This window comes from Peromyscus leucopus, chromosome 19 (assembly GCF_004664715.2).
Source record: "Peromyscus leucopus breed LL Stock chromosome 19, UCI_PerLeu_2.1, whole genome shotgun sequence".
In the NCBI taxonomy this organism is placed as follows: Eukaryota; Metazoa; Chordata; class Mammalia; order Rodentia; family Cricetidae; genus Peromyscus; species Peromyscus leucopus.
This window is the reverse complement of record NC_051079.1, coordinates 28,507,516-28,579,604: the sequence shown is the minus strand read 5'-3', so window position 1 is coordinate 28,579,604 and position 72,089 is coordinate 28,507,516. Positions and strand designations below refer to the sequence as shown.

Here is a 72,089-nt window from a genome sequence, read left to right as displayed (position 1 = left end):
TGAATACAGTTTTTATCCTGAGATGTCCTCATACTTAAAACAATAGTTGGTCTGCTTTACAGGGTCATACAAGGAACTCTTTGCACTCCGTCTATTGGGAAATAAACCCTAATTCCTGGAAAGTACTAGCACTTTCTGAAACTGCAGTGACATTGGCAGGAATCTTTCAATCAAGGATTACCAGTGGCTTCACTCACTTCTGATGCACATTTTGTTCAGAAGCTGTAAGGACGCTAAACTGGCAGGCCTTATTGTATGTTATATACTTGAGAGTTTCAACACTACACCCAAAACATGAGTGATGTAAAGAATCAATGAGTCTATTCCATTTTTCAGTGAAAGTTTCCTATGATAACAAGCATATCAAAATACTTACAGAGAAATTAAAAAAAAGAAAGCATGGGAGGTTCATTCAGAAGGCGATAGGGCCTTCTCTGCCGCTGCACTCGGGAAGAGGCTGTGTATTTCTCTCCCTTACTCTCGTACTTATTCATGGGGTGTTACTCACCAGAAGGTTCATGCAGTTTTAGCAGATGTTTGCTCGGAGCCTTGAAGTGTTAGAGGTTTCCAAACTGAACTTCAAGACATAAAGCACCAGTCTCTTGAATTAATTTTCTGTGAAGTATTTCAGTACCAGAAATCTTGTTTGTTTGTCTGTCTGTCTGTCTGGTTTTTTTTGTTGTTTGTTTGTTTGTTTTGAGACAGGGTTTCACTATGCAGCCTGGCTCTCCTGGTAATCCCAATGTTAAATGGGCTGGCCTTCAACTCACAAACATCTGCTCACAACATCACAAATTATCTTGCCTCCTGAGTGCTTGGAACATTTTTTTTTTATTGTTCAATAAGATATAAATCTCTCTCATGAATTCTTTATTTGTATTCCCTATGGAAATACATGATGCAATACACATAAAAATTTAGGCTGAGGTATGATATCCAAAAATGCATCCAAACTCAAGCAAAGTGAACATCTTAACCCATCTTTCTCAGTGCCCTCAGCTTCTGTTTCCCTATGGACAAACAACAGGAAACATGAAATAATAAAACAAATTGCAATTCTGGTGGTCATCTCTCCAAATGCCAAATGTTAAAGTAATAGTCTACAAAGATTAAAAATCTACATACTGACAATTGAAACTGTATACAAGACTTTACAAAGATCTGGTAGGCAGCCAGTTAGCACAGAGGAGTTTATCCTGCATCATATTGTTTTAGTAATGAATGAGCACTTGGTTAAGCATTGAGTTAGAAAATCTCAAGGAGCCTAATACACACTGAGAGTTAGTTATTAAAAATCTCCTTTGAAATCTTTTTGATTCCAATGTCTATGATATGCATATCCAAGGACTATGAAAATGTATAGTCCATGCATTGTTTGGTTTTACAACTACATTTTAATGTTTAGCTAGCTGAAAACATTAAGCTCAATTATTGATATCATCTTAAACAGTTTCTCCAGAAAAAAAAGAATTCCTTATATCAGTCAGTTGTTTCTTAAACACTTGCTTACTAATAAATAAACAAATAAATAAATAAATTAGCTCATGCTCTTCCTGATGTCACCTCAGAGTTATCCACAAACTTGTTCCTACTTTGTACTAACCATCAAGTGTAATGTACTTACTGATTTTGTTGTTGTTTGGTTTTTGGTTTTGATTTTTTCTTTTTGAGACAGGGTTTCTCTGTGTAGCCCTGGCTGTCCTGGATCTCACTCTGTAGACCAGGCTGGCCTCGCACTCAGAGATCTGCCTGCCTCTGCCTCTGCTGTGCACACCACTGCCTGGCCACTTATTGACTTTTTAAGGGATTTTGTCAACTTTAACTAATTAAATAAGAAAGTCATAATAAACAGGATTCTTCCCCTTTGTTCTCCCCTGCAACAATAACAATGGGGTATTTTAAGATATCAAAAGTTTAAAAAATATGTATTGGAAGTTAGGTCCCTAAAATTACCCATTATTAAAATGACTATTCTTTAAAGTCTCATAAAATACATCAGACTATAGAATGTGAGTATATGTAGGTACAGAGTAAATAAGGCCAATATTAGCAAGGATTGAGAAAAATGTTCATTAGCCTCCTCACCTTTATTGTCTGATTATGCAATATCGTGACATTGTTAACCAAATTATCCATTTGTTCTGGAGCTGTCAATTAGAAACTTTCAGATTATGTAAATAACTTATTTCCCAAGAAGATGCTGGCTCTCTAAATGATGTCATGAAAAAAAAATCTCAAATTGCCAATTTCACAACATAATGATTTTCCTGAGTTTCCATATTGGGACAAATTGCCACATGAATGTACTTCTCTCAGACTTCAAGTCCTTACTACCTACCATACACACTTGGTCACACAGACCCAGTGCCCCCTATCACGGGAGCATAGCCCTTAGGTATGCATAATGCTATCAAGAAAATTTCCAGTCTGTTCTGGCTTAAATGTAGTCGTTTGAGTTTGGTGCTTCCTCATGGCTTGTTAAGAATACAACAAACATTGAACAATCTAGACTAAAAAAGTTTATAGTGAAAAGCAAAGGCTGCTTGTATAGCCAGTTCTCTGAATTCAGGGCACAGAGCTTCCCTGTGAGACATGAACTTGTTCATCTCTGTCTTCAAGTTTTACACTCACAGCATCCCACTTAAAATGCAGGGAGAAGAGATGATTAGCATCCCCTGGGATCCACTGAGAATCAGGTATTAGAGATGATGCCTTCACATATGCATTCATTCAATGGACCCTGTCATTGTCCATCTCTATTTTATGAATGAGAAGACAGACTCAAAGAAACTATATGTTAAATCATTGATAACAAGTTCCCTAAGTCTGAATCCAAGTTAAATAAAACTAAGTATTGTTCTCTGGGTAGTGATCTGGGAAGATAAAAGATGGTACTCAAATATGTATCAAGGCTGGGAGCATTTTGTAGTATTCGGTACAACTGGTAAATGAGGAGTTTTTGACTTACCATATTTCTTTGATAGTTAGTTACCTTTCCCATTTTCTCAAAAGTTCCATGAGTAAGATATTTTTTGGGTGGTTCATCATTGAATTCCTACTGTGTAGCACATAGTAAGTGCTCAGGAAATACACTTTGACTGTGAGTAGTGCTCAATCCCTCACTAGCTTTTGCAGAGACATTGTCTAAGCAGGTAGGTGCACAGGCAGACTACATCCATATCTATTCCACAGAGTTCTCTATCATTTTAATCTTATGCCTAATTAATGGTGAGTATCTTTTGGAAGCCAACCAGAACCAACTGTTTTCAAATCAGCTAGAAGTGTTTCCAAGTAGAATCATAACAAGCATTGAACTCTAACTACATGTCTTGTGATCGAGATGCTGCAAATCACAACGACTCATTCTGAAACTAGATATCACATCCCCAGAGTTACAAAAACTGAAATTGGGATTTACAGAGGTTACATTCGTTGTCCTAGAAGGAAGAGTTTACCAAGATTGGAAAGGTTAAAATGCAAAATGAGAGAACTATAAGGCTCACTAGGAAGGAAGGGACACCCAGGAACATGGGAATTCTAGCTTCTCAGTCTTATAACCACAGTGTTTCCTCCCCCTTTCCCATAGCTGCCTGGGGGTGTCCCAGGATGTACCCCAAGTCCTCACTTGTAAGGTACCCACAGTCCTCCACTCCAGATTGTTTGATGCTCAGACTGCCTTGAGGATATGTCTCCAGTCCTCTTCTCTGACATTCTTCCCTTCCCACAAAGCAGCATTTGGTAGTGGCGAAAACCATAGAATTCTCAAAGAATTTCTAAATTGGCACCATATTTCTTTCCACTGTGTTTTCTTGCCCTGACTCTTGTATCATGAAGAAAATAGTCCTGAAAAAGACCAAGACCTATTCTACAAGTTCTACTTGTAGAGAAAACACAAAAATACTCTACTTTTCAAGATCTAGGACTCTACACATAAACCCTCTAAGCTCTTCTCGTAGAATAGGTGAAGACATCTTAGTTTTGGGCTAATTAGGGACCCTGAAACATCTCAACTTCTGTCAACAAAGTTTACAACCACATTTCCTTGCAAAATGGAAGCTAACTCCCACAGGCCAGTTGTTTTCTCACCATCCACCAAATTAAAGGCAGGGTCTTGAAATAACAACCATTTGATTATTCTTCATGACTCTGAGTGTTGACTGGACTTGGCTTCATGATTTAGTTTGGTTGTTGTTGGGTTTATTTTATTAGTGTTGGTTTTCTTCTTTTTTTTTTCTTACTTATTGCTGTGCCTTCTGTTGGTTCTCTTATTAATTCATAGTAACACAGGAACTAGGCTGGCATGGGGAAGATGATTTCACTCCATCTCTCCAGTTCTACTTCCATTCTTACCCTCCAGGTCTCTACAGAAGTGTTATTTACTGCTAGAAGACACATCTAATTTGTAGCCTAGGTCTGTTTCTTTATATCCTGAACATTGTTGTTATAACCTTTATCTGGTTTGCTGTTCATTTCAAACTCAGGTGATGAATGTCATAGGGCAGGTCCAGATCCCATTTATTCAAACTGTCTTGAGTAAAATAGATGCACTTTCCCTGCAGTGTGTCTAATATAGTGTAGTGAGTAATGACCACATCAAACTCATGTTCAATGTTCAGAGTTGTGACTTCTCCAAACACCAAACATCTTATATGTTTTCTAGGTGCTTTTAAAAAATTACTTATTTTAATTATTGAGGTTATAATATAATTAAGTCATTTTCCCTTTTTTTTTCCTCTCCACAAATCCTCTGTATACCTTCCTTGGTCTTTTTCAAATTCATGGCCTCTTTTTACATTGATTATGGCTACATTCATATACATATATATTCCTAAATACACAAACATTGTGGAATATTACTTTAACTATGTAAACATGTGTTAAATTTATTTATGCTATGTAACGTCACTTTAACTATGTAAAGGTGTGTTACATTTGTTCCACCTTGCCTGCCTAAGGCACCTGATTGTTCTAATATAAAGCTGAATGGCCAATATCTAGGCAGTAGAGGGATAGGCAGGGCTGGCAGGCAGAGAGAAAAGGAGAGTGGGTGTGGGTGACTAGCTTCTACCTTTTACAGAATTTCTATGAGGAGGAGAGAGGAATAAGGAATGATAGATTGAATGATAGGCTTAGCCGAGAAGAACAAAAACAGAAACACAGGATAACTTTGGGAGGAACTACAATAAATTAAACCCTTTATTAAACCTTCACCATGTCTATAGACCTACAGCCTATATTCTACCCTAATATACCTAAGCCTACATTTCTATGACTTAGTTATACTACCATTTTTAAACCTAATTTAGTAGATAGAGATTGAGAGAGAAAGAGAGAAACTTAGAGATACTCATTATAGCCTAACTTTAACTACTTTCTTATTTAGCTTAACTTGAACAACTCTACTTTATATTTAAATTTTTATTCCCAAAGAATAGAATATCCCTGCCTTAACCTTAATTCATTAATTCATTACCAGGCATGTCCAATTGTGTCCTGCAGGGTACTATCCTACTCTCACTTAACCTCCTCTGCACCCAAGTCCGTAGTTCTGGTGCCAACTGTGGGAGACCAGCCCCCACATTTTCCAGGGATCCTATGAGGAGGAGAGAGTAACAAGGAACTTGTAGATAGAATGATAGACCTAACCAATGAGAGGAAGAAACAAAGGATAGCTTAGGGAGGACCTGGGTCAATACCCAACGGCCCAGAACTTTATTCAAAAGGGCTTTTTATAACAATGCCAAAGGACAAGGCAAAAGAACTCCCCTTTGCTAGATACAGCCAAGTGTAAACTCTTCCAAACACCTGGTACCCAGGCCCATGGTCCAATAATCCTCTTACACAATCCTGCTAGGTAAAGCAAGCTCAGATTCCACTAGGAAACCTCTATGGGCTCCCACAAGTGGGCCAGCTGACCAGGGGTCAGCCTGCTGGGAGCCAGCCAACCAGACATGGAGGAAGCAGGAAAGCAGAATGAACAGAATATAGATGAGGTAAACAAGCCTCAGGGTAGCACATAGAATAATAGGAATGGATTAATTTAAGTTTTAAAAAAAGCTAGTCAGAAAGAAACCTAAGCTAATGCCAAGAATTTATAATTAATAACAAGTCTCCATGTCATGATTTGGGGGCTGGCAGTCCAAGAAGCCAGCTACAGTCTGTATAATATTATTTGTATGTATGTTTACAGGGCTGACCATCTGGTATTGGATAACCAGTTTGGTATACTCTTCCCTGGTGAAGACTATTTCTGGTTCTCCGCATTTCTAGTTACCTGTAGTTCTTTGTTTAGGGTTCAGGCCTCCAGGGTTTTCCTCATTTCATGTTAGCATGCCTATTGTTGTCCTTGTTCAGCTCATTATTTAGGCAGCCATGTTGGTAAACTCTTGAGGGGTAGATTCTGACATTCCTGGGAGACACAATCTCATGGCAAACTTCCTGATCCTCTGGCTCTTAGAATCTTGCCTCCCCTCTTCCAAGATGATGCCTGAGCCTTAGCTGCAGGGGTTGTATTGTAAATATATCTGTTGGGCTGTGGTTTTCTGTTTGCTAAGTTCTGGGAAACAGACCTCCATGAACCAAGAGAAGGATGGAATACTACCCAAATGCCCCAACCATAGCACAAATCTCTCTTGTCTAAATTACAAATGAATTCATTTATGAAGGTGAAGATAGCATGTATACAACTCCTTCAGTTAAAGACCAGCTAATTTGATTGCCTATCTAAACGGGAAAACAAATATTTGGCACTTGCTGAAGTTAGGTTTTTAAGCACCTCCTTTGCCCTACCAGAGGGAAGTTTCAAGAGAACAAGAAGAGCTGTAGCCCAAACTGTGTATCCTTGTGGAACTTTGGAATAGCTCAATCCACAATGTGCTTTCCAGACAAGCATGGAGCTTGATCCCATCACACAAAACAGGGCATGGTAGCAGAGAGAGGAGGATCCCCAGGGCTCACTGGCCAGCCAGTCTAGCCTCCTTGAAGAGACCTAGGTTCCAGTGAAAGACTATCTCAAAACAAGGTAGATAACTCCTAAGAAAAAACACTAAAAGCTGATCTCTGGTCTACACACACACACACACACACACACACACACACACACACACACACACACACACACTGTGTTTTCATAATCAGAGTGTTGACTTTTGAAATTTCCAGCTTTGCCTCCTGAAATGACCAGGAACCATTTAATTTATGTTCATTGAGACAAATGTCACACTCCGCCTTGGGAAGTGCTAGATCATATGGAGAGGTGACTTATTTTGTTTTGATGATTTCATCCAGTCTATTGGCTTTTTTTTTTTGTCAAGAATTTTATTCTTAAAAGACTCTATACAAGACAAAGTCAAGCAGAGAAACTGTGTCCTAGTCACCACAGGACTCAGGTGTAGCACCTTTCTTTTGCTGGGGACATTTAGATACGAGGGCACCATCTTTAATCTTTAGGCCTTATTACCTCCTAAATATGAAATGTTGCTACTGGCGTATTTTTACTGAATTATTTATTCCAGTTGAAATTCTCTTTAAAACTCATCCTGGGAAATACAGTTACTAATGTAACATCAGTGAACCATATGCATAATTCCATCAAGGCAGCCAGTTCTGTGTAGCTAGAGTTTTCCTGGTCCTGCCTGGCCCATGGTCAGGACAAATCTCTCTCACCTGCCAGTCCCACAGCTGCTCAGACCCAACCAAGTAAACACACAGAGACTTACATTGCTTACAAACTGTATGGCCACAGCAGACCTTTTGTTATCTAGTTCTTATGTCTTAAATTAACCCATTTATATTAGTCTATAAGTTGTCACATGGCTCGTGGCTTACAGGTACCTTACATCTCGCTTGTTATGGTGGCTTGCAGTGTCTCTCTGCCTCAGTCTTCCACTTCCCAGAATTCTCTTCTCTGCTTGTCCTGCCTATACTTCCTGCCTGGCTACTGGCCAATCAGTGTTTTATTTATTAACCAATCATAGCAACACATTTGACATACAGAACATCCCACAGCAGTTCTGCATATCAGTTGCTAACTCATGAAACACAAGACTAAAAGCTTGAGATACATGCATGAAGAGCAGCAGTCTCATAGTACCCAATCAAGAGTCATCTAGGCTTACCCACACCTGCAGGTTTTTGAACTAGCATCTTCACTAGTATCCTGGCTTTGTTGTCTTATCTTTTTTTCCCTGCTGCTGATTTTCCCTATCTGTCTTTCCAGGATGCCTATGATATTTTGCCCTATTCTTTGAAGATAGGACAGTTCAGAGTTTTATATTTGGCTCTGTGAAGTACATATATACTTCCATACTTGTACTTTGAATGTATATATGAGAAGCATTGAATGTATTATTAGAACTACACATAGGAATCTAGGGAAATTGTCTTTTCAAGTCCTCACTGCATTTCTAGCAGCTAAAACAACATCCAGTACAATATAATACTCTATAGAGTTCCAGTGATATCATTTCATGAAGAAATGAATAGATTAGTCACAAGGGTGGAAAGTGAAAATTGTCTTCATCAAGGTCTTCATAAATGTGTCAAACAAGAAATGAGTGAATACATTTCACCATTGCTTGTCATTTATTAGCTGAACAGACTATATCACAGGTTCTGATGGCCAAATAAAATACCATTAAACAATCAGCCTCTCCTATTAGTCTGAAAAATACAGATAAAATGAAGGGCAGAGGATGGATTTCAGTTCCAGATTCACTTTAGAAGGAAGGGCTTATAAAGCCTTCGTACTGGTCCTTGACCCACTTTAATTTGCTATTACACATTTTAATTTCCATTTATTAATAGCCAAGGCACAAACAAAGGCACAGTTCTGGCTTCCAGAAATGAACCCTTGAGCTTCAGCCAAAGCTATCACCTCAGATGAATCTACCAAGAAGAGCTCCTGTCTCTTCCCACTCTTCATTTCAACAGGGTTGAAGACAAAAGGCCAGTGATAAGCTTGTCCAGACTGCTAATGACCGTCTTCCAGAGTCTAAGGCATAAGATGTGGAATGATGGATTAAAAATAGATCTGAGCCCAAATCATGTTATTTTATTTGGTCGATTTTATAAATGAATTAGATACCAATAAAGAAAGGTAATAGGGTGCAAGACCCTAGTATCTCTTTCTCCCCCTCTCCTCTCCTCTCCCCTAACCTCTCCTTCTCCTCCTTCCCCTCATTTCCTTTCCCCTTCCCTTTCTTCTTCTCCCTCCCCTCCCATCTCCTTCTTTCACTTCTCCTCTCTCTCTTCAATCTGCCCTGGCTACTTTTGTCATTGTAAAAATAAAATAAGATATGATATAGTAACCCTGGTTCTAAACATTCCAAATTGCTGGAGCCGTGACTGATGTTGACATACATATTATGGTAGTCTACCCTTGTGTTGCCCCAATTCTTTCCCTGAAGGAAATGTAAACAATACTCACTCCTCCCCTAGGGTCCCAACAAGAAACCAAGGTGTGATTCCACCTAAGTTCACTCCAGGCAATCATTATTTTTTAATTAGGCTTACTTACAGAGCAATGCAAGAGGGGTGATAGGCAACTGCATGGCCCATCTGAAAGCAGTCAGACTCAAAGTTCGGTGCCCAGCATAACTTCCACATGGCTATGTGGATGGCATACCCTCCCTTAATCCTTCCCAATCTCTGTCCCAGGCCTTGGCCCCAAAGATTGCCTGTCACTAAGACAGAATTGCTCACAACTGGTTGGTAGGGAGGGAGGGATACTTAGATGAGCATCACATAACCTTCATCACTCCTTCATTCCTTCCAACAGGGAATGACACCAGTCAGCAAACGCAGCTGTGATGATCTTTGGAAAGCAGGCCGAGCCAAACTCTGGAAGATGGCAGCAGTTCATCTTGGAGCATAGTTTTGTTCAATGCCTTGTTTGAGGTTTCAGTTGCCTACAGTCAATTGGCATCATCAAGAACTAATGACATCATAGTCTCTCACTGTATGCCATCTCATCATGTAAACACTGTATTATTTTACATCATTCCAGCAAGACGGGAAAGTCAGATGATATGGTCCTGTTTGAATATGCATCAGCAACACAGAGCACTTACTACTTTTTACAGTGAGGGTCTTTGGGAAAAATCACACTGTATTAGCCTACCATCTCTGCTAGGAAGTCTCTGAAATGAACTCACAAAGACTTACTATGTATCAAAGGCCTTTCAAGGCCCACTTCAGCATTAATTGCTTTTCTTTTCTTTTTAAACTATTTATTTTATTTTTACTTTGTGTGTATTAGTGTTTTGTCTGCATATATGTCTATGTGAGGGTGTTGGATCCCTGAAACTGGAGTTATAGACAGTTGTGAGCTGCCATGTGAGTTCTGGGAATTGAACCTAGGTCCTCTGGAAGAACAGCCAGTGCTCTTAGTCACTGAGCCATCTCTCCAGCCCCCCTAGTCACTTTTCAATGCTGAAAAATGCTAAGTGAAAATGATTGGTATCTATAAAGATATCCATGTGGTTCTCTAACACACGTGGAAGTTTTTCATCTCCCTCCAATACCTCAGTTCTTGCTAGTGAGAATGTAAAAATAACCAAACCTAGATCTTTAAGGTTCTTGTAACTCCAACTTTTCACTGGCTGGCTTCCCTCCACTGGTATGAATTAATGAGAGCTTCTCTTGGTATATATAATGTCATTGCATAGAGTTGGCACATCACAAGTAGAGGCTCCATACCATGTTCCACATTCATGATGGGATTAGGTCACTTGAATGCTACAGATGTTGGTAATTTGCATACATTTAAATAACAATACTCTCAGCCATTTGTCCTGCATTTATTCACCAGAGAACAGGAAACTGGCTGAAGATGGAAGGGGAAAGAGGCTTTGGGATAACACTTAGCCTTTGTGTAAACTTTACATGTGATTTAAATCTGCCCACTAGTGAACTTGTCTCCTCCCCCAGACTGCTGCCAAAGTGAAACCCTGTGGAGAAAGGAGACTACGCTCTTTAGAAGGCCATTTGATTACTTGGTGTGATTGAATGTACTCTTGCAATCACCCCCTCCCCACCCCATCATCCCCGAATGTCTTATTAGGATATCCATTCACCAATGTACTGTGAACTATGACTCATGTTGCTGCATGTGTCATGACATTTGGTGACCTTTTTGGTTGGCACCACCCAGAAGTCCAGGCTGCACCAACATTAAGCTCTCCCAGAACCTCATGAAGGGATCTCTCAATGAAATAAGGAATTCCATATTTAAAGTGTGTTATTGGGATTTGTGTTTAATTTGGTTTTTTTGTTTGTTTTTTTAATTTTTGAGACAGAATCTCACTATGTGGTCATGTCTGGCCTAGAACTCACTATGTAGACCAAATTGACTTCAATTTGTGTTAATCATCCTCTCTTTGGCCCCCACATTTTGAGACTACAGCCAAGACCCCACTTTGCCCATATCTATTCTGTGATATTCTGAAATAAAATATCTACTCCCAAATCCCAATAGATTTTTACCCTAACAAAGGAATTCTGTGGCTTGACCTACTATTGGCTTGTCTCTTTCTTGGTGGCTCTTTGCTCAATGCTAGTGACATAAAGATAAATTGCTCAGGCTACAAATTCACCCTTCTGGGTGATGTTGGACATTGCACTTTGACAAAAAACCCCTGTTTAAATGACAGTATTATGATGAACCTTTCCACATTCCTTTTAAGAAAGCTGATGTCAAGTGTGATGCATCAAGTGTTACTTTTGTTCCAGGTTGATCAGTGGGGCTGCTTTCACACGACACTCATTTCACAACCAGGAAAAAGTTTAGTGAGCTTATGTGGAATGGGAGCTTTAATGCAATCCTGCATTTCAGCATCGTAAGGCTGAGTGTGGTTTAAAAGCCTGCAAGTTTCATCCAGACAACTTAGAGCTTGCCTAGACATCTTCCATCACAAAGTCAGCCATGGATTAAACCTGACTATTTCTAATTCTAGAAGGATACACTATAGAGAGAAATAGCATTATAAAAGAATGCCCAAGATAAAGAGAAAAAATGAAACTGTCCTTAAAGCACTTAGTCTTGCTTTCTTTTTCAAATATGGAATGTTCCGAATACAGAGCAGTGTAAACATGAAAGGCCAGGGCTCAGGTGAGTTGTGAAAAAGCTGAGTATTTGATTATTACTGTTGTAGAAAATGCAGCTCTGACTCCTTATTACATTGGAAATAATGGTGATGAAGAAGCAGAGCTGTCTTCCAAAGATCTCTGGAACATAGGTGGGTATGCTGGCCTGGAACGGGTGGAGAATGACAAATAGGAGGAGATGCTTTTAGTGATGTAGCTGAGGCCAAGAAATGGTGGCCCCATCTGCTCCCATCTGTAGGAGTTTGGCATTTCACCCAAAGAATATGACATTGTCCCATAAAGAGTCTTCTCATTAACGGAAAAATTTAGTGCTAATCCACTAAGGACATTTATTTTAATCTTCAACTGCTAGAAATTTGTATTATTTTCATCATATACTTTAAATGAACCATTTATTTCCTCTCTTGACCTTCTAGATTATAATATTCTTGGAGTCAAAGACTGGATTTTCATTTCACTTAATCATTATCTAATATGGAACTTGAACAGAAACTGAAGTAGATACTATGCACCAAAATCTCTCAAGGGCTCTCTTTTGAAGATCATCTTCAATTATATACATATTGCTGAGAAGCCTTTTCTATTGATTCCTTTAAAATAGTCTGCTAGTCGCCAGGCGGTGGTGGCACATGCCTTTAATCCCAGCACTCGGGAGGCAGAGCTAAGTGGATCTCTGTGAGTTCCAGGCCAGCCTGGTCTACAGAGTTGAGTTCCAGGACAGGCACCAAAACTACACAGAGAAACCCTGTCTCAAAAAACAAAACAAAACAAAAACAAACAAACAAACAAAAAGGCTGCCTGTGGTATTGTGTTCCCCCAAATATTGTGCATGCTAATAAACTTATCTGGGGTCAGAGACAGAGCAGCCACAATATTAAACATAAAGGATAGGCAGTCAGTGGTAGCACATGCCTTTAATCCTAGCATTCCAGAGGCAGAAATCCATGTGTTCAAGGATACAGATAGGCATGGTGATTTCATCATGCCTTTAATCCCAGAAAGCCAGCCTTTAATCCCAGGGAGCGGTGGTAGAAAGCAGAAAGGTATATAAGGCATGAGGACCAGAAACTAGAAGCATTTGGCTTGGTTAAGCATTCAGGCTTTTGAGCAGCAATTCAGCTGAGACCCATGCTGGATGAGGACTCAGAGGCCTCCAGGCTGAGGAGACAAGACCAGCTGAGGATCCGGCGAGGTGAGGTAGCTGTGGCTTGTTCTGTCTCTCTGATCTACCAGAATTGACCCCAATAACTGGCCCCGGGTTTGATTTTATTAATAAGAACTTTTAAGATTTATGCTACAGCTGCCAGTGTAACATCCTCACCTCTATGTACACTGAAGTCCTCCCCACCTCTCAGTTCCAATCAACTCAAAGAACAGCTTTGGCTTCTCACCCCATGACACGTACTGGGCCAATGAGATGGAGAACTGAAGGGGTCATCCCTCAAATCCATACCACAGCCCCACTGCATGCTCATGTATGTCATGCATCTGTGATTAGGTTACAAGCTTAGCAGCTGAGTCACTCATCCAAGTCTTGGCTGACTGAATATATTTATCTAACTTTGCAAGAGAAACACCCTCGCTTCTCTCTCTGGTGCCACTAAGGGGCTGAGTAACTGTGGGAACCTGAAATTGGGCTTTGTCATCCTGAAAAAGAGGAAGTTACCTATGACTTCTTCTGACCTCCCCTTCCTTTTTCTAAATTCCATTCACCAGATCTTGCTCTGTCTGAGTCATCCTAAGCCTTGGTCTCCCATAAATCCAGAAGTCACCTAAAACTTGGAGAACCTTGCATTTATACTTTTTCTATTGTGTACTGGGAAAGGTCCATTCCCAAAACCTACTAAATTCTTTCTAAAAAGCAAAAAGTCACAAGGAACTACAGTTGAAAGGAAATGAGGAAATTATTATTCTAAAGTAGAGGGACAGATGGCGTCCAAAAAACGGGAGGGACACAAATTAATTTTTGCCCTGGCTGAGGAAAGGTGATGTTAATAGAGGGAAGAGGGTTTCAGATAGGGAAATGAAACCAACATGCTCCTGGCTTAATGAGGATAACCCCCTGAGTTAATTAATTACCTGCAAAGGGATTATGAACTGAGTTGTGAACTTCTCGGTGAAAAAAACAAGGAAGAACCATAGTGTGAATCTATTTTTGAGAGTTGAAAATTGGCTTTGTAGAGAAATTGTTGAGATACTGGAAATGGAAGAAAAATAAAGGATAAGTTATCGACAGAACTAAACTGGAGGAAATCTACTTAAATTTTTGACAGCCTTTGAGATGGTTATGGCAGTCCCAGCTGGAGCCAGTACAAGTAATGGATTTCTCACTCCCTTGTTCCTTGCCTCTTTTCCCTAGCCTGCCTTCCCTTCTATCTGTCCTTCCTCTTACTTAGTGGTTAAAACTGTGTTGCATGATGGCTATTGTCCCATGCTCTAGAAAATGGAATGAGATACCATCAACACAAGGGAAGTTAACAAGAAATGACAGGAAGAATGCTCTTTAAATCAAATTTCTCCTAAGACAGAGATTGGAGGAATGGATGGGGTCAAAAGTGTGAGGCTGACAGCTTTGTATATAGCTCAGGACTAAAGATGAATGAGTTATAGGAGCAAAGAGAAAGCCTCCCCTCTACCCTCTCTAAATTATCAGAAATCAACCAATAGTGGGCATATTCCCTGAAGAAAAACGCATCCAAATATATTCCTGTGCACAGGGATATTACAGGAAGTGAGTACCCAACAACACAGTGGGTTCAAGGGCTTACCTTCACATCTTCACGCTGGAGAGGAAGATGGAAAAAGATGGGCAATTGTGAATGGTAGTACATGACTTATATAGGGATCAAATGTGTCCAATCCAGACACTACAGTTTGTAAATGATTCTCTTTAGAAATTAAACAGAGTGTAGGTGACATGTATGAGCTTATGACTAACTCTCTGCAGATGTGGTGACATTCTTCAGCCTTCAGTCCTGTGGTACAGATTCAGTTAACAAAACCTCAGGGAAGGAATTAACAGCTGATATTCCCTCTTCAGTGGGACCTGTCTTTAACAAATAAGGGAATATCAGAGTAATTTTTTTCCACCAACTTCTGATTCCCAAATACCTTTAAAATCAGGATACCAGGATCTCATATTTGAGGTCACATTCACCACATTCATTCAGAAGCTCTGAAAGCAAGAAGAGGGGTAGGATGGTGCAATAAATATGGGGAAACTGGACCTCATCATGTAACTCTATCAAAGTCACAAAATGTCCAATGTTGACTCATTGTGGAAACTAGTAAAGGAGCTGAGTTGTATGTATAGGGCATCTGAAAGCATAAGATAAACAGAGATGCCAACAGAGAACAGAAAGGAACAATGGAAAACATGACAATGAGTTGATGGGGAATCATGGGGAAGGGTTTGTACATCACAGGCCAAAATTGGAATTTAAGATGAATCTAACAAATATCAGTGTAATTCTAGGTTCTATGATGTTTTAAATTCAATTGGTCACAAGAGTACATTTGAAAGTCCATTAGCCCATCATATGAGGATAGAAAAAACTATACTGCAAAGTCCAACCCACTTGATGGTGGATCATAACATTGTCCATAGAAAATAAATAATGTCATATTTAATGAAAGCTCATGGCTTTTGTGAATGCATAGTCATCAAGAGACTCAACTAACTCCTTGAAGCTATACACAAAATATTATGGAAATTATATATATACATACATATTTAGGAAGAGTGCTCCTAACCTACCTGGGTATGGTAACGCACACCTATAATCCAGGCACTCATAAAGCTGAAGTCTGGGGATTGTTTGACACCAGCCCAACCCACTTGAGGTTAGCCCTGCCATGCATAGTGAAAGCCTGTATATGGCAAAAAAAAGATTGTTTACAAAATTTGCAAAAATCAAATAGTTACTGATGGAAGTAACTACCATTTCTTGAGTATTTTCTGGTTATTAGTATACTATGAGTTTGTGTGGAGGCCCACAAAGGTTTCCTAGTGATATCTGACCTTGCTTTACTTAGCAGAGCAGCATTAGAAGATTGCTTGACCATGTGCATGATTTCTAGGTGATTAGAAGGGTCTACACTTGGCTGAGCTAGGGGGAGGTCTTTTGCTCCATTTCTTGGCAGTCCTATAAATAGCCCTTTAGAAGAGACAGGAGGGGCCAGTGGATAAGGATTCAGGCCCTCTCAAAGCTATCCTGTGTTTTTGTTTCTCTCTCCTCTCTCCTTCTATCTAAATTTCTTATTCCTCACGCCTCAAGAGTACCTTGGGGTAAAATGTGAGAGCCAGTCTCCCAGCTGGGCTCCCACAAGTTTGATATACAAATGTTCTATGCTCATGACAACTTGATGAAAGTAAAAACCAAAAAGTAAACAAACACAAAAAAACAAAAACATCCTACATTGAAAATCAGGAACTTGGAGAAAGCTTGCCCCAGTCATACTGTGAGTTTGTAACAAAATAAAGATGTATACACATCTCTGAGTGGTTAGCCTGAACTTTTCTAGACCCACTCTGAACGTGGCTAGATCCTGGCTCAGATTGCATTACCATCTCACCTGGTTTCCCCCAGCAAGAATGTTTAGAGAAATGAAGATACATGCTTAGCAGTGTTCAACTGTACCAATATTTTCTGGAGTTCTGGTCAAATTTTTCATATATGATACTCCATACTTTCATACCTTCCATCTATAAAAGTAACATGAATATCTCTCATACTGCTTGATCTTTTTTTTTTTTTTTTTTTTGGTTTTTGGAGACAGGGTTTCTCTGTGTAGCTTTGCGCCTTTCCTGGAACTCACTTGGTAGCCCAGGCTGGCCTCGAACTCACAGAGATCCGCCTGGCTCTGCCTCCCGAGTGCTGGGATTAAAGGCGTGCGCCACCACCGCCCGGCTTGCTTGATCTTATAGTGGTTGACTGCATTTGATTAGAACAGTAGAATGGTGAGTTTTACACCCAGGACTTGTTCTTCATTACTCTGTGGCTCAATCTCAAAACCACAGTAGAAGGCTTTCAAGAGGCCAAGGTTTGCATTTGTTTCAGCCCCTAGTTGGTGGACTTTGAATTGAAGGATGTTCAGACAAAATTCAATTTATCAAATCAACTTGCAATTAGGATCCTACAAAGTGGCCCTCGGGTATGGCTTTCTTGCTAGTGATGGATATATATAGAATACACCAAGCCAGAACAAAGCTACTGGGCACTTTTAACCACAGGGTTAGGTTGCCTGCTTAGTGATCCCAAGAGAATAACCATTACACACTTTAAACACTTATAGGGTCTTGCTGCTTGCTTGACCATGTGGGTGCTCTTTCAGATTCCTACGGGAAGCTTAGTGGGCCCCATACAAAGTCCTTGGGGATGACAAAAGGAGTGTCATCAGAATTATACCCTCTTTACAAAGCAACCTGTTCTCTCCCCTGTGGTGGGTGTTGATGCTTCTAAAACCCTATAAGATACCCACAGGTCAATCAATGTACAGACCAATGAACACCTGTGTCCTGGATGGTTCAAGCAGAAAATTCCAAAGGTTTCCCACCCCAAATGAAGGTTCAATACTAAGGATAATATTCTGCCAGATGTTCTATTAATAACTTAAGACCTTGATTCTCCAAGTATGATTCCCAAGTCTAACAACAAGTATCATCTGTGAAGTTGTCAGAAACAAGTTCTTAGACTGATTCTGTGTCAAAAGTTCTAGGAGTAGAACCAAGCAATCTGTTTTAACCAGCATCAAGGTGATTCTAAAGTTTGGGAAGCATTAGACCATCTAGGCATTGGGTCTGAACAATTTCAGTCCTGATGTTCTTCTGTTATATTCCATATACTTGTGAGCATTAAACCATCTCATTTCCAAGTGAAGCCCATAAGCAACAGGTGAGAATTCAGTGAGTAGGTACCAAGATCATGGGAGAGATATAGTCACCTAGAACTGACAACTGTTCGTGACACCGAATCTATGAACATTCTGCTAGAAAGAGAAGGGCCATTCTGTTAGTTTTTCATTTACTTGTTCATTTTTAGTGCTTACTAATTATACAAGTTTTGTTGTGTAGTGTGGGCTTAAATGTTCCTGAAGCATTCAGTGGTGATTTTATGCATCATGACTTAGCTACATTACCCTTGATAAACTAAGACCAGTCCATTGTTAGAGGAAAAAGCAACACACTCCAGAATACAAAGGACTTGTCACTTAATCTTCCTTCAAGCATAGTCGGGGAAATGATTTCATCAATTTGTGTGGTGCAGGAGCAAGCCATCTCTGCAGTCCCTGGTCCACTAATGCCTGTTATTTTGGAGTAATTGCCTTTTGCTTGTTAATATGCAGTTGTTCTTATGTGATCTCAAGAATGTGCCCCATTATGGCTCTTTGTTCTCATATTGTACCTGAGAGAATTAGCCATGTCTCCAAAGCCTCTATATTGGTGTTCCTTTCTGAGACAAGTAGAAATGCTTAGAATTTGAGCACAATGTGGACTGCTGCCTCCCAGTGATTGATTTGTAAGAGCTCATAAATTGGCTGCTAGGCTTTCTGGGTGATGTGCAATATAGAAAGAAGCATCAAGGGAAATTCAAAGCACAGAGGATATTTTCTCCCATTTATTCTAGAGTTCATAGTACTAGATATTGAATTAGACTGTATTTGCTATAAATGTTTATATGTGTCCTTGGTTTCTGAAAACCGCATAAAGGCAAATACATGTGCATACATATTTGCATTTGTGTATGCAAATTTCTTGTGTAATCATAATGCATTTTATAAATGGATTATTTATGACTTTAACAAAACTACAATAAGTTTTTAGTGAACTGCTATAAATCACCTTGGATTTGGGAATTCTCAAGAAAATGAGGGAAGTTTCTCACCATGCCTGGCATTTGCTGAGTCTCCTCTTAGGTTTCCAGTAGATGGGTTGCTCTATTAGATGCAAGGCTTGCTTAAAGTCTTTAACAGTTACTCCATAATCAGGTATTTTTCTTTCTTTCTAGTGATACAGTAGTTAGTTGTCACATGCCAAATCAACAAATATTTATTAAGAATCTCCAATGTGTCAAGTATTGTGTTGAGCAGAGTGTTTTTAACAGGGACAAGACTGAGCATGTAAGTGAAGACTACTAGTGGGATACTCAGCTCTATCTTCCTAAGATTTGGGTTTACAGGTTATGTTGTGCCATGCGGCCCTGTCTTACTGACCAGGAAAAGAGGGTTTGAGTGACTGAACTTTGCACCATTCCAGGCCAGGCGCTGAACTCTCCCATGCACTGTTCTCCACACATATATTTGTGCTTTCTAGCCGTCTTTAATCAAGAAGACAATAGAAGAGCTATTGAAAGTTTTTTGAAAAATAAGAACATAAGGTATTGGGAATGACCTTGGGTATGGGATCCTTAAGCTTCAACAGAGTCCCTAAAAGTGAATTAAAAAGAAAAAATGAGAGAGAGAAAAAAATTACTTCATCCAATATTAATGGTTATTAGCTTTGCTTACCTGGGGAAGACATCCTGAGAAAATTGGCATAATGGTCAAGTCCTGGGAGAGCTAACTGTCAGCTAGTTGCTGACTCGGCCTCCTGACCACAGGTGAATTTTACTTAATCAAACATATCTTTGCATCATTAAACAAACATTCCAGAGCATAAACAAAAGTATCACACCTTGAAATAATATTCTATAACACAAATTATTTAGGATAATTAAGAAATACAGGTTAGTAGTTAGTCATCTAAAAATCAAATTTGTGGCCATGTTAGGTAGGTTTTCAAGGTCAAACAGCTATATTTTAGATAGACAGATGGTCTTCAAACACTTCAGAGATCTACAGAATATGGCATTTAATATGTTTTAATAACATAAGGCTTTTCATGACAGTGATATAGGTCTGCTCCTGAAAGCACCAATTTCCTTAAAAAAAGATGAAGGACATTGAAGAATCTCCATATGAAGTTTGCTTTCATTGTGGACAGGCTAGCCACTGGGCAAAGAAACTGTCCTTGCCTCAGCTGCTGACATTATACTGTCCAAACTGGACAAGCCAGACACATTAAAAAAAAAAAGTGACTGCCTAACTTTATCAAGACAAGATAGGACAGTCTTTCAAAATTCCTGCTTCACAAAAGAAGTCAGTCAGACATTCTGGACTTGTAGGCTGAAGATGGATGCCATAATGTTGCAGAAGAACCTTGAGGTGACTTTCCAGAGAGCCAGATGCCTCTGTCATTTCTATAGTTTTGTAAGTTGTTTGCTCTATATTTCCTGTTTATTCAGGTAATATTATATCCTTTTAAGAGTGCTCTTGAAGTGAAGAGGCTGAGGAAATGGGTGAAGGGCTACCACAGAGTTCAGACTCCTAGCACCCACAGAAAAGCTGAGCATTGTGGCATGTGTCTGTAATCCAGTGATGAGCAGAGGGTGGAAACAGGCTGATCTTTCCAGCCAGTTTGTTGGAAATGGTAATCTCCAGGTATGGTGAACGACAGGTCTCTGAGGTAGGAAGTGATAGAGGAAGACACAACTAATCCTCTGGAAACCACGAGAACAGACACATACATAAACATCTGGCCTAAACAATGGAATTCATAGACACACATATGCATACACTTTACATGCATGTGCACACACACAAATTAAAACAATAAATGATGATGATGATGATGATGATGATGATGAAGTTTGCTGGATTAGTGAGAAGAACCAGCAGGTAAAGCATTTGCTGCAAAGCTGCACAACATGAGTTCAGTTTCTAGGACCCACATGGTAAAAGGAGAAAATAGACTTGCAAGTTATCCTCTGATGTCTACGTGTGTGCCATGGCATGTGCATGCCCACCTTTCTCCACACATAGACAAAATACCTGAATGTAGATAATGAACATGAGTTAGGAAAAAGGATATAATTGCTTTTCTAGTTCTAATTCTGTCATGGATTGTTTTGTTTTGTTTTGGGTTGTGGATAAATGCTTAAAATATATTCAATAATAAAGTGTAAAACTTAATATGAAACTCCAAAGCTTCTGTACCAGAAGTATTCTATTCTAATTGTATAGAAGTTTGTGAGTTATATGGACTTTAGGTCTGATTAATTTTAGTATGTGATATTTTATTTTATTTGTAAGGTTTTTATATATTAAAGCTTATAAAATTAAAAAATAAATGCAATGAAAATTTAAAAGCAAAAAAGATTTCATTGCCTGGAAAGGTAAACCAGGGACATTTTCTGGCATGAAAAATTGACTGAGTGCTTACAGCCTGAGATTTCTCACCTACAGAAATCTTTTACTAAGACTAGTTAACGACACCTCCTATGCTGTACATAATAAACACCCTGAAGTTCTAGGTTTGCTGGTTGGTGCCACTCCATCAGAGTGTCCATAGCCTACATGAGCCTAGCTTTTCTGTACCCATCTTTGTCCATTCCCTCACCACCCGGGACAGATTTCTAGGATCTCACCATGTAGGGCAGGTTCCTTCAGTCATGAACTACAAAACCCACAGTTGTAACACTGGTCATGTGTCCAGTGTGAATTAGAGTGGAATACCACAGGCTTTTTCCCTGACCCAAACCCAAAACTTCACCTGTTTTGAATAGCATTCTGACCAGAGGAATGTTTGCCATCCCTCTGAGTCTCACTCTGGGGTCTTGCACGGGTCTGAGGCATTGGATCCTTCACATGGCCATGCCCTTTGTCAACATATGCACTCAGGACTTCATTGACTCCTTACACATTCATTTGGGGCTCCTTCAGCTCCCCCACAGACCTGTTACTCTGTGCAGCATTTGATCCCCTACTTTGCAGCTCTGTGAAGCAATCTATGTCACATCGACCTGCCAATAAGTCTCTGCTCAGCATTCCTGTGGTTGATGTACGATACTTGGTAGCTAACCCTCGTTGTCAACTTGACCAGATTTATAATTAGCTCTGAGTGTGTCTGTGAGGGTGTTTCTAAGCAGGTTGAACTGAAGTGGGAAGACCCAACCTCAATGTGCTCAGCACTATCTGGTTGGCTTGGAGTTCAGACTAAATAAAAAGGAGAAAGGACAGTGAAAGCTGAACACTGGCATTCATCTCTCTCTGCTTCCTGACTGAGAGCACAATGTGACTGATCACCTCATTCTTACCACCATGCCTTTCCCTCAATGATGGACTGTGAGCTAAAATAAATCCTCCCTCCTTAAGTTGCTTTTTGAGGTGTCTGGTCACAGTGATGAAAACAGGAACTACTACGAGCTCTAAATGCCTCCAATGACCAGACTAATCTCTGCCTTTACCAGGCTAGTCTTCTATAAGTTGTTCATTTTTGTCTTCTCTGATAGATTATAACTGTTGTTTTAGCCATTTTCTTTCACTGGATGAAACGAGGTATCATTCAAAACCGACATCTCTTTTGTGGGCTAATATAGGTCAAGAATTTACAAAAATTTATTTAGTTAGTTGAGAGAGATTCAAATACACCAGGTTTGTTTAAGAAGTGATGTGGCTACATATCTTAAATAGTCTGTCAAATACCAAGTGGTCAGCCTTGGACATATATGTACATACAAGCAACACTAAATGGACTTGGTATTTTGTATATACCTGTGCATATATACATATATATGTGTGTATATATACATATACAGGTGTGTGTGTGTGTGTGTGTGTGTGTGTATGACTAATAATTTAAAAAGAGGTCATGAACTGGGAAGGGAGAGAAGGGACACAGGAGGAGTTGGAAGAGAGAGGGAAGGGAAGGAATGATGTAGATGCAATGCTTATATGTAAAATTTGCAAAACAAAATAAGACAAACAGGAGAAAGTAAAAAAAAAATGAGATGGGCTTGAGGAAAGTGAGAAGTCAACACTTTAAGTAGTAGGAATATTTCAATATCTATGGTTTAAAGATTAGTTACAAACTTCAGGGTTACTCCTCTTCTTGTTGAACATTGCTCATTACGGGTCTTCAGAGGGCTATGACTTCTGTGCATGCTGCTGTTAGGAGTAAGCTAATGTGGATTATACCAGCTATTTTAAAAATGGAAGGCTTCAAAAATGAAGTCTTCTAAAATGATTCTTGTAGACTGGAGTTTTTTTTTTTTTTAATTGGGACCACCAGCTCCTCAGTATTGACACAGAGACTTATTATTAATTTTAACTGTTCAGCTGATAGCTTAGGCTTGTTACTAACTCTCTTACAACTTAAATTAACCCATGTTTTTTATCCATGCTCTACTACGTGTCTGTATCTTTTTTCAACACAGCATATTCTTCTCCTGCTTCCTCTGTGTCTGTTGGTGACTCCATTTTCCTAGTGTTCTCTCAACCTGGCTCTCCCACCTAACCTCTTCCTATCTAACTATTGGCCAGTTGGCTCCTTATTAAACCAATGAGAGCAACACATATTGACAGTGTACAAAAGGATTATTCCACAGCAAATTCTTCCTCTGCTTTAAATTCTCATTGTGTGGGTCTTCTAAACAAGTAGTATAAATGTAACATGGAACAAACAGGTATCTAATCTGTTATCTTTTTTCCATCTGAGCCACAGAATTAGAACTTTACTGGCAAGGAATGAAGGAAAGTTGGGCCATCAAAAGCTCTACACAAACTTCCATCTCTTTGATGCCAGCCAAATAGACTTTTCTCTTTTTTTTTTTAAATCAATGCCTGTAGAAACCTTTCTCCTAATTTTCCAGTGTGGCTTCCAAAGCAGAGGCAGAGAGAGAAGAAACTACACAGGAAGGGCACTTGGGGAAGCTGTGAAGGACACCACTTGTTTTACAGCTAAGCCAGGGAAATAAACAACTGGCTCTATATTTGAGCCAGAGTCAGAGTTCTATTGAAATTCCCCATCGTGGGTCCAGTGATTCTGAAATCTGGAGTCAAAGCAAAATGCTAAGACGTTGATGAAGCCCTTACCATTCAAAATATCAAGGCAGTCAACCTTGTACATAGAATTTTAAGCATATTTTTGACAAGTTTCCAAAATACAGGCTTTAAAAAAAATCCATTAAATCAAGTCTTTTCAGAAGACCAGCATTTCTTTTAGCATTGCTGAAATTTTTTAAAAAATGGGCCTCTCTTGGAGCCACAAACAATCGATGTAGCTTTAATTTGGAGGCCTTCCTCTCTGGCAGTGGACAGATTGAAAACTAATCTTTCGAAAGACAGTCTGACTAATCAGGTCAGGGGGAAAATGAATAGTGTTCTTCATAGCTCAGCCAGAAAGCCTTATTCTGCTTTGAGTCTTAATTTAAGGGCTGAGGGGAAGGAAGTGAGCAGAGAAAGAGCAGAAAGTGTCAGTATTGTTCTTTCCAATGACACTTAGGTAAAACTTCCACATAATATAATATTTTTCTTTGTTTCCAACATCTGGGAGCCTTTGCAAGATAGAATAGGCCCACTTCCTCTTGTCATGTTGTGTGTGTTGTGTGTGTGTGTGTGTGTGTGTGTGTATGTGTGTGTGTGTATGTGTGTGTGTGTGTTTGATATCTTTACAGAGATAATGCCCATGTGTTCCATTGTATGTTTTTTAATAGAAATTGCATAGTCTTCAGTAGGGACTTAATATAACTGCTTTTCTTGGTATCTAAAGTTGAATAATTGAGCTGGCAAGTTTTAAACTTATTGGTTTTCATTCAGATTTTCTGCATTCCAAAGAATCAACTTTTAGTGAGAGAATCCCCTTATATGAGGAATGCTTTGACAATACCATGGGCCTTTTTCTAAAAGAACTACAGCCTGCCATACCACACAGTTCTGAGATTCTCTTGCAGTGGCCAGTGGTTAACAAAATGGAAAGAGATAGCAACTGTGATATTTTATAGGATGCTAACCACATGTAATGAATTCTATGAGAGACTTGAGGGGCCTAGAATGCATTTTTCCAATTAATTAAAACAATGCACCATTAATTAAAACCTTACACCACTTTCTTTAGCATCAATCAAATTGCAGTATCACCTCATCTTTTGTACTAGGAAAATGCCTGATGGAGTCATAATCAGTAACCTGTTAAATTAAATCCTTTCAAAAGATTAACTCCTCTTTGAGCATTGCTAAAATCTTTTCAATGCGCTTCTCTAAGGCATAAACAATCAATGCATCCATTAAATAGGATTAATATCTCTTTTTCATAGAAAATAGAGATGGGGAAAGGTGCAGAAATTTTACACTGTATAGTTTAATAGTTCATTAAAAGCTAGTTCAACAATTTAAAAACATGGAAATTGGCAGTGATTTTTAAAGACGTTATTGAGACACTAGGATTTAAAATTAAAATCACTTATAAAAATCACCCTCTATTTTATAAGGTTGAAGTCTCTTCAACACATAGTGTTTATAGGGGGAAAGGGTAAGAGACACTTTTAACTATGGTTCTGCATTTCTATTTCCAGTTTTCAGGAGCATGACATGTCGTGGTCCAGCTCTGAGCTCATGTATACAGCGTGAGATCAAGTTGTCCACTGTCTTGGTGACTTCTTTGAGACACTCCAATATAAGTTGAGAAACTGTGGCAAAAAGTCAGAGCTCCATTGCTACTTCTTGCAGATGCCATGTAGTAAGTAAGTTTTTGCAAAGCCTGTACATTTCTCGTGTGACATTTTTGCCAACTGAGATGCTATTTTTGTCATGTAACTTCATAAATGGTGAGGAAGACAAGAGCCCACTGACTCTCAATGTGGAACCCAGTAGGAGTAACTGGGGTCTTTCTGCTTCACTGCCATATAGAGTGCCTTCCAACTCTGCAAGCCTTCCTAACAGACTCTGCCATATGGAGCATTGCCTCTTCTCTGTTTATCTAGCACTAACGCGGTTACAGAGTTTGGATTTTATCAGCTTGGCTACCACTCAACATTAGGCACTCCTGCTGGTCAGAATGCCTATCAATTTCAGGGGCTACGGACTTCCCTGAGTACCTGAGGGAATCATATGATTCACCATTTGTACTTGGGCATTTTTGAGAGGGAATGGGAATAGTGCCAAACACTGCCCTGGGAAGTAAAAAGTGTTCTGACCCTTCTTCTAACCCATGTGTGGGTACTATGTGTCATACATCACTCCATTAATCATTGTCTGTGGCCTGCAGCAGGCTAGTTGCCTAGAAAACTGGGGTTATCAGTCATATAGCCTTTTGGAGGAAGGAACCTATATAAGGAATTTATTCTGAAGAGGGTAACTTTCAAACCAGCTTGAGGACATTGCATGCTCAACCAAGTGTCTAGTCTTGCTGGTCGTGACTCCTTCCTCTAACATTGCTCTAGCTCCACTGCCCTCACCTTGGCCGCAGCAAATACCATCATCCTTCCTCCCAGTCCTTATGCCATTCTCCTCACTTCTAATATGCCCCCCTACAATCAGTTATCTAGAGATCAGCTGGACTAATTCTTGTGAAAACTAGACAGTTCTGCATGCAGGGAGCCCATGATGAATGAGAAAGTTAGCATCATCACTCTGAGCTGCTCACTTTCCAGCATTAGAGATGGGTAGTGCATAAAGAACCACATAACTTATCATGTCAGGCCTTGATAGAAGCCATGAATGTGAATAACCAAGATGGAGATAGAGCAAGATGCTGTTGGAGAGACTGCAATTTCCCAAGGTACTCTGGCAAGGTGAGGTTGGGCTGGATCTGGATGACGAGACAAGATAGCCATATTAGCGACCAGAGAAAAGGTATCTCAGGCCACAGAAGAGAAGCATGAAGCAACCTTGGAAAGGACACACTAGGAAGCAGAAGAGGAGACATGGAGGACACAGCCATCAAGGGAAGAGTGCTTTGTGATCAAGTGGAAGGTTGGAAGGGTCCTGGCCACTGGGTGCTTTGTGCTATGTCTTTGGATCTTTATTGTAAGAAACAATAAATATTTTTAAGAAATATTAAACAAGTAGGTGATTGGACAAGATGACTCTTGCTTCTCTTCGATAAAATAATCTAGGAGTAAAGGATCCTGGTTAGAAGTCTCAAGCCTCCCATTCATCAGAGAGAGTGGTGCCTACAGTAATGGAAACAGACCTATCTAGATTTTATTATGTTGGTGGCATTTGTGACTATTTAAATAAGCTTATAATTAAATAGGCATCTTTCAAATATATTATTTATATCATTTTGCTATTTTCTTGAGTGCCACACATTGTCTATTTCACTAAGTTTTTCTTTTCTTTTTTAGTAAAGCATTATCTTCAGAAAAACAGATTTTTGATTTAGAGTTTTGTTCAAGTAGCTCATGTATGTGTATACACACACACACACACACACACCACACACACACGTACAGTATTTGTGGATGTGCATGTGTGTGACATGTGTACATGCCCATGTGGGTGCACATGCATGTGGAGGCCAGATGGAATCAATGGTCTTCCCCCATAGCATCCCCACTTCAGTTTTTGAGACAGAGTCTCTCACTGAACTTGGAGTTCATGGATTTAATTAGGCTGGCTGGTCAATGAACTTCAGGTATCTCCCTACCTCGATGCTTGGCTTATTGCATGAGTACCAGGAACCTAAACTCAAGGTCCCGTATTGGTGCAACAGTCATTTTAATGACCGAAGCATTTCCCCCAACTCCCTTTTAGATGTTTTGTAAGTTAGCCAATTGTGAGTGATTCAAATATATAGGATGAACATTGTAATTCTATAAAAGCCTCAAAGTAGCTAGAAAATCTATTTCTGTGAGTCAAAAACTCAAACTCCTAACACACATTTTAATCTAACTTCCAAATCATGCTGCACATTTGTGGGCATTTGAATGAGAATGACCCTCACAGGCTCACACAATTGAATACTTGATCTCTAGTTGGTGGGACTGTTTAGGAAGGATTAAGAGGTGTGGCCTTCCTGAAGGAGGTATGGCACTGGGGTGGGCTTTGATGTTTCAAAAGCCCATGCCAGGTCCAGTTAGTGCCCTCTTTTTCTCTGCTTCCTATTTGGAAAAGAGGATGTAAGCTTCTTACTGCTTTTCCAGCATCATGTCTGCCAGCCTGCTGCCATGTCCTCAGCCATGATGCCGGATTCTAACTCTCTGGAACTGTAAGACCCAATCAATGTTTTCTTTTATAAGTTGCTTTGGTCATGGTATCTTTTCACAGCAAGAGAAAAGTAACCAAGCAAACATTTGAATCTGTAGCTCTCAATGTTTAACTCTGTCCACAGTGGCACTTGGAGTAGCTTTCTGATTCCCAACACAATGAATACTGTATGGAATTTTGCAATAAATAAGAAGGTATTTCAAAATAAAAGAAGTGTAGCCCTCAAGCTAGAGAAATAACATAATGTTGTCGGGTTGATGTAAATGTGGACAAGAACAAAAGTGTAAATGTAGAAATGCATACACTCTCAGATATACAGACCCATGCCATGAGGTAAGGGATATTCCGTTCAGAGGGCATGAAGCAACTTAGTTTTCTGCTTACCTCTCATTCTTACAAAAGAGAGAGAGAGAGAGAGAGAGGCCTGTGTTTTGACATCTGTCTTTGTTTCCTCTGAGGAGCGGTGTTAGTGAATAATAGGATGACTGAACCTGACTTTGATCCTGTGCAGGAATCAAGTCACTGGTTTGCAGAGCTACAGAAATCCTTTTCAGCTCTGTCTTGCAATGTTGCCGTGTGAATGAAGTACACATGCCATGCAGATGTGTCTGGGCCTGTCTTCTGCATGCTGGCTGTTGGAAGTCTGCAGGAGGAAATACCTCCTTGATTAAATTCTCTGAGGCTGACATTTTTGCCTTTCAGCTTGCTGAGTGATTTCACATGTGCTTTTTGCAAAGTCAGAATTCTCTGGTGATCGACAGGACAGTTGTTTTCTGGCAAGATGAAGTTCTTCTTGCCACCAGGGTGGGGAAGTTATTTTAACTGTGTGAATAACAAGCAACTGCAGTTAGGAAGAGAGACATGTTACCACTTGGTTGTTTAAAATATATTTTAGGTCAAATAATTCTGACCTGAGGAAAAAATTACACCATCACTGAATGAATTTCAGATTTTCATGGGTGGTTTGTTCCAGCCCTCCTTTTCCTAATGAACAGAACTAAAACAATTTTAAAAGATTTTAAGTCTCACATTCAGCAGACTCTGTCCATCCCCCACTCCACCTCCAGAACTCTGCATTTTTATGGAAGCATTATATAGACATAACTTGCAGGTCTTATCTTTGGACTGTTTTTGCTGGATATGGCCCTGGGAAAAATATTGTCAAAAAATGCAGTCCTGTTCTAGACCCACCCAGAATGACATAATATTAAGCATTTTCAATATTGGACAGTGATGCTGTTTTGAGGGCTCACAGCAGGTTTGAGTTTAGTTAAGTCCAATGTTTCCTTTATTTCTTGGTTCTAATTTCCCAGAGGCCTACTGCTTTTGTGCTTAGCTTAAAACACAGCGTCCTTTCACCAACAAATGCTAGCTGCTGTATTTAAATCATTAATGGGCTCTGAAAGAGAGGCATAATTACAGACAGAGGTAACAGATCACCTTTTTATTAGCTGGGAAATCTTGGGTTGTTTTGTAAATGAAGGACAGCAAAGATTCTCTTTCCTAGCATGGGTTCTGTGCTTTGCCTCCAGCATGCCACATTATTTCTCTAGGCTCTCAGACATTCCCTAGCACTGTGTCAATTGGTGATGGCTGAGTTAAAAACAGGGACATCAACTGGACAAATGAGAACAAGTTAGTCACCCGAGAGGCCACCCTAAAAGTTGTCTGAAGCTTGGTCATTTCTCACAGTTCTATGTGAGAATGGAGTTCTCCTGTCCCCCTCATCTAAGCCCTTTGTTTGGAGGCTTAGCTAGTATGGTAATCTGAATGTAATTGGCGCCCCCATAAGTCCATAGGGAGTGGCACTATTAGGAGATGTGACTTTGTTGGAGTAGGTGTGGCTTTGTCAGAGGAAATGTGTCACTGTGGAGGTGGGCTTTGGGAGGTCTCATATTTGCTCAAGCCACGCCCAGTATCTCAGTTCATTTTCTGTAGCCTTCAGATCAAGATGCAGTATTCTCAGCTACCTCTCCAGCACCATGTTGATAATGATAATGATAATGGACTGAACCTCTGAAACTGAAAGTCACCCAATTAAATGATTTCCTTTATAAGAGTTGGTGTCTCTTCACAGCAAAAGAAACTCTAACTAAGACACCTAGATAGGGTAAGATGGCCTCAGCCTTGAAGAAACATCTGAGCCACTCAATCCATGGGGTCTTTTATCTCAGTATTTTCCATACCCTGGACTACAGGGACCACAAGGGCAGGTAAAGGCATCATGGCCCCCAAAACTTGCTCAGAAGTCATGCAAAGCCACTTCTGCCATAGTAGTGGTTAAGACGCAAGACCAGTTCAATGCAAGGCATGGGGAAATCAAACTTGCCTTTCTGTAGAATGATCCAGACCCATCACACCGGTTAGCATTTTGAGAGTCAACAAACATATGTAGCTCCCCCACACACATACACCCCGACCACATAGCACCTAAGTGGCAGATCCCGGATTTGAACCTGGGTCTGTGTGCCTGAAAAGCTCGTGTTCTGAATCCCCATGCTTTGATGCTTCCAGAAGATAGGGAACTACATCATTGTTAGCATTACTGGGCATGATGTGCTGTCCTGAGGAAGGAAGGTGAGAGAGGCAGAGAAGCCATGGCCTGTGATGTCTGGGTAGGCTCAAATCTCAGGCATTGGTCCAGCTCTTTCTGAAAATGCAACTCATACTTGTACCAGGCTTTTTCATTTGGGCCACCAACAAGCTCCCAAATCATGACACAGACTTATTATTTTTGAATGCTTGGCCCAGCTTAGACGTGTTTCTGGCTAGCTCTTTTAACTTAAATTAATGTTTCTCTTTATCTATCTTTTGCCTTGGGGCTTTTTACCTTTCTTATTTCTGTATATCTTACGTTCAGTGCTTCTCTATGTCTGGCTGGCTGGCTTCTGCCTGGCTTCTTGCCCCAAGTATATTCCTCTTCTCTCCTCCTTCTTTTCTCATTAGTCTTTTCTCTTTGTGAGAGCCTAGATTTCTCTTATTTATTCTCTCTGCCTGGCAGTCTTGCCTATCCCTCTCCTGCCTAGCTATTGGCTATTCAGCTCTTTATTAGACCCATCAGGTGTCCTGTGCAGGCAAGGTAAAACATCTTTTCATAATTAAACAAATGCAACATAAACAAAAGTAACACACCTTTACACAGTTAAAGTAATATTCAGCAGAATAAACAAATGTAACACATCTTTGCCTAGTTAAAATAATATTCTGTAGTACATACTTGCCCCATATGATGTCTGGGTCCTGGCTGTCTTCCCCACCCTTCCTTGAGTACAGTTTTAATACATGAAACAATTTCTCCTCGGTGCTGTGGACATGCACTGTTCTTTGTCCTGATGCTCCCATATTCTGGCTTCCTGCTCTTCCTTCATTGGTGTTCAGGTCACTTGCCACAGTTTGAAGTTTGAGAGATCCTTGTTCTAAATCATCTCAAGATGTGAAAGTCATTGAGACCCTTCAGGGAGTCTCTGTGAGGTCAAGACTATTTTTGTAATACTGAGATACTATTGGCTTTTCTTCACTATTCTCTAACACTCTAACATATACTATAGAGATTTCCAGAAGCTTCATGACAAATGTAATTGCAACAGATTGTTTCAGAAGCAAATATGAAAACTCCCCTATTTTCTATTAATGCATGCATCAAATGATAATTTGAAAAATTAACACTGGGAATAGGATGGTTGCTTAGCATGCACAGACCTTGATTTCAATCTCTAGAACCATAAAAAAGCTTAAAAGTGTAAAGTAATATCAATTTTGTTATTCCTTGTGATCTTAGAAAAAAAACATTTTTTTGTTAAAATGTTACTTATATTGGCATGCTTGCTGTGATTTTTAAGACTGATTATTACACAAAATTTTAAAAGTCTTAGTAAGTTTCTTATATGATGGCTATCTATCAAGAAATACATATAAATGAAAGCCCTTTGGGACCCTCAATAATTTAAAGCAGAGTTTGTAAGCAAAGAGTTGTCACTGTGTGTTTCATTGCCATCTTACCTTACCAGTGTGTTTTCCAGGCTGCTGCCATGCCTGGGTCATTTCCCATATTCTCTGGATCCTCACTATGGAGCAAACCCACCTCTGGACCCCTGATAATCCCTGCCTACCAGGGGTATGGGCAGTGTTCAACACTGTCAGTCACACAGTATTCTAGTAAGCTGGTGCGTCTCCCTCCACAGTTAAACAGTTCAGGAGCAGCCTCCATTTGTGAGGTATAACTGTTGCTTTTCTAGAGAGAGGGAACTGAAGACCAGCCTGGACCTCCGATCCAATGGACAACATTTGTGAAATGATGCAGGCAACCAGAAACCATGTTTTTCTGCTACCCTGTCTTGTGACTAGTCTGCCAGTCATCTTGACTCATCTTTTCAAATACCTGTTTTCTGAAAAAGGAGGTCCCTCAGATTTGAATGACATTCTGAATTTTGTGGGCTTTTGTTTCCCTAGTGAGAAGCATTTTCAGTAACTCGTTCTGCAGCTCTGCTGAGCACTCCAGCACTTCCATCCCTGTGCTCTCAATGCTCCAGGTAAACGTCCCGCTGCCTCTGCCCACAGGTCATTTTTGCAGAGTAACGAAGGCAGCGAGTTCCTAGGTATAAATTGCTCTTCACAAAGAAGAAATACTTGTCTGCCCAACTGTCACACCCCAAACAGCAGAAATAAGTGCCTATGTCCTTAAACAAATTTCCCAGTTTCTCTACAGATAAGACTGTGTGGTTCATTTGTTTGGTTCTCATCTATCATAGTAAATCCATGATTGCCACCACTTGCTGAGCACTTAGATTGACAGACTTTAGGGAACATGCCACCAGGCTTTCTCTGCACTCAAGATGTACAGATCCCTGTGAGGCCATCATGTTACCATCTGTGCCTTAAAACATAAAGAGATAGGGTTCCCAGATGTCTAGGTCACCCAGCTAGGAAGCAGGTGTTGAGACAGGGAGGGAACCTGGGTCATGCTCTACATCCTCTTCTTAGAGGTTATGCTCTGTGAGTCTCTCAAAGTCAAAGTCAACTTGGTTAAGGAAAGAAATTCTCCAGAACAGAGTTGAAGTCACAGGGAGTTGGAAAGGGGTGTTAAGCTCACTTCAGAGACTTATTTTGAAAGGAAAACCAAGAAATGAAACCCGTCCATGCAATGAGAAAACAGACACAATTTAAACTTTGTCCTAGACCCTTCAATCACACCTGGTGGTCAACAGTATACTAAAAAAAGGCAAACACTTCATAAGTAGCTGGTACAACTTAGGGATATTGTGAGATATCTGACAGCTGTGAATGAGTTTAGGGATTCATCATGTCAGATACATCTTCCTTTTGCCTGCAAGGACTATCCATCCTTTGACTTTAAAATGTCATGACCATTCCCAGAGGGTAGGAGATGATAGGAAAGCTGGAGCTCCAGCTGTGTCAACAGCAGGTGTAGCATCCTCTGGAACACTGGAACAGGAGTGTAGGATTTCCCTTGGGGCTACACTCCAGGTGCTCTGGGAGGGGATGAGGCCAAAGGTGCCTTGTCATTTATCAGGGTGCCAAGCTAGCCAGGTGCTCTCGGCGGGAGTTGACCATCGCAAATCTGCCCTTTAGCAACCTTCTGATTACTGATAAAAATTTGGCTAGCCACCACTGCCAGGTAGTGTGGGATCTTGGCATAGACGAGGCTTTTCTGTAGTAGGTGTGCTTCTTACCTAATTTGAACGGATTTTGTAGAGTATTTCCTAGCAATAACGTGAGGGGATTCAATGCACTGTTAAAAAGTCCCTGACCAGAACAGCTTGCTTGTTGCTCGGGAAGCTAATATTAGAGACGGGAAACAGACTTTTGTCATTCTAAACCCATGTACTTAATTATCTCCACCCTAAATCAGTTCCAGAAACAGACCAAATGAAAGTACACAAATCTGGGCAATTTCAGAGGCTGACCAGAAGGTGGGGAATTCCGTGTATTGCAACCTTCTCCTATCAGCATCTCTTACCTCTTCCTGCCTCCTGGTCTAGGAAGGCAATTCAACCACCAGCGGACATTATATGCAAGAGAATTATTTGTCCAGTTCTTTTAAAACAGTGATACCCGTGAGGGTCTTTCTGGGATTCTGATTTCTGGGCGGTTTCATATAACCTTGTAGCTTTTAAAATATTAAAAACCTCAATGAAAGGCAGAGTGTGTACACCATTTGCTCCTCAAGTGGGCGGTAAGGTTAGAGCTGGATTCTTACCCATCACTTTAATGCCTTCAGCCCAAGTATATTGAAAGTTAACAAGTAAGTAAGAATGTAAATAACAACAACAGTTACAGGGTGCTACATTTCCCAGGGGTACAACAGGACAGCCACCTCCCCTCAAAGGCAAGTGCGTATTATTCTCAGGTAGTCCACAGTGCAGCCCTTCAGCTGGTGAACACCATCTACCATCCTTCCTGTAATGGCTGAAAAGGTGCCAGACACTTGCAGACTGTACAAACATCTTTTCAATTTGTGTTTTGCCTCTTACCTACCTTCTTCCTCTCAGGGCCTCTCCTCCCTGAATCTGAATTGTCTGCCTTCTCCTCTAAATTCCATGAAGGTACACAGGAGAACCTTTTTTTTTTTTTTTTTTTTGGTTTTTTGAGACAGGGTTTCTCTGTGTAGTTTTGGTGCCTGTCCTGGATCTTGCTCTGTAGACCAGGCTGGCCTGGCCTCAAATTCACAGATCGGCCTGGCTCTGCCTTCTGAGTGCTGGGATTAAAGGCATGCACCACCACCACCACCCAGCTGGAGAATCATTTTTACATTCATTTCTAACGTTTACTTTTAGGTTTGGCAGTTGGTGTGGGGATCATTATTTTATTTCCACCAATTCACCTGGGTTCTAAAATATGACGGTCATTTCTCTACTAGCACCTATGTCCAAATCTATGATACCTGTGGACATTTCTGTCCTCTGTCCCTTTTGACCACTTTTGGGCCTCTGTACTCAAAGCCCAGACACAGCAGCTTTCTCTGTCTTCTTCCTGGACCCCTTTCCCGGCCAGGCTTTTTGTATTTTTAAATTTAGTTTGAGTTTTGTTTTGAAGTGATGAGTAGCCCTTTTCAAATTTTGTTTACTAATTTCAAATCTGTTCAGAGTCTTAATGAGAAAACATTTCTTGGGCCTAGGGGACAGCTTTGGGAAGGAACTTGGGGGGCCATTCATGCCACTGGGAGTGATAAGGCAGTAAACCCAAAGCCCTGCAGGTAAAATGGTGAACGCAATACTGTAAGCAGACCAACGTCTCAAGGACCACCAGGAGCTGTTTGAGGTCTTCTCAAAAAAACAACAAAAAAGTAAGTTTCCATCTGGATTTACCTGTGCCTGTGCATGTTCGGTTGTCTCCTTGTATATGAATATGCAGCTAACAAAAGTATATGCACTTCACAGGAAACCTGACTCTACTGAATGAGTTACTTATCTCCCTGCTGTGACTAAAGGTCTGAGAAAAGCCACTGAAGGAAACAGTTTCTTTGGTTTCTCTATTCTGTTGGAGGGTGTAGTCCATCATATAGCAGAGGGATGCTGCTGGGGAGTGGGAGGCAGCTGATCCCTTTGCCTCCACTATCAGGAAACAGAAAGAGACAAATGTTGATACCTCAGCTCACTTTCTCCTTTTTACTCAGTGGGAAACCCCAGCCCGCAGGATGTGCAATCCACATTCTGGATGGATCTTCCTTCTTCGGGTAAATGTCTCCAGTGACATAAGAAATGCTCTCAAAAAAGACATACCCAGAGGGGTGTGTGTGTGTGTGTGTGTGTGTGTGTGTGTGTGTGTGTGTGTCCTGGGTGAATTCAAATCCCATGACAGTTAACCATCACAATGTCAAACATCATCTGGGAAAGTATAGGAAAAGTCACGCTTACCCGATTGATGGCATCCATTTGATTTGATCTGCCACTTACTCTACCAAACCTTGCCTCTCTCACCTACAAGGAAAATAGTCTCTTTCTGTGGATATCGCGTTGTATAAATAAAATGTTGATTGGCCAGTAGCCAGGCAGGAAGTATAGGCGGGGACAAGCAGAGAAGAGAATTCTGGGAACAGGAAGGCTGAGTCAGAAGATGCCAGCCTGCCATTCAGGGAGCAGCATGTAAAGGCAACAGGTGAAGTCACAGAACACGTGGCAACATACAGATTAACAAAAATGGGCTGAGTTTAAGTGTAAGAGCTAGTCAGTGGTAGGCCTGAGCTAATGGCCAATCAGTTTAATTAATATAAGCTTCTGAGTGATTATTTTATAAGCAGCTGTGGGGTCTGTGGGGCTGGGCAGGACTGGAGAAAACTTCAGCTACAGTCTCCCTATAGATAATGTCTTAAATACATTACTGAATATGGATTTTTCAGCATTAAGTGATGACGGTTCTCTAAAAGCAGAATGGTGGCTATCATAGATTGAGTACACACTATGGCTCAGAAAAAGAGCCAAATGTTCTATATTTCATTGTGTCATCTCAGCTATGAGGCACCAAGTCATCACCCAAATGCCCTGTCACTATGCTCTATGACCCTAGTAGGCTTAAAAGCAAAAGGATCAGAAGACAGACTCCTGAAATGGCCCCCATAAAGGCCTAGGGTCACTTAGCAAATTCAAGATAACAGTCCAGCAGTTCAGGGGAACACCCTCACTTCATTTGGATTCCAAATTTGTGCGCTCTCTCTCTCTCTCTCTCTCTCTCTCTCTCTCTCTCTCTCTCTCTCTCTCTCTCTCCCTCCCTCCCTCTCTCTCTCTCTTCCATCCTTCCTCCCTCCCTCCCTCCCTCCCTCTCTCCTCTCAGCCTCCACTGCCTTAAGCCCCACCTCTCCCAGAGCCTCTGGCCTGGATCCTTAGTTCACTCTCCTTCTCTGTGTCTCTGCCCATGCTGTCACTCGGTGATTTCTCCTACAGGGACCATGTTGCTGTTGTACACCATTTGTTCCCAGCACCAATGCTGACTCCAGGCAAATGATGGTGTACACGTTGGACAGTGATTAGTGAGTATGTATATGAATGTGGCTTATTAGGACTGTATCTGTAGCGGCGTCTGTATCTGTGATCTGCTACTTGCAACTGTTCTTTTTTCTTGTGTTTTCTTAAACTCATTTAAATATCCACCCTCCTATGCCTGCCATTTAAGCATCTGCTCCAGCCTCCTCACTGGATAAGAGGAGGAGACGGCTCTTCTGGGCCTCCTTCCTCCCATCAGTGACGACAGCAAAAACTAAGCTGTGTCCTTTCGTGTCCTTCCGTCTCCTTTTGTCTCAGTTTCCGGGATTGGATTTTTCACCTAAAATGAGGCAAGTCAGGGGTCCTGATCAATGGTTTCCATTCCTTGAAAAATTGCATGCTGCATAAAGACAACATGCAGTCAACTTGGGGGTCTTATACCATCAGTGTGCAAAGTAATAGTCTCCCCACCCTGAATGCATATTATTTGACACAAGATTAAGTCATCTAGTTGTTCTTTATTCTAACATATAATTTAATATAGAGAAATACAAAGAAAATGATAGAGCACATTATCCCTACCTAAATAATTTCTGATTTTTTTCACTGTGTAAGTTTTTATTAAAGCAAGAATTTTATAATTCAAATTATGTTTCCTTGCCCAGTAATCAATTCTGCGGTTAAAACTGACATCTTGAGCTATTCAACAATAAAGAATTACAAAATTAAAGGAATGCTTTAAATGTTTCTACTCTGCTGAAAATGCTTTTCCTGGGGTCCACAAAACATGGGTTTGTAGATTATACTATTTTGGGGGATTGTGGTGCAGATTTTAAATCAGTCAAGGCCTAACACTAGACCTGACATTTGTTCGGTACGTAGACTTCAAAGTTTCCTTTCCTTTTTTATTTATTTTATATTTTACCATTTTTTTTATAATATTTAAGTTTTTTTTTTCAATGTTTAGATATTTTTCTTCTGCAAAGTGTGAGTTTCCTTTTCGAGGTCTCTGATGAGTTTAAATAGTCGGGACACCAGACGCACTGCTAACAGCCTTCTGGACAGCCTCTTTAGCTTGGTGGGCTTGGAGTAAGGCCACCACTTCATCAGCCTTGGAGCGCAGAGACTCCGGAGACTCGAGCATATGAAGTGGTTCTGAGTTATCAATCTCCAGCAACATGCCCGTGATCTTCCCAGCAAGAGTCGGGTGCATGGCTTGAATGAGAGGGAACAGCCTTTCGCCCAGCATTTGCTTTTGCTCTTGGGGAGTAGTTACCAGCATGGAAGCAGTCCATGGTTCCTGATCCTGCACCCGAACAGCAGGCTGCGGCACAAGCTGTGCATTAAGATGTTGCTGGGGGTTCTGAACTCCCGAGGTGTATTTGTACTGTGGAACCGAGCAAACAGGAGTAGTTGCTACAGAAGCTGCGGCGGCAGGACGTTGAACCGGTGTCTGTGCTGATGTGTTAGTAATGCGGTGTGCGGACACGGCTTGAGGAGCATGTGAAGGACCTGGTCTTACAGTACTAAATGATGATCTAGGAGCAGTTGGGTGGATAGCACCAGTCACATTTGGAAATGGATGAGGCCTGGCACCCTGAGCAGTCCAGCGAGTACTTGGCCTTGGTTGAGCAATCTGGCTAGGGCAGCATGGCACACAGTTCTGAGTCTGCCGGACAGCAGTCACGGAGTAACCTGAAGGTGCGGGTTGATAGGGGTTCATCACAGGGTTGGGCACAGCTCGTACACTTGCCATTCTCTGCATATACTGGTTAGTGAGGTGAGCTTGGCGCTCTTCTTTGCGCTGGGCTAAAGCTACATACAGTGGCTTCCTAGCCACAATTCTACCATTCATTTCAGAAACTGCTTTGGTGGCTTCTTCCGGGGAGGAGAAACACACAAAACCAAACCCTTTACTGCGACCACCCTCCATCATAACCTTTGTACTGGTGATCGTTCCAAATGGAGAAAATTCTTTCTGCAGACGCTCGTCATCGATACCATCGTCAAGATTTTTCACGTAAAGGTTTATACCGTGGTATCGTCTGTCTTGTGTCATCTGTTCAAATTTGCCCTTAAGTTCTGTGTGCCGGTCCACTTTTTTCTGAGCTCGACCAACATAAATGTGTTTTCCATTGAGCTCTTTTCCGTTCATCTCATCCACCGCTTTCTGTGCATCTTCATGCCTCTCAAAGCTGACAAACCCGAATCCTTTGGATTTTCCACCTTCATCGGTCATGACTTTCACACTTAAGACCTGTCCAAACCTACCGAAGAGGTCATTCAGGGTCTCATCATCCATGTGGTCCCCAAAGTTCTTGATGTAAACGTTGGTGAACTCCTTCGTCTTCGCTCCAAGCTCTGTTTCTCGTTCTTTCCGAGACTTAAACCGTCCAACAAAAACTTTGCGATCATTCAGAAGCATCCCGTTCATTTTCTCAATGGCTCTTTCTGCTGCCTCCTCTGTTTCAAAATGTACAAACCCGTGGCCCTTGGAGCCGTTCTCATCGCAAACCACCTTGCAGGAAAGGATGTTGCCGAAAGCAGAAAAGGTATCATACAGCGCTTTATTATCAATGGTTTTGTTCAAGTTTTTAATGAACACGTTGCCTACTCCACTTCTGCGTAGTGACGGATCACGCTGAGACCACATGATGCGCACCGGCTTGCCCTTGATGACATCAAAATTCATGGTGTCCAAAGCGCGCTCTGCGTCAGCAGGCTGCTCGAAGTTCACGGAAGCGTAGCCCAGGGAGCGGCGGGTGATCACGTCCCTGTACACCCGGATGGAAAGGATGGGCCCAGCCGAGCTGAACTTCTCATAAAGCATCGCCTCAGTCACATCGGGATGCAGGTCCCCCACGTAGAGCGAGGCCATGGGACAGCCAGGGGCACTGGGGTTCATCTGGGCACCACTGCCCATTGGGCAGCAGGCCTCCACCTTCTTGCGAGAGGAGCAGGGCCAGCGCTAGGCTGGGGTGGAGGCAGAGGCTGAGCAGGCAAGCGCAGAGGGTCAAAAACCAAGGGGATGGAAACCTCCCCAACGGCCTCAGAGCCCGGAACCTCAGCGACTGCGCGTGCGCAATGAGTGGTTCGTGCTGCCTAGGGAGCGAGGCTGGCTGGAGAGCTGGGTTGGTAGGCATGTAAGTGGATCCTGCTAGGAGTGAGTGGACAGGTGAGCCTCAGATACCTCACCTCGTTATTTTATAAAAGAAGAAAATAACAAAATTAAAGGCCGATCGTGGAGGAGGCGCTGATTTTTTTTTTTTTAAGTCTGCAGAATTAAGAAAATTTTATTTTTTTATTGTGTTTGATCTTTGTCTTTTGTGTGTTGAGGCTTATTCTTTTTTTTTTTTAACATAGGTTCTCACTGTAATTCAGTGTGTCCTGGAACTCACCACATAGACCAGACTATCTGAATTCATAGTGATCTGCCTGCCTTAGCTTATAAGAGCTGAAGATACTTGTAGATAATACATGTGTGTTCCAAGGCCATGAGGCACTCTGTACTCTCAACACTAATCATCAGGTAGAGGAGACACTTTGGGTACTTTTAAAAATAGAGTGTTTACTGGATCATGTTTCCATTCTCATTTTTTGCTAGCATGTTTTTAGAACAATGAATGTATCCTACAAGGCCATCCTTTGTTAGGAGACGTTGCAATTCATTTTGACTTGCTAGTAAGGACAGAGTAGAGAATGGGAAGTAAACAGATCCCTTAAGTCTGTATAGCACACTGGTAAAGGTCCTGTGGACCAGTTCTGGTTTCCCCAAAAGATAGCTAACCACCAACTGTGCTGATAATGGCTCTTTCTTTCTCACAGAGACAAATCATCTGATAACCAGAATCAGTCCAGATCTATAAATTAGAGGCCTGTGAAGTGACAGGTAAAAGCATTTGTCATTGCAAGTCTAACAGCCTGAGTTCAATCCCCAGAACCTATGATGGAAAGAGAGAACCAACTCCCAAAGGTTGTCCTCTAATCCCCACACACATATCACGGCACACATGTGCTCCCTCTCTCTCTCTCACACACACACACACACACCATACATAGACACATTAATGATTTAAAAAGAAAAAACTTTAGAGAATTATAAATTAGTTGTTTGCCTCGTGGTCCCTGTGGATTAGGGAAAGACTGGAAGGAAGGAAAAAGACAACCAATGTGATGGACCTTTATGGAGTTGCTGCCCAGGTTGGACTTCTGATGCTCCATACCCCCGGGTCTTCCTGAGCATCGATGTGAAATGTATTTCCAAAGGAGAAAGAGGAGAAGCCTATGTCTACAGCCATTTCCATTGGTCAGTGGGGGCTGCAGGCATTCATCCCCACACAGCCTGTGTAGAATGGGTTCCTAGTGATGCTTCATGTCAGAGCACTAGGGAATCTCTGAGCCTTAGCTGAGTCCCCTGCCATCAAGATGTTGACCAGAGCTTGGGGGGTGAGGGCTCATCATACACTCTGCTAGGGCAGGATCTGGTTCCAAACTAATCAGGTTGTTGGCAGAATCAGCTCTTTGCAGAACATCAATACGGCCTCCCTTTCCTGCTGGACAGCAACAGGAGGCTTCCCCAGGTTCTCTGCCCTCTGTGCAGGCAGAGCAAGCATAACAGCATGCTTCTTCAAACCCAGCAAGGGAGAATTCCCTCACAACTACCAGTATTGTAGTCAGAACTATCCTGTAACCTTGCCATATTCCACTGATGAGAAACCAACAAGTCACAGGACCTATCCACATTCAGCAGGGGATTGCACAGGCTTGAACAAAAAGAGCAGAAAGTCCCGGGGTCACCTTACAGTGTGTCTGCCTTTGTGACTATGAGGACACAGAGGTATCAGGTCAACAGGAGTGGCGTTAATGGGTAACCTGCATAACATAAATTCAGTTTTGTGGAAGCGTCTTTGATTTAAAAAAAAAAAAAAGCAGTCAATTTTTTTAATAAAACAGATTTATTCACAGTTTGACCAAACCAAGTAGGGAAAGAACCTAATTTATCTCCACTGTGTATGAAACAGTCTTGTAGATTTTTAGAAAACTATGACACAGGCCAGAAGATAGAAAAAAAATATATCGGTTAGATTAGGCAAAGCTTCCTGGGAAAGGTGACAAACCACAGGTAAAGCAGTTAATTTTTTAAATCCTCATTTACTATCAATTTGCCAAATACTCCAAGCCCTTCTTTTATGAAAGCTTCACTTTAATCTCAAATATATACACGTCACTAGTCCTGCTACCTTGAACATATAGAATCCCAAAGGATGGAAATTAAGTCACTTTTAATTAAGCTCCCTCCTTCGCATAACATTGTTCTGTGGTGTCTTCTTTAGCACTGCTGTGTTTGGCTATTTAGCGGAATTCTAATGAGGGTGTTAGCAAATTGTACAGATACACGAGTTAGGTCAAGTCATGGAAACATTGAGGGAAAAATCAATTTCCTGCCCCCCATTCTTTCCTTTTAATTAGAACTAGAAGAGCTACTTTGTAATACACTTACTTTCAATAATGTTGCTTTCAGGGGCCTGTTATGCTTAATGGGGTACATTTTACAGATGGTGGGAGGATGCTTCAGGATGCCTGGAAGGAACAATGGGAGGTTGGGATTTCCACAAGGCCTCTCCCAGCGCTGAGCCCTGTGGGTGGCAGTCGGGTTACTAAGGTGTAAGATCATGGGCTAGTCTTTAAGAGAAACGTGCTCTGGCCAAGGGTAATGCATGTGTTTGTGTGCTTGCTTCAGCATCCTTTATGGTCAGCTTTCCCAAAGGCTTATTGTGCTTATTGCATCATTTGTTTTCATTTTCAAGAGTGTTTTAGAAGCTACAGGATGCTTAGAGAGCCATTCCTGTTTCTAGCTGTAATGGTTATGACTGCCTGTGGAAATTGTATGGGAGGGAAATAAAGGAGTAAATAAAAACCTCTCGTCATACCCTTTTTCTTTACCTGCATTTCCATGCACTGCACTGAGGGGCCCAGCTCTGGGGGATTGTTCAAGGTCGAGTTCCACACCCCTGTCACCACTCACTGTGATTTATAACCAGTGTGTCTTCCCAAGAAGGATTCCATGAACTTTGGGATGTAGGTGAGCCACTTCCATTGAAAATTAAGGCTGACATATTTATTTTGAAGGGCAGAGTCAAGTTAATGACCCTACAAATTTCCTGACACTTTAATGTATTTTTCTCATCTCTCAAATGAGGTAACAGCCCAAGTCAGTCCCGAGGAAGCCAGTATTTATCTAAAAGCTTCAACATGGTACGTCCAGGGGACTGGAAAAACAATCCACATTAGGGAAATGGAATTAGTTCTAACTATTATTAAGTACTACAAATCACTCTCTTGGGCCCAGCAGATTAAGCATCCAAATTATTTTTCAACCTGCTTATGTTTCCATTTCTTAAAAATCATACACAATGTGAAAGAGAGGTCTTCTTATTTAAAACCACAGTTTTCATAGTGTACAAAAGGAAAAACAAAACAAATCAAAACCACAGGCAGTACCTCCTCAAGTGTCTTGTGGTCAATTTCACATGTATAACGTACTGATTTTAATTTTTTTTTCTGCTCATGTTGTATGGGGTCATCATTTTCTGTTCATTTAGCATCTAATGCATGTAACAGACACCACAGAGGAGAGAAGAAATCCCTTTTCCTTAAAAAGGTTCCTATCTGGGTAATGCCATGACCTCACTGTTCTTAAATCCTCTCCAAGGGGATTCTATTGTCCCTAGAATAAGATTAAACTTCTAACCAGAGGCCAAAAGCAATGCAGGTCAGTGCTGTATGTTCAGTTGACAGCTATAGAAAAGATCACACACACACACACACACACACACACACACACACACACACACACACACCAAAATAAAAATTAAAAAAAAAAAAGATTATGCCAGGTTACCAATTATAACCACAGGGGAGATGTCAATTCCAGGCCAGAACCCTGGTCTCCTAAACCCTGGGTCTTCTTTCACTTTCCTGAACTGTGAATGTAGGATCATTCAGCCAACCAATTTGTGAAAACAAGGAGTGGTCCCTTAAAAATACATCCTTTAGGAAATGGAGACCTAGTAATAACTTCAACTGCAAGCCACTAGATTCAAAAGAAAAGGAGCTAAAAAGCCTGACCTTGGCTCTGCTGTGAGCTGCATAATTTTGGACAAGTCCCGTTACCTCATCTTTTTCAGTTACAATGTGATAGGAGTTGAGTAACCAACCACTTGAAGTCACTGTTTTCGCAAATCTGTAGGAGTCAGGTTATCAAGCCATACTGGAGCTGTGTAATTCATTTTAAAGTTTTAATGACTAATCTCTATTGCCAACTTGATGTGACCTAGAATCTCCTGGGAAACTGGCAGACTGGCAGGCCTCTGGGTGTGCCTTTCGGGGATTAGCTTGATTGAGGCAAGAAGAACTACCCACTCTGGGCACACTGTTCTCTGAGCTGGGAACCTGGACTATACAAATGGAGAAAGAACTGAGGACAAGCGTTCATCATTGTCTGCTTCCAGACTATGGACACACTGTGAGCAGATCCCCCCAGCTCCTGTGGCTGCTTCCTCCCCACTGTGATGGTCTGTACCCTGGCATTTTGTTTTTGTTAGAGTGTCTCATCACAGGAATAGAAAAATAAGGCAGATGTCTAAGCACAAGAACCCCTGTGTGCAGGATCCCTTTAGTGGAGCCATACTTCAACTTGCCTGACCCTGGAGCCCTTAGTCATGTCCCACAGAGCCCATGTTCTCTGGAAATAACTCGGGAAATGATTTTCCAAATTCTCTTTTAGCTTTCAAACTTGGTAGTTGACATTTTCAATGATGAATGCTCTATACCTTCAATCCATGTGTTCCCTTTTAATTGTGACTTTCCACCCTCCCCAGGAACTGAGCATGGTGGGTGGCAAATAAATGCTATTGATGGATTTATTTGGCTCTTAAGGTTAATGTATTCTAAACAGGGCTTATTTAATGTGTTTGGCAAAATGTAGCCTAACACACAACAGTTCTGGGGTGGGAAGCCATGTGCTCCGGGAACTAGGTGAAAACCACCAACTCTTCCCAGAGCCAGCCAGAAAGATGCCAGATGACATCTCAGTACCATTTGTCTGTGAGAGTTTTATTCTAATAAGAAAACAAAAGACAGATTCTGTCTCTGGTTAGTAGACTTCTGATCCAGCCTCCTCTTGGGCCTGCTATGCAGAGTCAAAGCGTTTGGTGTTGGGTGTCACTGAGGAGTCACTCTGATGTGACAGCCATTTTCCCCCATCCTTTCCCTGTAGTTTACAAGATAAGTTGCCTCTGTCAGATTCTCCAGAAGAAAACACCCTTCTTTTCATCCCTAGAATGCCGCTCTGTGTCTTCTCCAACAGTAAATTACCAAATGCCACCCTCATGGCTTAAAGGGCTTGTGAAAGCACCAGAGAATTTCCCAGGAATCAGCTTGACTATGTGACATCTCTTGTTTTCATTTGCCCACAAAACAAAGTAACAGTCAGCAGCAGCAACAGCAGCAGCAACAACACACTGAAAAGCTGACAGTCGTTTTTAATAAAATACTTTAATATAGCATTGTGTCTGTCTTTTAACATTATGTATGTCTAAGTGGTTTAATATTGTAATTAAACCTTTTACAACATACTAAGAAGCATAAACATATATTAAATCTTAAGATTCATATAATTCTACTTAGCCTCATGTAGGTCTCTTCTTTTTAAATTAATTCTTAAGTTAACACACAAAGTATTGAGTTTCATCATGGCATCTTCACACGACTGTGTCATTAGCCTGTTTTCCTTCCTCTCCCCCTCTCCCCTGCCCACTCCTTTCCCCCAGCTGATGCCCCTTCTTGGCACAGTGTGTCTCCCTTCTGTTTTCATGCTACATGTTCTACTGCCTTTTCTGTTTCCTACTTCCCTTACAGTATCTTCCTCTATTCCTCTCATAATCCTCTTTCTAGTCTGGGATCTACATATGCACACACACACACACACACACACACACACACACACACACTCTCACCATACATCCTTACCTCACCATTGTGAATGATGCAGCTATAAAAGTGAATGGGCAAGTATCTCTGGTATATGTTGACTTAGAGCCCTTTCAGGTATCCAAGTGGGCTGTATGGTATTTCTATTTATAGGTCTTCTTGAGGACCCTCAATACTCATTTCCATAGTGGATATACATGTTTACACTGCCCTCAACTGGGTATAAAGGTTCCCTCGTCCCCACATCTTCCCCAGCATTTGTTGTCAATGGTTTCTTGATGATAGTCATTCTGAGCAGGGTGAGATGTAATATCACAGCTGACTTAAGTTCTATGTCCCTAATGGCTAAGTGTCAAGTGTAATGTGATGGCAGGCAGCTAAAAGCTGTGGTGTAAGGTTTTTGTTATTGTTTTCATTTTGTTTTGATTTTTTATATTGACCTTCACATTTCTCATCTGTAAATAGGAAGTACAGCTTCCCCATATGCTTTTGTACATTTAATGATAAAACATGAAATGGTCCATACAACTCATACCTAATGCATGTCATCTAATAAACAGATAATAAGTAATTACATTATGGAGAGTCCATTCATTTGACAAGAGGGCTTGGGTGAGTTGGCCCAGTGACATTATTTCCTATGACGCTCTCAGCTCCAATTCTGTTTTTATCTGTTTGCTTGCTTCCTATGAAGCATTCTACACATCTCATTCATGGACATGTTCATCTGAATGTAATTGCCTAGAAACCTAAAAGAAAAAGAAAAAAAAAAAAACACTTTCTATTTGTGTCATTGGTCCAAAGTAGCACCACTTAATTTAAGTTACATGTTTGTTTGTTTGTTTGTTTGTTTGTTTTTGTTGTTCCATGGCAAGACTCTGCAAGTCACTTCAGGCCATGTCTACAGCTGAGATCAGTTTCTGGAGTCATGTGCGTGTGGACTGTGTTTGGGCAAACGTAGGTGCCTCAAGAATATCAGCATTCTGCTAGAAAGGAATTGTGGAGGATTCTGGCAAGTGCTCCTTCAAACGGAGTGGGAATACAGATCATCTAGAGGCTTGCTCATAGGGAAATTCTGATTCAGAAATTCTAAGGTATAGACTAATATACATTTGAAACAAATATTCAAGGATTTGTTCCAGTAGCAAAAATCAATGCCAACACATAACAATAAGACACACTGACTCTAAGAGCTCCTAATGCCAAGAAAGCTTCCCAAGATTCATAACTAAAGAACAAAGACAAAATAACTAAGCAACAGAGAATCAAGCACATTGAATCTCTGCCCCTAAGCAGCTTCTGCATGACTTCTGTTTTGCTCAGCTGACAAAGTCAGCCATATCCATTCCAGAGTAAATTAGGTGATATAGTGTTTACCATCCCTTAGTAAATAAAGAGCACTGTGGGTCATTCAATTCAATAAATATCCATTTCAACCTAGTGCCCATTTCAGATGTTGTTCAAGACCTTGAAGTCAAAATGGTGATCTAAGCAAGAGGTTTGGCAAACTTTTTGAAGGGCTAGTCAAGTCATAAAGTCATGGATAGGCACAGTGATTTACATATTTATGAAAATTATCACCTAAAATGTGAGGCCGGGCGGCGGGGGTGGTGGCGGTGGTGGCAGTGGCGGCGGCGGCGGGGTGGTGGTGGCGGTGGCGGCGGCGGCGGCGGTGGCGGCGGCGCACGCCTTTAATCCCAGCACTCAGGAGGCAGAGCCAGGCGGATCTCTGTGAGTTTGAGGCCAGCCTGGTCTACAGAGCCAGATCCAGGACAGGCACCAAAACTACACAGAGAAACCCTGTCTCAAAGTAAAACAAACAAAAAACAAAAGCGAAATGTAAAAGTATCCTTAACTTATACATAACACAAAAATACAGGCCCCAGCCCATAGATCTTAGCTTGCCAATCACCAGTATGCACAGCCACCATCCTTATCCAAATGATGAAATTATGTGTTGACCTTTTTAAATCAAGTACTCTCTCCCAGCCATCTTTATAATTTGAATGAAGCTGGACCCAATTGTCCAATTTCACCTGAGGATCACTGGTCAGGAGGCACACAGCAAAAGGCCAGACAACAGCATGAAAACACAAAAGATCAGGACTCAAGCACTCAGGATGGAGGGTAAAACATTAACCATGGAATCATCTCTTCAAATGCTTGCCTTTATGCGCTCATCACATACCCTGCAAAGGACAGCTAGTCAGCACAATGTGTCTATGACTAAGTCATTGTACATACACAGAAATGAGCTCCTGCATGTACAAAAGCAAACACAATAAGCTACAGCTATTCCCCAGTAGGATATCCAACTATAGCTCTCAAGCCAAATTGTACAGCTTGGCAACCACAGTTTAAACTTCTCCCAAAGTCCCAATTTTATATGAAAACAAAGTTATTCCTCAACAGCTGGAGTCTAGAAGAGAGAGAGGGTCAACGTGATAATCCTGTCTATACTGAGAAGGCATTGTTTGCAGAACCCCACTTTGGATTTATTACTAAACTGCCAAGGAAGTAAGGAGTCTGCTTTGAGAGCAGGGTTGTTTTTTTTGTTTTTGTTTTTGTTTGTTTTTTTTTAGGAAATAATTTGTTAACTTTTAATTATTTTACTATGTAATTATCCCTCATTTATATACTTGTCTTTTATTAGGGAATTTTTTATTCATTTTTAGATACCAACCCCAAATCCCCCTCTCTTCCCTCCTCCCACCCCTCCAGCCTTCCCTCTCCCCAACCCACCCCCTATTCCCTCCTCCAACAAGGTAAGGCCTCCCATGGGGAGTCAGCAGAGGCTGGTACATTCAGTAGAGGCAGGTTCAAGCCCCTCTCCCTGTATCAAGGCTGTGCAAGGTGTCCCACCATAGTTAGTAGGCTCCAAAAAGCCAGCTCATGCATCATGGATCCTGATCCCAATGCCAGGGGACCCCTTAAGCAGATCAAGCTACCCAGCTGTCTCGCTTATGCAGAGGACCCACCTACTTTCTACTGCTTTTGTGACTTCTCTTGTAGATAACAAGATTGAGCCACGTGCTGTTTGACTCCGCCCACCCCACTATTTATTTTCACAGCTTTGTCCTACCACTTTTAGTTTTTGTGCCTGTTGACCATATGTGACATTAAATGATGTCACTTAAGAGCTACAAAAAAAGATTTACATTGCTATCACCTATAACTTCAAAGCAAAGGTGGTTGTAAGTCAGATATAATGACCAAATTTGCATCCCTTTTCAAGTTATTCATCATTATAAAACTAAGATTAAAAAAAAAAAAAAAAAACCTTCTCTATCCCAAGAATGGCATTTAAAATACATAAGCCATTCTTGTTTATCCTAAACTGACTCAGGGAAGCCCCACCCATAGAGCCACGAGTTTAAAGATAGGAAGACGAGAATCCAGAACCTTGAGCCCATTAACTGCCTACTCTTATTTGAATATCTCTCTTTTTTGATCGTCAGCAGTCTTTGCAGTCACAAGTTCATAAGTTATCTAATTATCTTAGTGGACTCACTAGCATGTCTCTATGTTTGCTTGTTTGTTATCTACAGTCAGTTGTATAAGATTCAAGGAGAAAAAAAGAATAACACAGCATATCTATCTTCAGTTAACTTTTAGAAAAACTTTTTAGATAATCCAAACACATTCAGAACTCACAACCCCTATCCACATACCCCATTAAGAAAATTCTATTCTCTAAAGTGATTAGCAAATAGGGTTAAATAATGTACTATTCTGCAGTTTTCTAGAATTGACATTAATAGGATGTCTTGGTATTTACCTACAATATGCATGTTCTAAGGATGGACAATTTAAGTTTCTTTCATTATTGCTTTTGGCATTATTATGCAACGAGTGGGTATTTTCACTTGTCTTCTAAAGGCCCATGTCAGAAAACTAGATTACTGGCTCGGTACGGGCTTTGGAGTCAAGTCCTCCACCCTCAAAGACACTAGATGCTTCCTTGAGCTTAGTTTCCCCGCCTTAAACAAGATAAAAATCGCATCTGTCCTTGTAGTGGATATCATGCATAAGAATACATGTGATATATGTGGATTGCATGTCATACATCAAGGTTATGCACATGAATGCATGTGATATGTGTGGAGTGCATATACATCAAGTTCAAAGTAACTACTTCACAGGGCTGCTGCTGTTTTCATGTGACTGCTCCTGCATTCCCCTACAGCAAAAAAAAAAAAAAAAAAAAAAAAAAAAAAAAAAAAAAAAAAAACTGAGCACTCATCTTTGGTAAGATAGCTAGGAATAAGCAATACAGTATTCTAAAAGCAAGCCTAATGCCAATCTCTCTGCCCTCCCCATTTTCTGAAAATCTGGTAAGGAACAGTTCAGTTAAAAGAAAATTAAGGATAATTGTTCATTTTCAAAGGAACTCAGAATATGTTTCCCCAAAACAGTTTGTTCTCTGGGTACAAAGTTCCAAGTATAGCCCACTTTCCAGGGACACTGTCTTGAGTCACCCAGAAGTCCCTGGATTTCCTTGCTCTGTGGATCATCCCCAGGAGGGCTGCCATGTCTGTGCCTGGATTTATGGGAATAGCAATCAATCGGGACACAAAGGCAAGTCACTGGCTGGCCTCAGGTCCAGATCTATAATTGGTAACAGAGTATTTGCTACTTCTGCACTTCTTTTTTATTTTCCAGTCCAGCTGCCAAAGGGGTTTCAGACAGTTTCCCAACTATATTCTGCAAGCTTTGGTTTGCCAAGAAGTTTCCACCAACTAGTGGATCAATAAAGTGCATCTTACTCATTTCTGGATGTCTTCAACACTAGCTTTGAGTGTATTGGGATTCTGAAAGAAAAATAAATATAAAACCAAATGAATCCCTTGGTTCACATACCTGAAAAGCCCAAGTTGTAGACTGTTTGCAGGCTCAAATAAATAATGTCATTGTATCTTCTTACTCCTCTCTCTTCTGCCTCCCATCAAGTCTGCCTCGTTCTCAGAAAGTGCCTTGGTGCTATCCATAGGTCTACAGTCTTTTAAAATAAAGCTCAAATAAAGGACCCAAATCCCAAGTCTGACAGTGGTTGGCCCTCCCTGATATAGACACTTGAACTATTGAAAGTAACTCTCTGGCTGGCATAAGCAAGCAGACTAGAGTGGAGTCAATTCTGCTGAATGTTTACTATGGGAGTAGATAAAGCGTGTTCCCCAACTTGGAAATGGAGAATGTTATTTCAAAATTATCACTGAGTAGTCAGAAATGGAGTAAACCAAAGTGCCAGTCTTTAAGCAATGAGGTATCGACAGCACAGCAGATCAGACTTTCATGTCACCTCACTTCTTGGTCATTTGTACCCTTCAGCTCATTCTGATACACAGAGGGGTCTGTGTAAAATTAGAGTATTGTAGGGGAATGTGAGTTGGGGCATTGGGCTAGCTGTGGGGTAAATTCTCACTGCAGTGTATCTGTAGTCTTTTTCTTTAACTTAGGAGGAAAACATCCGGGAGAGCTTGGTCATTTAAGAGGAAGGGACTCAAGAGCCAGGGTGTGTCCCACTCTGCACTGGCCAATGGAAACAAAAAGACAGCAACTTTCAACTTTTCCGTAGTTTAATGTTCTGTACAAACTACACAAATAAGGTGCCGCAGATCCACTACCTAGAAAACAGGGGCTGAATTGTTGACACAGTCGCAACAAATAACAGCTTTGACCCCTGTCCGTGGCAACCAATGACACATGCTTGTAAAGTGCTTCCTGGTTCTATCGACTGTTGTCTTTGTTGTGTTAGTAGTCGTGGTAGTTATATTAATGTAGTTGACCTTATTGAGCTGGCGTGTGGCAGTCATGCCAAGGGCTTTGCCTTTTATCCATTGGAGTGTTATGCTAGCTCTTGTGTGATGTGATGGTCATTACCTCGATTAGGATTCTGAAGCATGAGGAAGTTAGGTAACATGCCCGACATTGCAGAATCAGAACACAAGTGACAGCATTTGTTTGTCATATCTATGCAGAACCACAATGCTGTTCCCCATCAAGGCTCACCCTTTTTGTGGTACATAACAATAGGTAATACTGAACATTCACAAGGCATCAAGTGTTATGCTAGAGACATCGTTTCCCTCTGCACTCTCTGCAATTTCATGCTAACTACTCTGAACGGTCTCCCTACTTTACACATAAGCACAGTGAGACTCATAGATGCTTACTAACTGGCTCCAAGTCATTCACTATAAGCCCAGTCTGGCATTTAGGGTCCTGTCTTCCCATAGACAATACTGTCTGTACCCTTTAAGACTACTCTTACTGTTTTTGCTGCTTTCTTGGAGGTCAGTTAGCCTCAATAGACTGTGGATCTTAAGGGTAAGGACTGGGCCTAAACACCTAGTTCATATAAGGTGCATAATAAATGTCTTAATCATTTGTTCCCTAATGTGCTACCACACTTTAACACATGGAAGGTGTTCTCAAAATGGAAAGAATAAAAGGATATGAAGGCTGGTTATAGACACTGAAGGAATCACGTATTTCCATAGACTGGGAATTGTAGACAGTCCCTAAGGAAGTCAAACCTAAGCTCTATTCTTTGCAATAGTCAATCCTATCCAAGTGACAGTCTTGAAATTGAAATGACCTGGCCTGGGCTAGTTTTTTTGTTTTGTTTTCTCACACATACAGGATGTCAATCACTTCCCTATCAGGATAAAAAAATTGCTGCTAAACAGAAAAGTAAAACTGAACCTTGGGTTTTATCCGTTCAGTCCACCTGATCCAGTACTTACTAAGGTTCACTCACCAGACCTTGAGTATTTCTTTCTGCAGGAATTTCACAGATGTCACAGAAAATGCCATTAGCCCAACAACCAATGCAGCTCCCTGAGAACTAGGTTTTAAACTCCATCCAGGGCCAGGCACTAGGCCCCTTACATATGGATGAGGTACATACAAGATCAAAAAAACAAATATAATTTTTCTCTATGGGGCATCCCTTCCAAAGCAAAATACTAGGCCCTGAAGCAGACCATTAGAGGAGGTGGTGGTTTCCAGCAAGAAGGTAAAGAACACAAATAGCCAGGGATGCTTTGGGAGGAACCTGTTTGGGAGCCCCAGGTAAGCCTAACACAGAATCAAGCCCCTACTTGCAAAACTCAATTGAAACAAGTCCACGTTCAAACAATTGTGGTTTCTTCGAGCTCAGCAGACAGCTGTTTGGGAAGCTGACTCACTAGAGAGGACAAATGTATTGTGCATGTTGCCTTGAGAGCATTTATCAACGTGTGGGAATAAATTACTCAACCTGTTGTAAGAGCAATAGAATGAAAGGATAGCCATGTCATCAACCATATCCTACCATTGACAACCACATCCCTGGAGGCAGATTCACTCCGGTTCTGAGTCTGCTGACAGCCACCTTTCATATGTTTCCCCTGTGTATCTTAAAACAGAGAAGACATCATTTCTATTACAAGAGGCTCTTGTCCCATGATGAACACATTGTCTTTCCTGGCTGCTCTTGAAGGACAGAGCCTTAACTTCCATTAGGTATTCGGTCTCCATAGCTATGAGTTCAAGATCCCAAGTTGTAGGTATCAGTCTAAAGCAAACATAGTAAATCCATTTTCCTTACCAGACACTGGTGTGAATGCAGGACAATCTAACCAATGAAATGTAAGGAAATAGACTCTATGAACTATGAAGATATTTTTCATCCATAATCAAGAGGCTAAAGAGAGAAATATCCAACATACTCTATTTCAACATATCTAGCATTTTGTTTACATTAACATCTGTAATTATTTCAACCTTCTTGATACTATTAGAAGTGACTTCTGCCCCATGAGGACAGCAAAGCACAAGGATGGCAGTCCTGGGGTCCTTAGTGGCCATGTTATACTACTGAAATAATTAAGCTTGCTTATAGGCTGCATAGTGTGTCAGGAGGTCACATCTAACTGTGATTAACCAATCTCTGGCCAAATAATTTACTTGATCACCTAATATAGATGAGCCTGATCCCTGTTTTGAAGCAAAATTGTATTTTCACAAAAATTCTTGTTCTTGTAATGAAGCATAATTGTCTTTCGAGAAAATAAAGCTAAATGGTAGACAATTCGGCCTCCTTCAGATAAAACACTCCCAAATCCGTGAAAACACTCATAATCTAGCATAAGGATTGACAAGCACTTTCTTTAAAGGATCAGATAGTAACCATTTCAGCTCTATGGCCATGCTGTGTGATCTTTGTGTAGTGCAAAAGCAGGAAGGCACAATACATGAGTGAATGGGCATTACCCTCTTCTAATAAAACTTTATTTACAAAAATGCAGAGTCTCAGATGTAGTCTGTCAGATATAGTTTGCCATTCCTAGTCTAGAGCCCTCAGATGCATCCATTTAACGCTAAAGCCCTCCCTATATAACTTGTGCCCTGTCTACCTTTTAGCCTTTAACTTGTACCACTCTTGATGCCAGCAAGCATGGCCATCTTTTTATTTATAAACTGTGTTTCCCCACCTCTATGCACACCCCAACTTTAAGGTCTTTACATATGATGATCTCTTTTCTCTTGGTATGTCATGACTGGCTTTGTCTCAGGATTAATGATTAAATATGTCATTGTCATATCTTTTCTTTTTTTTTTCTTTTTTTTTTTTGAGACAGGGTTTCTCTGTGTAGCTTTGGAGCCTTTCCTGGAACGAACTGTGTAGCCCAGGCTGGCCTTGAACTCATAGAAATCCACCAGCCTCTGCCTCCCGAGTGCTGGGATTAAAGGCGTGCACCACCACTGCCTGGCTAAATATATCATATCTTAAAGAGATTTTTCCTCTGCACTTGAGACTGAGCACATTGGTCTCCCCAAGTCGCTCCTCTTTCCATTCACTGACTTTCTTTCCTTCGTTGGTTTCCTCAGTCTGCATTCTCTACTGCTCCACTATCCATCTTTGTCCCACTAGAAGAAAGCAAGCCTCTTCAGGTCAAGGACCTCAACTATCCTGGTACACTATATTTCTCAAGTCTGGACACAGAAAAGAGTCATTTGTTGACTGCTGAATATATGGAACACTTTTAGTCTATTGTTGGCTTAAGGAACTGTTTTATAAGATTTTTAAAATATGATCCTTAATACACAAATACTTTCTTTTTTTTTTTTAAGATTTATTTTATTTATTATGTATACAATGTTCTGTCTGCATATACACTTGTAGGTCAGAAGAGGGCACCAGATCTCATTACAGATGGTTGTGAGCCACCATGTGGTTGCTGGGAATTGAACTCAGGACCTCTGGAAGAACAGCCAGTGCTCTTAACCTCTGAGCCATCTCTCCAGCCCCCACAAATACTTTCTTTCCAACCTTGCTGCATACTGCTATCCATAACTCATGACTTCCTTCAGAGACAACATACTTTGCTAGTGTTGGGTAAAATGTATACTTGAATATGTAAGTAGATTACCAACAGAAAATGCTAATAATTACCAGCTACTTGCCACTCTCAATGAAACAAGTTCAGTAACTTAATCTTTCAACTGGGAGAAGGTGTGTTCCTATCTGCTGTACTTACAAAATAACTGAACCCACATCTACTCAAAGCTCAAGCCGAGTATTTGGAAGTCAGGCAATGGCAACTTTGGTGGCATGGGGAGGAGAATCCATGTCTTTTGATGGAGTCTTTGCTTGATGAACTCTCACGCGTGGTGGTTTTTAACCAGGAATCTAAACTATGATAAGGAATGTGTTCCACTGTTTCTACTTTAGAAAGTCCCAAGTGTAGCTTGCAAGTACAATGTAGTTTGGGACTAATTCTTACTATGGGTTAATACTAGTTTTTCCAAATTTTTGGATTATCTTCTCCACAGTCTTCGGTGTATGAGTCACTCTCACTCTTGACAATTGCCTGCTTTGCTCTGGCCACTTGCCCAGCCTTTTTCAGACCAGGAAATGTAGTTAAAATATAATCTAGCACTTGACTAAAATATTTAGAAAAAAGGAAGAGAACGAGAGAGAGGAGAAGAGGGTCTTCTCATTAAAATGCTAGGCTCTTTGATGAAGTTCCCACTCAAATATTTCTTTAAACCCCTCCCCTCCCCAGGGATACATTAGAAAACAAAACAAAACAAAAATGTCCCTAATAAAGGGAAGAACCACACAGAAGGAAATGTGAATGGCGACTCCCCTTTATGCTTCCTTCCCCTTGATCCCGAGCTTGTTCCCCTACTGGCAGGTCATTTTCCAGCATTTTAAAAATCTCTCCTCTCAGCTTTCATGTGGAAGCAGAATGTCTTTCCTGCTCAGAAAGCAGACATCGAATTGATGTACACATGAACTTTAGTCATTTCAGCTGGCCACGGCCAAGGCTTCTCTGCTTACGTAACAAGCATTGTGAGCCAGTGTTAAAAAGGCTATTTTGGTCCAGTCCTAGCTCCAGCAGAGGGAGCAAACAAAAGTGCTTACAAAATAACATTAAAGGAAGGCCAGGGCCAGGTGGGAGGTGCTTGCTATTGAGGACAGCCACTTCTATTTCTGCCAAGTATGACCATATAACAATGAAGGCCCAGAACTGCCAAATCTTCCAATTAAACAAAAAAAAAAAATCAGAAGCTAGGACTACTCTTCCAATTTTTAGATGTTGGAGCAATTAAAGTTAGGGCCGGGAATAGAAGATCCTTGATGTGTTCACCAGGCCAGACTGGGCTTTGGGTTACCCATCCAAGGCCACTGTGTCATAGTCACAAGAGTCCATTCAGGGAAGCCACTGCGGTCGGATGTCCTCAGAGAACATCATTAACAGCCTCCACAGAGCACTGGGTGCACCCCAAGCTGCAGACAGTGGAGCTTGGAAGCCACTGCTCTTTCCTGCACCCTAGTCAAACATGTCTTCTGCTCCGCCTGTGTCCTAAGTTTTGTGGCATACAGAATAGATAGAAGTATATGACTTTATGAGGAAGATAGCTGGCCTTTATTTTCTATATAGCTAATGGATGCCCTGGCTATAGAACAGAAAAAAACAAAACAAAAACCACAACCACAACAAAAACAAAATCTGGATTTTTGTCAGTAAAGAATTGTTTTCACCTCTGTATTAAAATGATAAGACTATTTTTTTTTTTGTCTAAATTTAGGCTTAAGCTCAAATCTCTTGACTTGCTCCCCTTAGGCCCATGTCAAAGATGAACAACAAATGCATGCATCCCCCCACCTCCCAGTATTAGAATCCTAGAATCAACAGAGTATCTATTGTTTGCATATCACAAGCTTTTGTTAGTTGGAAAAGAATGTGTTTCTTTCACTTTGTTTTCTTTAAAGAGCTATGGTTTAAGTTAAATGCAAGTGAGTTTTGTTAAACTAAAGATTCATGGTTAAAATATTTCAGCACATGTCATGAAACTTGAGTGTGCCCCAGCTCTGTCTGGAAGCCTATTCCTCCCACTTGCTTCATTTTTGAGCTACTGTTTCTCTTCCCTCCTCTCTATACTGACGACAGACTAGTTCCCTGCAAATAGGATCCATGAGAAAGCAGGATTTCTCACAGGGGCTTGCTGTATGGGTGGCAATCCCTGCAAGTGTGAGCATGGGCTAGACTCAGCTCTGAGTCCCACTGTGCCTGGGTCACCTTGCTGCCCTTTCAACACTGCCTGGCTTCCAGCCGTTGAAGCGTCCTGCTTTAGGACTAATCCCTCCATGTACAAATGTTTACCACAGGTTAAATGTCACTTACAGATGTTGTGTTACTTTTACTGGGTTTTGCATGTCCCCTCTGGATATGTGTTGAATTCTTCTTTAATTTTTTTTCTCATTTTCAAAAATACAGAAAACCATCCTATGGCAAATGGAGTTCCAGATTTTAGTTTGCACCCAGAGTAACGACCACGAGTTTATTTCCATAAGACAATCAAATGTTGTTCGTTTGTTTGTTCTCCTTGCTTCTACTGCGAAACCACAGCACTGACCAAATCTACATTCCTGGCATTTCCCTTAACTTGAAAGCTGCCACCTCAGGTAGACCTTCCTGCTCACCTTCCCAAAGCACCCATCACCCACCCTCCATCTGCTGCATTTTGTCACATCCCCCTTTTCTGTTTTATTCTTGGAAAATGTCTTGTGTCTTTGCTTATCCATGTCTCTGTGTTAACTACATCCACCAGCGCATGAGCTCAGAGGGGCAGACAACTCTGTCTTTCCCATTACTGTATCTTCAGAGCCTCAAGCAGGGCCTGTCCTCTTTCCTAAGACTCATAAAATGCTAACACATTTTATAAGGCTACCAATTCTGTACGACAGGAAGGGAAGAAGTAGACACTGAGGTGGAGATAAGGATGAATGTTTGAAAATGTTGTTGGTATGTTTCTGTTTGGTACCTCTCGAGTACAACAGGGTCCTGACACACCCATGTCCCCACAACCTACACCCCAACTCTGACTTAGTACTCTTTTGCTAGGATGATGCCGGTCCTGGCTTTGTTCTTGAACTCCTAAGCCCCAAACTGTCTTCTTGCCAGTGAAGACATGAAAGTATCAGCTTCTTTCTTCCATCCTACTTGCTTCCTCAACATCTCAACAGATTCTTAGTCTTCTTTCTATACCTTTATTTTCAAATCATGATGACTGAACTAATCTAAATAGCTACTGAAGTTGCTGACAAAGTAATAAAACAGGCATCATTCTATAATTGCTCAGCAATCATCTATGTGACCCTCTCAAGAGCATCCTTAATAGAAAAGTCAATTCAACCATTTTCAAAGAGCTACTGAGGCCAAATGGAAAACTAGCAGAGAAAAGTTCTCATTTATTTCTATTTTTAATATTTCTTATCCTTTGTGTCTCCTTACAAATGACATTTATGTGATTAAAAACAGGTTATTTCCTACTAGCCCATCTTCTGTTCTATATTTTTCATCTAAATGTATTGCTTCTCAGATGGTGGCACACAAGTTAGTGACTGTGGAAATGATTATAATGTCATTGATGATTGTGGCTTTAGGGAGTAAATAACCAACAGGCATAGAACCTTGGGCTGAAAAGTTCCAGCGTTTCTCTTAAATCCAATTAAGAAGAAAAATAAAGGCAAGGGTAGGATTAGGCTGTGTGAACTAATTTAAGTTTTCTTTCATATGTATTTCTCAAACTATAGGCTGACCCTCACGGGAAACAGAATTAGAAAAATCCAAACTACCACCCACCCTTGCTTTGAAGTGAACAAGGGATGGCTTTAGGAAACAGACCCATAAGCCCAGTAATTTGCCATGAGCAAAGTCCTATCAAATTGAGTTGGGAACTTAAGACTAGAACAAGGCAGCTTTAAATGGCAATATTGATCCAGGAAGAGAAAACTATTAGATGATATTCATTTAAAAAAAAAAAGAAAAAAAAAGCAGCTCAGATTTGAAACCGGTCTCGGATACTCTCTACTTCCTCTCAGGAATGAGGCTTGATGCTGGGCTGCAGCATCCCAGAGTAAGAATGGGTAGTGGAGCATCTTCTGCTTCTGAGGTTAGACGAATAAGACCCTAGTAGAGAGGCGGAGGGTCCAGCTTAGTGGGGAAGAGCACTTGCTGTACAAGCTCCAAATCCCCAGATGGGCATAGCAGTGCATGTGCCTGGAACCCCAGAGTTGTGAGAAGAATCACTGGGGCTTGCTGCCAGCCTAGCTTCAGGTTCAATGAAAAGCCCTGTCTCAAGGGAACAAGGCAGAGAGTGACATAGCAAGGCACCTCCATCCTCTTCTGGCTTCCATGAACACACACACACACACACACACACACACACACACACACACACACACACACACAGATATGGACACAGAGAGAAACACAGACAGACAGAGTAATTTTTAAGATACTGCTTTCTGCATCTTCAACAAATCGTGTTGGCATAACTGGATGATGGCATGTAGAAAAATGCAAATAGATCCATATCTATCACCCTGTACAAAACTCAAGTCCAAGTGGATCAAAGACCTCAGCATAAATCTAGTGACACTGAAGCTGGTAGAAGAGAATGTGGGAAGTAGCCTTGAATGCAATGAATGACACAGGAGATCACTTCCTAAATATAACACCAGTAGCACAGACACTGAGAGCAACAATTAATAAATGGAACCTCCTGAAACTAAGAAGCTTCTGTAAAGCAAAGGACAGAGTAAGTAAGACAAAACCGCAGCCTACAGAATGGGAAAAGGTCTTTACCAACCCCACATCTGCCAGAGGGCTGGTCTCCAAAACTCAAGAAATAAGACATCAAAATATCAAATAATCCGATTTTAAAATGGGGTACACATTTAAACAGAGAATTCTCAACAGATGAATCTCAAATGGTCGAGACATAATTAAAGATTTATTCAACATCCTTAGCTGTCAGGAAAATGCAAATCAAAACGATCTGAGATATCATGTTATACCTGTCAGAATGGCTAAGATAAAAGACATTAATGACAGCTTATGTTGGAGAGGATGTGGAGTAAGGAGAACACTCCTCCATTGCTAGTGGGAGTGCAAACTTGTACAGCTGCTTTGGAAACCAGTATGGTGATTTCTCAGAAAATTGAGAATCAATCTACCTCAAGACCCAGCTATATCAGCATTGGGCACATATCCAGAGGATGCTCAATAATACCACAAGGACCAACTATGTTCAACTATGCTCAGCTATGTTCATAACAGCATTACTCATAATAGCCAGGACCTGGATACAACCTAGATGCCCCTCAACTGAAGAGTGGATAAAGAAAATGTGGTACATTTACACAATGGATTATTACTCAGCAGTAAAAAAACAATGACATCATGAAATCTGTGGGCAAATTGATAGAACTAGAAAAAAAAAACATTCTGAGTGAGGTAACCCAGACCCAGAAAGATAAATATGGTATGTACTCACTTATAAGTGGATATTAGCTGTAAAGTAAAGAATAACCATGCTTCAATCCACAACCGCAAAGAAGCTAGATAACAAGGAGAGCCCAAAGAAGGATGCATGGATTTCCCTGGGAAGGGGAAATAGAAGAGATCTCCTGTGTAAACTAGGGGTGGGGGGAGGGGATGGGGAGGAGGTATGGGAACTTAAGGGATTGGGTTGGGTGGGTTGGGGGCAGGATTGACTGGGAGAGTAATGAAAAAGATATCCTGATGAGGGAGGGTAGCATTTTGGGGTTAGGGAAAAACTTGGTGCCAGGGAAACTCCCAGGAATCCACAAGGATGACCTCAGCTAAGACTCCTAGCAATAGTGGAGAGGGTGCCTGAACTGACCTTGTCCTGTAATTAGATTGGTGACTATCCTAATTATCTTCAGGGAGCATTCATCCAGTAACTGATGGAAGCAGATGCAGAGATCCAAAGCCAAGCACTGGGCCAAGCTCCTGGAGTCCAGTTGAAGAGAGAGAGGGAGGATTCTTTGAGCCAGGGAGGTCAAGATCACGACAGGGGAATGTACAGAAACAGCTGACCTGAGCTTGTGGGAGCTCACTAACTTTGGATGGACAGCTAGGAAGCCTGCATGGGACCAACCTAGACCCTCTGTATTTGTGTGACAGTTGTGTAGCTTGGTCCGATGTGGGGCACCTAGCAGTGGGATCAGGACCTGTCCCTGGTGCTTGAGCTGGCTTTTGGAAATCCAATCCCCATGCTGGGTTCCCTTGCCTAACCTTGATGCAAGGGGGTCGGGGAGCTTGGTCCTCTCTCAACTTGATGTGTTATGCTTTGTTGACTCCCATGAGGAGCCTATCCCTTTCTGAATGGAGAGCGAGGAGAGTGGATGGGGATGGCAGGGTAGAAGGGAGGTGGGGGGAGGGAGGAGAGAAGGGAAGGAAAAACTGTGATCTGTATGTAAAATAATGAAAAAAATTAACAAAAAAAAGGTAGTTTTCCTGAAAGCAATTTTTTTAAACCTGAGCTGAGGACCAAACCTAGGGCCTTGCACTTGCTAGGCAAGCGCTCTACCACTGAGCTAAATCCCCAACCCCTGAAAGCAAATATTTTTACCCTGACATAAGATGGAGATACAGGAGACTACATAAAAGGGTGACCTGTCACCAAGAAGCAGGGCTGTATCAATCAAATCCCATATGTCCCATATCCACAGATTACAGCTTCAGGCTAAGTGCAGTAAAGAATTTCAACGTAGAGCCAATGGAACCAAGATATACCAAGATTAATGAAGTAACTGCCAAAAGGAAAGATCTAGAGAGAGGGTCTCCGAGTTCTGTGTGCTCATCTCGACTCCTAGAAGTGTGTGTACGAGTATGATGTATGCAGACTCAGACAAGATGATCTGGAAACAAAAAGCTTAATGAAGATTTCAGTCGATATTCCATAGATAATTTGAAGTTAATTCTTCCTAAGAAATAAGTGCCAGCTTTAATGAAAGAAACAGTTCCTACTAAAGAACAATAATAACCTGCAGAATTTCCATGGCCTGATATACTACTCCATAGTCATAATGCTTAGGATACACTCCAAAATTCCTCGACATCAAAAGACAGTCATCCACCAAGAAATGGGACATGTTTGGAAGAGCAAAGAAAACCTATTGATTCTACTATGAGAAGACACAAGTGCAGAAACCGAATGACGAAGACCTTAGTGTGGTTGTTATAATAGCCTGAAATGCACAGCAGGTGGAAACACTCTCATCCAAACAGCAACAATTAAAAAAAAAAAAAAAGCCAAGTGAAAAATTCAGCGCCAAACTAAACCAAAGGCCTACCATTGCTGAGTGGAGATGTGAAAAAAAATTAAAAAAAAAGGAGGCACAAACTTGAAGATAAATAAGATAAATACAATATGAATAACAGGCCTATCCCTCCTCCCAAAGACCAAACAAAACAGGTTAGATAATAAAGGCCAAGAGAAACAGAACAACTAAAGGTAGTAAACAGGACAGAGAAAGCACTTAAGGAAGTGATGACCAGTATGTTATCGAATCTGAACATGTACAGGCACGCACTGACCGATGAAAATGGAACTAGGTAGACCTAAGGAAGCCCTCCCCTCACCAAGCTGTACCAGAGTCAAGCTGTTGAATTCTCAAGATGAAAAGCAAAACTTGAAAGCACCAAAAGAAAAACAGTCTATTCTCCAGAAGGAAACAATTGCCTGATTAATGGGAGATTTCTCCGCGGAAGCTCTGAAGGCCAAAGGAACCTGAAGCAGAGACTGTAATGTGCTAAGAAAGAATGAAAGCTGTCAAATTCAAATTCATCCTCCAGCAAATGGGTCTTAAGAACTAGTAAGTAGTGACATTTTCACATTAAGCTAAAATAAGTTGTCACCAACAGACCTAAAGTATAAGATGTGCCGGAGGAGGTTCTTGAGTTTGGAGAGAAATGATACCAGATGGGAATTAAGATCTTTCAAAAAGAATGGGAAGTAGTCCTAAAATGGTAAGATCTTGTCCTAGTTGTTTTCAGGGGATCTTTGGGGGTGGCAAGGGGGGAGGTGCGGGAGTTATCAGCTTGACTGAGGCTAGAGTTATCAGAGAAGAGGGAACAAAATTTAAGAAGTGCTCCCATAAGATTGGGCTTGTGGACAAGCCTGGAGGGCTTTTTCTTGATTAGTGATGGATATTGGAGGACCCAGCCCATTGTGCATAGTGCCAATCCTTGGCAGATGGTCCTAGGATGTACAAGAAAGCAGAGTGAGCAAGCCAATAAGCAGCGTTCTTCCATGGCCTCCCCTTCAGTTCCTGTCTCCACAGTTCCAGACACTAAGCTTCCTGCCTTGGGTTCCTGCACTGATTTCCTTTGATAATAGACAGTGATGTGGAAGTGTAAGCCAAATAAACCCTTTTTTCACTGTGCTGGCTACTTTTATGTCCACTTCACACAAGCTGGAGTCATTTTAGAGGTCCTCCATTGAGAAAGCGTTCCCACTAGATTGGCATGTCAGTAAGCCTGTGGTGCCTTTTCTTGATTTGATTATTAATACGGGAGGGCTCAGTTCACTGCGGTTGGTGCCACCCTTGGCCTGGTGGTTCTGAGAAGGCAGGTTGAACAAGTTGTGAGGAGCAAGCCAGCAAGCAGAGTTCCTCCATGGCCTCTGCTTCAGTTCTTTCCTCCAGGTTCCTGGCCTGCTTGAGTTCCTGGTCTGACTTCCTTTGATGATAGGCTGAGCTGTGGAACGATAAGCTGAAATAACCCTTTCCTCCCAAAATTGCTTTTGGTCATGGTGTTTTATCACAGCAAAAGTAACCCTGAGTAATACAAATCTGGGAAAATGATCATACTATTTAAAAGTCAGTGCCTTTCCCTTTTGGTTAGTTTACAACTTATACAGTAGGTGAAAGCAAAAATCACAAATGTCATATTGGATTTACAATGTATCTAATTGTAAGGCAAACAAGCACCTTAGCGTTAAAGCAAGGGTGATGATGGACCAATATATATATATATATATATGATAAGATAAGATATATATCTATATATAAAAAAGACTTGCTTATATAAGATAGTGAAATATTAGCGGCAAGTAGAGAATGAGTTAAAGATGTATGTTGTGGTCCCTAATGGCAAAAATTTAATGATAAAACAAAACCCAGCTAAAAATAAAAACAATGGTTTTCTTGAAATAATTCAAAGAATTTTAATATATAGGAAGAAAAAAGGTGACTAGAAATAGAAGTAGAGAGTAAAGAAGATGGAAGATTCAAACCATCCAAACATAATTCTATTAAGCATCAAGGGAATGAAAACTCCAATTAAAAGGCGGAGCTCTTCCAAAGGGATAAATAAAACAACTCAGTAACATTCTACCTATAGGAGGCATGCTTTAATTAAGATATGTGGTGGTGTTGTGTTCCCCAAAATATTGTGTACCCTAATAAACTTATCTGGGGTCAGAGAACAGAAAAGCCACTAGATACTTAGGCTAGAAAATGTTGGCACTCATGCCTTTAATCCTAGCATTCCAGAGGCAGAAACCCATCTGGGATCTCTGTGAGTTCAAGGTCACATTGGAAACAACCAGGCATGGTGACATATGCCTTTAATCCCAGGGAGTGATGGTAGAAGGCAGAGAGATATATAAGGTGTGAGGACCAAGAACTAGAAGCATTTGGCTGGGTAAGCTTTTAGCTGGTTAATCTTCAGGCTTTCAAGCAGCAGTTCAGCTGAGAGCCACTGGGATGAGGACATAGAAGCTCCCAGTCTGAGGAAACAGGATCAGCTGAGGAACTGTCAAGGTGAGGTAGCTCTGGCTTGTTCTGCTTCTCTTGATCTTCCAGCATTCACCCCAATAACTGGCCTCAGGTTTGATTTTATTAATTAGACCTTTCAAGATTCCTGCTACAAAGATAGGCATGGGCTGAAAGTCCATAGATATAGATATGCAAAGATTCAGTATATAAACCGTATGCATAATGAGGCTGGAGGAGCTGCGTTATAGAACGACAGAAGCTGAACTAAAGTCACTGGAAGAAGTGGCTCAGGAATGGCACAGAGCCTCATTGATGAGGACAGAGAGTGAAACTGGCCAGGGAGGGCAGGGCAGCCCACAGCAGCAGTTCTGAGCATGTCCTTGTTGGAGGTAGGATTCCAGCAGAGAACTCTGTCCGCTGTGTCTTTGCCCTCCTAAAAGAGCACTCTGCCTAAGGGCGCCATGTGACTGTGTGGCTGGAACCTAGAGAAGGAACCTGGACACCTGGGTAAGCCAGCTGAGCTGACCAGCTCATCTGTTCCCCAGCCCTCATCAAATCTGTCATTAGTTCCTTACAAAGTCCCCAGACAAGCAGCTGCATGGCACCCAATCTCCTGAAACCCCTTCCGCTGTGTAGGAGCTTTGGTTCCCCACCCCACCCCATCCCCTCTCTCTCTTGCCAATAAATCTATAATAATGTTCTCTCTAAAACTCACCTTCGCTGGTCTGGGAACTGCATTCTTCAAATTCACAAGATAAGAACCCCAAAGTCATTGGCTCGGCACAGCTTTGGTGGCCATTAAGTTTCTGGGATTCTGCCTACCCAAGAAAGGCTCCATACTAAAAGATAACACCCATGTCCCCATATCATTGAGTTTTCCTTAGGTAAGTATTATGAACTTTTCTATCCTGCTATTGTTATCTATAATATTTTACTGTATATACACAGTAGATAACAAGCACATGTACCATGACATTCCACATACCCCCAGTAAGGCAAACCACAGGTTTACTCCATTTTTGAAAATGATATAGGTAGGCAGAAAACAATGGATTATTACCCAAAATACATTAGGCCAAAAGTCCTTCATAAAGTGAAGTCTGAGGCCTTCAGCTGTCTAGTGACTCTCTCACATTGTCTTTCGTCTCCTCCAGTGGACATCTTCTTTTGATGACTGTATTTCTCAGGGAGGCTTCATTCAGGGACAGAGCAGATTGACCACAGAGAGAAGGATATCAGAGGCAGAGCATATGAAACTCCTAGACCTAGCTAGTCATGCTTTATTTTATTTCTTTGAGGCAGAAATCCATACATTTTAATCAAGGGAAATTGGAGGTAACCTGTAGACAGGTCCTCTTTCAGAAGGTAGTTATTGCCCTTGGTATCAAGGTAATGTGACAGAAGATGCTTATGTCCACATCTTCAGTACTAGCACCCATCTCTTCTTCATGTCCTTTGAGTGATCATGAAGGGATTTTACAATAAATTATTTTGTATGGGTAACAAAGAATAAATTATTCTATTTTATTTTACTCTTTATTATTTTAATCTCACATACAAAGGATTTAGGGGACTTTCTTTAGAGCAATTTATCCCTTAACACACTGAACATTAAAATAATAAAAGGCAAATCCATAACATCAGATGTCATAGTTAAGCTGGCCATCTATTGGCTTTGTGAAATCACCCTAATTTACCTGCGTTGGGGAATGGGGATTATTGCAGTAAAGAGGAGTTGATTATCATTTTAAAAATTACCTCCAGGTGTTTTCTTATTTTGCTGTCACTCTTAAGATACTCAGCTCACCAAAGCAATCACAAAACCAGCTCACACACACTGATAAAGAGAAGAAAAAACACAGAACCAGTGTGGCTTGAAGTTTTCTATTGGCCATGTGCCAAGGACATACATGGTTTCAGGATCTGATGAGACCACAAATTTAAAACCCTCAATAGGAGCCCGGCAAAGAAAAATTTAGCTGGATGATTTCTAAAGTCACATTCTACACTTGGGTTCTAGGATTCACCACTCATCAACTCTGTCCTGCCAAGTGATGACTAAATATTGACAAGGAACATTTACAAAGTAAAGAAGATAGAAGGGATTGAGGCACTTGGGTTGGTCCCTTTTGAATACTAGATTTTCTACTCAGGACTTTTTGTGCTCTCCCTAAGTCCTCAAATCAGCCCAGGAAGGTAGATAATTTATTTCATGGCCAGTTTACAGAGAATCAGTCTTCTCAAGAAGCAGACAGGCAGTAAGTGGGAAAGCCAAGGTGTGGACCCAATTCTACCCAACCCTGAAGCCCGTTTTCTTTATACTCCTCCAAGCTGATCTCTCTCTCTCTCTCTCTCTCTCTCTCTCTCTCTCTCTCTCTCTCTCTCTCTCTCTCTCTCTCTCCCTCTCATCTCTTCCTCTCTCCTCCTCCTTCCTTTTTATCCCTCTCTCCCCTCTCTGCCACCAGACTGGTTAGGTAAACCCAGCATGGAATTACAATTACTTTGACAATGATGAAAGTTTCTGGGGCATCTCAGAACTTATCTAAAGAGACATCATTTGATGTGATGGGTGTCAGGTTGTGAACGTCAAGCTTATGAAGCACCCGTCTTTATGCAGATTGCCCTCCAAAAGAAGACAGTCTATGCTTCTAGATGGTCATGGTACTGAGGTTTTTTTTGTGTTTGTTTGTTTGTTTTCTGTATTTTTGAGACAGGGTTTCTCTGTGTAGCTTTGGAGCCTGTCCTGGAACTCACTCTGTATACCAGACTGGCCTAGAACTCACAGAGATCCTCCTGCCTCTGCCTCCCGAGTGCTGGGATTAAAGGCATACACCACCACCACCTGGCTGGTACTGTGTTTTTTTTAAACCTCATTATGTGTAGCAAGTGAAGAATTTGGAAGACTCTCCAGAAATATTGGAATAAATGCAAGCTAGGCAAACTCTGTTTGATTTGTTGGTGGCTAAATTAAAGTCTCATTAAATTGAACACCTCATAGCAACATTCTCTATCATAACATTTGTTGAAAATCTTGCTGTCTCTGTTCTTACTGGTTCCACAAGAAATCTCCTTTGTTTGCACAACTAGAAAAAAAGTTAGATGTTTTTTGTCATTCTTCCTTATCTTCATAAAAACTAAGATCCCCTTTTATATACACTAGGAATTAGTAATTGTTACTTTACCATCCTATACAGAAACTCATATATAATCCATTCAAAAAGTTAAAAACCAATAAAATATCCTATGTAAAATATGAAGAACAGACAAAAGTAATTTGTAATAAAATAGCACATTTCATTATTAAGAACTTGGGCAAAATGCCCCTAAAAGTCACAACATATTGCCATGGATATTGTTTTCACCAGTACTGAAGGTGTCAAAATGAATGCCACAGTGCCAAGGGACAGGGCTACTGCATTGCTCACTCAATAACAACCACTGCCTTGCAATCCTCACACATTGTAGTGATGCAGGGACGTTTCCCTCAAGATTTTGGCAGTCTCTTAGTAAAGTTCCTAACACATTCAATGCAACCTCCTTGGTTTATGTAGTAGTTGAAATGTTGGAAAATTCAATCTAGATATATTCAGATAAATATTTATGGATATAAGTTGCATAAAATCATTGTTGGTCCTGTCTGGGAGTTGGGTTTAAGGCTCCAGGGTATCTACTGAGACATTTCTTTGTTCTATGATACAATCTGACCTTGATTCCCTAAGTGCTCCCTCACAAAATACCAATCACAGTGGCTTAATTAATGCAATTAGTAAAAGTGCCACTCAGATTCCCATAACTCTGAAGAGGTGGTATCCACCTCTGTGCAATGCATTGGGTTCTTAAAACAGTATGTGCACTGTTCATATTCTTATCTGAATCTGAAAGTTCATATACTAAATGTCCTTAAAATGAGATTGAAGAAAAGACACAGCAGATTTTGAATCAAGAACAAAGGTGTCCCTCATATACTCTGTGCAATGCTCTTGGGCCACAGAAGTAGGGACATCAGACATTGAGTTGCCTCATTGAGGCAACTCAGGGGTTAACTTACATGCGTAACAAAGCAGATAACCAAAGAGCAGGTGAACCACAAACATGATTTAGATGCACTGGAATGGGCACAGGTGGCTGTGTATTCAGCTGACTCCAAGGTCAGGCAAGGCCTTTGGCTGTTTCACAAATGGATGACATCAACTCAGGGAAAAGGTGAACTTGAAGGGAAGGCTAGGTGGCAATGATCGGTAGGAGGCCAAGGAGTTCTGAAGGGAGCCACGGATGGGAGTCCCCACTCATTGTGAATGTTCACATATAAACAAAGCGTTGAGGGCAGTCCTAACACCAGTCCAGGTGAGGACAGCTCCAAAGCTCTGAGAGCATCTATCCTGCTCTACATGAATTATCTTCACATCTGGAGCTGGTGGAATTTCTGGTGGGTGGCACAAAACAAGACTTTTCTCCCAATCCTGGAGTGGTAGCAACCCTCAGCTTCTGAGTTTCTTCCCCTGTTTTCCCAAGATATCTTCTGCTATCTTCTGTCGCTGGAAAGCCAGCTCCCTCCACCGAGCTGCACGCTGCAAACATCTGTTCCCCCAAAACTGCATTGGCTTGCCATCGCAAGGATCTGTTCTTCTACCCCTTTGGGAGCAGGAGCAGTGGGAGTGACTTCAACACCAAGATTCTGGCAAGCCATGAAGACCACCTTCCAAGCTTCCTCAAGCTCCTGCCTCCCCCAAAGCAAGGCACAACTCAACCTTGCTGCAGCTTGCAAGTTTCTAAGGAGTTCTTTGTATCTGGTGGCATTTAAGTAAGCTGTTTGACAGTCATCTTTTCTTTTAATGGCATGATTGCCTAGGCTTACAAATTCTATCATAGAATGTGTTATCCTTCACTCTTTAACAAGCATGGGGGTCTGTTGTTGTTTTCTTTTCAATTTTCCACTTTAGCTTGATAGAAACAGATGCTGTAGGGAAATATTCAAGAATTGCTCTGTGAGGCCAGAGCATGCTTGGGGGATCTCCGGCTGTCCCCATTCCTCCTGTCTAAGAATGCTTCATGACTGACAGTTCCTAGCATGGAAGAAGAAACAAATGAGGACTCATCCCCAGGCAAACTGAGATTCATCAGAAAAGCCACAGGGCAGAGGCCCACCCACGCACTGCCTCGGGCCACCTCCACCCTTTGTGACAAAAAGCTAGGAGGCTCCTTCTGTGTCCTGCAAGCATTCAGAACCCTGTGTCTGTGCATCCAGTCTGTTATTAGAAACAATCATCAGCCAACGTAGAGTAATGTGCTTACTGCTTCACTGTGGTTAGACACAACTTCACGGGCTGTAATATGAGCTGCTCCACACTGAGAGAGGAGATATACAGGACACTCTGCATGTCCTAAAACAGAAAGCTCCAAATTGGCATTCAGAGAAACAGTTGTGTATCTTCAACGAATAGTCTTTGCTGTGTTCAACTGCCAGGGAACTTGTCTCTCACAAGGGCGTGTCCAAAGAGAACTGCAGGTAATGTCACAGCATGGTACCTACATCCCATCAAGAGGTCATGCACATTGATTTACTAGGAGAAATATCCACAGAACTCTGAAATACATAGCCTCTCAAAAACAGGAGAATTATGTATCTTCACAGCTATGGCTTGACATCTGGTGTGGCCTGGCAGTTAGCAGGAGTGAGTGAAAACAGAAGGCACAGAGTGACCAACTGAGCATCCTCCCATACCCACCTCCTTCCAATGCCCCAGCTGCCCCACCCCCACTCATTCCTTCAGAAGGTAGGGACAAAGTCAGTCTAAAATTTCTCATGGAACAGAAATGGTGAAGCTTACTTGACTAGAGAGAGAAACAGTGTCCATACTGGTCAAGATTATAGACTTGAGAGTCAGAAAAAGCCTGAATAATATTTGTTGGACTCTTGAACAGATGATCAGTATCTAGAAGCCTGGTTCCTTGTCTAGACAGGTGCACTAGCAACAACACCTAGCTCATAGTTTCACTAAGTCTATAGTTCACACATGAGAAGCACTAAGAGCACTGCTCAGGATTTAGTATTTAAGAAATGTTGACTACTTCCATTGTTTTTCCATAGGCTCATTAACACTATGTGATAATGAACCGTGCTAAATGACCACAACCAGATCTGTGCCTCTCTGAGAAAAATTGCTACATAATCCACCTCTGAAGCAACTCAGATCTTTAGAATTATTCTTGTTTCAGAATTAACCGCTGGTTAGGCTGGTTGCCATGGTGATATTACCTAACCTTTTGGGCTTTAGTTTCTTAATAAACAAAAATGGATAGTCTGTTTCTGCTCAAAAATTATCACATGTGGAAATGATTAGGCATGATTTCTGAGTCAGTATGAGCTCCTGGTTTATGCTTTCATCTGCCTGACACTATGGGCTCCATTAGGGAGTAGAACAGGATATGAATGAAGTTGGGAACGGTGTGATGTGCATCTACAGGTGTTTCTCCCAACTTCAATGACTCATACGCATCAGTGGACTGAAGGATTCATGATTCATAACCATTGTGCCAAATGTTCTAGATATGTGCACATCAGCATACACGGCCTCTTCAGAAAGCTAAGGAAATCACATGGCCTCCGTTCACATGCCAATGACACTTCATGCCATTGTTGTCATGCTTACATAATAATAATTTTTTTAAAAAAAGACCACATTTCCCATCAGGAAACAGTCTTGTCACTGTCCAACAAAGAGTAAGGCAGTTGAGATATGAAGCAAAAATCATCAAAACAGAAACAAAATGGCAAAGAAGTAAAAAGAAACAGTGAGTATACTCATCCTCCTGATACTATGAGTGTTTTAGCACACCACACTATACACTCTGTATAGACCCTTTCTCATAATTATAGCCTGTAAGTAGGTACCAGCATTTCTACTTTACATAATAAGAAGAAAATCATGCTTAGCTTAACTTGGGCA

General features: G+C 41.2%; 1 protein-coding gene across 1 annotated transcript; it reads right to left on the bottom strand.

The window, feature by feature from the left end:
* Nucleotides 1–37,562: 37,562 nt before the first annotated feature.
* LOC114684896 (polyadenylate-binding protein 1-like) lies at nt 37,563–40,141 on the bottom strand. The gene has a single exon (XM_037197115.1). The coding sequence runs from the start codon at nt 39,985–39,987 to the stop codon at nt 38,083–38,085; it is 1,905 nt and encodes a 634-aa protein (XP_037053010.1). The 5' UTR covers nt 39,988–40,141; the 3' UTR covers nt 37,563–38,082.
* Nucleotides 40,142–72,089: the final 31,948 nt, after the last annotated feature.

Coding starts and splice junctions, on each gene's coding strand:
- LOC114684896 (XM_037197115.1), bottom strand. CDS start 39,987: ATGGGCAGTGGTGCCCAGATGAACCCCAGTGCCCCTGGCTGTCCCATG.